This window comes from Narcine bancroftii, chromosome 2 (genome assembly GCF_036971445.1).
Source record: "Narcine bancroftii isolate sNarBan1 chromosome 2, sNarBan1.hap1, whole genome shotgun sequence".
Taxonomy (NCBI): domain Eukaryota; kingdom Metazoa; phylum Chordata; class Chondrichthyes; order Torpediniformes; family Narcinidae; genus Narcine; species Narcine bancroftii.
Genome location: NC_091470.1, coordinates 264,185,661 through 264,257,589, shown reverse-complemented (window position 1 = coordinate 264,257,589; position 71,929 = coordinate 264,185,661).

The following is a 71,929-nucleotide window of genomic DNA, read 5'->3' as shown; positions in this document are numbered from 1 at the left end:
CAGATTCCCTGCCTCTGATTCCCTGCCTCTGATTCCCTGCATCTGATTGCCCGCCTCCGATTACCTGCCTCTGATTCCCCGCGTCTGATTCCCCGCCTCTGATTCACCGCCTCTGATTCCGCGCCTCTGATTCCCCGCCTATGTTTACCCACCTCTGTTTTCCCACCTGTTTCCCCGCCTCTGATTCCGCACCTCAGATTCCCTGCCTCAGATTCCCCGCCTCTGATTCTCTGCCTCTGAATCCCCGCCTCTGATTCCCCACCTCTGATTCCCCACTTCTGATTCCCCGCCTCTGATTCCCCGCCTCTGATTCCCCGTCTCTGATTCCACGCCTCTGATTCCCCGCCTCTGATTCAGCACCTCTGATTCCCCGCCTCTGATACCCCGCCTCTGATTCCCCGCCTCTGATTCCCTGCATCTGATTCCCCGCCTCAGATTCCCCGCCTCTGATTCCCCGACTCTGATTCCCCGCCTCTGATTCCCCGCCTCTGATTCCCCGCCTCTGATTCCCCGCCTCTGATTCCCCGCCTATGTTTACCCGCCTCTGTTTACCCGCCTGTTTTCCCGCCTCTGATTGCCCACCTCAGAATCCCTGCCTCAGATTCCCTGCCTCAGATTCCCTGCCTCTGATTCCCTGCCTCTGATTCCCTGCATCTGATTGCCCGCCTCCGATTACCTGCCTCTGATTCCCCGCCTCTGATTCCCCACCTCTGATACCCACTTCTGATTCCCCGCCTCTGATTCCCCGCGTCTGATTCCCCGCCTCTGATTCACCGCCTCTGATACCCCGCCTCTGATTCCCCGCCTCTGATTCCCCACCTCTGATTGCCCCGCCTCTGATTCGCTGATTCTGATTCCCCGCCTCTGATTCCCCACCTCTGATTCCCCACTTCTGATTCCCCGCCTCTGATTCCCCGCCTCTGATTCCACGCCTCTGATTCCCCGCCTCTGATTCCCCGCCTCTGATTCCCCGCCTCTGATTCCCCTCCTCTGATACCTCGCCTCTGATTCCCCACCTCTGATTCCCCGCATCTGATTCCCCGCCTCTGATTCCCCGCCTCTGATTGCCTGCCTCTGATTCCGCGCCTCTGATTACGCGCCTCTGATTCCCCGCCTATGTTTACCCACCTCTGTTTTCCCACCTGTTTCCCCGCCTCTGATTCCGCACCTCAGATTCCCTGCCTCAGATTCCCCGCCTCTGATTCTCTGCCTCTGAATCCCCGCCTCTGATTCCCCACCTCTGATTCCCCACTTCTGATTCCCCGCCTCTGATTCCCCGCCTCTGATTCCCCGCCTCTGATTCCCCGCCTCTGATTCCCCACCTCTGATTCAGTGCCTCCCTTTCGGCTCAACTTTCCTGGCCTACTTTTCCCCACATATCTTTCCCCGCCTCTGATTTCCCGCCTCTGATTCCACGCCTCTGATTCCCCGCCTATGTTTACCCGCCTCTGTCTACCCGCCTGTTTTCCCTCCTCTGATTCCCCACCACAGATTCCCTGCCTCAGATTCCCTGCCTCAGATTCCCTGCATCAGATTCCCTTCATTTGATTCCCTGCGTCTGATTCCTTGCCTCTGATTCCCTGCATCTGATTGCCCGCCTCTGATTCCCCACGTCTGATTCCCCACTTCTGATTCCCCGCCTCTGATTCCCCGCCTCTGATTCCCCACCTCTGATTCACCGCCTCTGATTCCCCGCCTCTGATTCCCCGCCTCTGATTCCCCACTTCTGATTGCCCGCCTCTGATTCCACGCCTCTGATTCCCTGCCTCTGATTCCCCACCTCTGATTCCCCACTTCTGATTCCCCACCTCTGATTCCCCGCCTCTGATTCCACGCCTCTGATTCCCCACCTCTGATTCCCCACTTCTGAATCCCCACCTCTGATTCTCCTCCTCTGATACCCTGCCTCTGATAACTTTTTACTGATTCCCTGCCTCAGATTCCCTGCCTCCGATTCCCTGCCTCAGATTCCCTGCCTCAGATTCCCTGCATCAGATTCTCTTCATCTGATTCCCTGCCTCTGATTCCCCGCCTCTGAATCCCCGCCTCTGATTCCCCACCTCTGTCTCTACGCCTCTATTTTGACTGCACTCTTTCCCCTCCACTCTTTCTGTGCCTCTCTTTCCCTCCCTCAATTTCAACAACTCTGTTTGATCTGTTCTGTGTACCTAATTTTCAACACACAAGTTCCAACCACTATGTTTCGCCCATCTCTTTCGCTGCCTCTATTTATGCAGCTATGTTTACCCGCTTCTGTTTACCCGCCTGATTCCCCACATCTCTTTCCCCACCTCTGATTCCACGCCTCTGATTCCCCGCCTCTGATTCCCCGCCTCTGAATCCCCGCCTCTGATTCACCGCCTCCCTTTCCGCGCAACTTTCCTGGCCTACGTTTCCCCACATCTCTTTCCCCACCTCTGATTCCACGCCTCAGATTCACCGCCTCTGATTTCCCGCCTCTGATTCCATGCCTCTGATTCCCTGCCTCTGATTCCCCACCTCTGATTCCCCCCTCTGATTCCCCGCCTCTGATTCCCAGCCTCTGATTCCCCACCTCTGATTCCCCGCCTCTGATTCCCCGCCTCTGATTTCCCACCTCTGATTCCCCACTTCTGATTCCCCGCCTCTGATTCCCCGTCTCTGATTCCACGCCTCTGATTCCCCGCCTCTGATTCAGTGCCTCTGATTCCCCGCCTCTGATACCCCGCCTCTGATTCCCCGCCTCTGATTCCCTGCATCTGATTCCCCGCCTCAGATTCCCCGCCTCTGATTCCCCGACTCTGATTCCCCGCCTCTGATTCCCCGCCTCTGATTCCCCGCCTCTGATTCCCCACCTCTGATTGCCCCGCCTCTGATTCGCTGATTCTGATTCCCCGCCTCTGATTCCCCACCTCTGATTCCCCACTTCTGATTCCCCGCCTCTGATTCCCCGCCTCTGATTCCACGCCTCTGATTCCCCTCCTCTGATTCCCCGCCTCTGATTCCCCGCCTCTGATTCCCCTCCTCTGATACCTCGCCTCTGATTCCCCACCTCTGATTCCCCGCATCTGATTCCCCGCCTCTGATTCCCCGCCTCTGATTCCCTGCCTCTGATTCCGCACCTCTGATTCCGCGCCTCTGATTCCCCGCCTATGTTTACCCACCTCTGTTTTCCCACCTGTTTCCCCGCCTCTGATTCCGCACCTCAGATTCCCTGCCTCAGATTCCCCGCCTCTGATTCTCTGCCTCTGAATCCCCGCCTCTGATTCCCCACCTCTGATTCCCCACTTATGATTCCCCGCCTCTGATTCCCCGCCTCTGATTCCCCGCCTCTGATTCCCCGCCTCTGAATCCCCGCCTCTGATTCACCGCCTCCCTTTCCGCGCAACTTTCCTGGCCTACGTTTCCCCACATCTCTTTCCCCACCTCTGATTCCACGCCTCAGATTCACCGCCTCTGATTTCCCGCCTCTGATTCCATGCCTCTCATTCCCTGCCTCTGATTCCCCACCTCTGATTCCCCCCTCTGATTCCCCGCCTCTGATTCCCAGCCTCTGATTCCCCACCTCTGATTCCCCGCCTCTGATTCCCCGCCTCTGATTTCCCACCTCTGATTCCCCACTTCTGATTCCCCGCCTCTGATTCCCCGTCTCTGATTCCACGCCTCTGATTCCCCGCCTCTGATTCAGTGCCTCTGATTCCCCGCCTCTGATACCCCGCCTCTGATTCCCCGCCTCTGATTCCCTGCATCTGATTCCCTGCCTCAGATTCCCCGCCTCTGATTCCCCGACTCTGATTCCCTGCCTCTGATTCCCTGCATCTGATTGCCCGCCTCCGATTACCTGCCTCTGATTCCCCGCCTCTGATTCCCCACCTCTGATTCCCCACTTCTGATTCCCCGCCTCTGATTCCCCGCGTCTGATTCCCCGCCTCTGATTCACCGCCTCTGATTCCCCGCCTCTGATTCCCCGCCTCTGATTCCCCACCTCTGATTGCCCCGCCTCTGATTCGCTGATTCTGATTCTCCGCCTCTGATTCCCCACCTCTGATTCCCCACTTCTGATTCCCCGCCTCTGATTCCCCGCCCCTGATTCCACGCCTCTGATTCCCCGCCTCTGATTCCCCGCCTCTGATTCCCCGCCTCTGATTCCCCTCCTCTGATACCTCGCCTCTGATTCCCCACCTCTGATTCCCCGCATCTGATTCCCCGCCTCTGATTCCCCGCCTCTGATTCCATGCCTCTGATTCCGCGCCTCTGATTCCGCGCCTCTGATTCCCCGCCTATGTTTACCCACCTCTGTTTTCCCACCTGTTTCCCCGCCTCTGATTCCGCACCTCAGATTCCCTGCCTCAGATTCCCCGCCTCTGATTCTCTGCCTCTGAATCCCCGCCTCTGATTCCCCACCTCTGATTCCCCACTTCTGATTCCCCGCCTCTGATTCCCCGCCTCTGATTCCCCGCCTCTGATTCCCCGCCTCTGATTCCCCACCTCTGATTCAGTGCCTCCCTTTCCGCTCAACTTTCCTGGCCTACTTTTCCCCACATATCTTTCCCCGCCTCTGATTTCCCGCCTCTGATTCCCCGCGTCTGATTCCCCGCCTCTGATTCACCGCCTCTGATTCCCCGCCTCTGATTCCCCGCCTCTGATTCCCCACCTCTGATTGCCCCGCCTCTGATTCGCTGATTCTGATTCCCCGCCTCTGATTCCCCACCTCTGATTCCCCACTTCTGATTCCCCACCTCTGATTCCCCACTTCTGATTCCCCGCCTCTGATTCCCCGCCTCTGATTCCCCGCCTCTGATTCCCCGCCTCTGATTCCCCACCTCTGATTCAGTGCCTCCCTTTCCGCTCAACTTTCCTGGCCTACTTTTCCCCACATATCTTTCCCCGCCTCTGATTTCCCGCCTCTGATTCCACGCCTCTGATTCCCCGCCTATGTTTACCCGCCTCTGTTTACACGCCTGTTTTCCCTCCTCTGATTCCCCACCACAGATTCCCTGCCTCAGATTCCCTGCCTCAGATTCCCTGCATCAGATTCCCTTCATTTGATTCCCTGCGTCTGATTCCCTGCCTCTGATTCCCTGCATCTGATTGCCCGCCTCTGATTCCCCGCCTCTGATTCCCCGCCTCTGATTCCCCACGTCTGATTCCCCACTTCTGATTCCCCGCCTCTGATTCCCCGCCTCTGATTCCCCACCTCTGATTCACCGCCTCTGATTCCCCGCCTCTGATTCCCCGCCTCTGATTCCCCACTTCTGATTGCCCGCCTCTGATTCCACGCCTCTGATTCCCCGCCTCTGATTCCCCACCTCTGATTCCCCACTTCTGATTCCCCACCTCTGATTCCCCGCCTCTGATTCCACGCCTCTGATTCCCCACCTCCGATTCCCCACTTCTGAATCCACACCTCTGATTCTCCGCCTCTGATACCCTGCCTCTGATAACTTTTTACTGATTCCCTGCCTCAGATTCCCTGCCTCCGATTCCCTGCCTCAGATTCCCTGCCTCAGATTCCCTGCATCAGATTCCCTTCATCTGATTCCCTGCCTCTGATTCCCCGCCTCTGAATCCCCGCCTCTGATTCCCCACCTCTGTCTCTACGCCTCTATTTTGACTGCACTCTTTCCCCTCCACTCTTTCTGTGCCTCTCTTTCCCTCCCTCAATTTCAACAACTCTGTTTGATCTGTTCTGTGTACCTAATTTTCAACACACAAGTTCCAACCACTATGTTTCGCCCATCTCTTTCGCTGCCTCTATTTATGCAGCTATGTTTGCCCGCTTCTGTTTACCCGCCTGTTTCCCCACATCTCTTTCCCCACCTCTGATTCCACGCCTCTGATTCCCCGCCTTTGATTCCCCGCCTCTGAAACCCCGCCTCTGATTCACCGCCTCCCTTTCCGCGCACCTTTCCTGGCCTACGTTTCCCCACATCTCTTTCCCCACCTCTGATTCCACGCCTCAGATTCGCCGCATCTGATTTCCCGCCTCTGATTCCCTGCCTCTGATTCCCTGCCTCTGATTCCCCACCTCTGATTCCCCCCTCTGTTTCCCCGCCTCTGATTCCCAGCCTCTGATTCCCCACCTCTGATTCCCCGCCTCTGATTCCCTGCCTGTCTTTCCCTGCCTCTATTTCCGTGTCTCTTTCTCTGCATCTCGTTTCCCACATCTCATTTCCCCCTTCTGATAACCCGCATCAGATTCCCTGACACAGATACCCTGCCTCAGATTCCCTGCCTCAGATTCCCTGCATCAGATTCCCTTCATATGATTCCCTGCCTCTGATTCCACGGCTCTGATTCCCCACCTCTGATTCCCTGCCTCAGATTCCCTGCCTCTGATTCCCTGCCTCTGATTCCCTGCCTCTGATTTCCTGCATCAGATTCCCCGCCTCTGATTCTCCGCCTCTGATTCCCCGCCTCTGATTCCCCGCCTCTGATTCCCCGCCTCTTGATTCCCCGCCTCTGATTCCCCACCTCTGATTCCCTGCCTCTGATAACCTGCCTCTGATTCCCTGCCTCTGATTCCCGGCCTCTGAATCCCCACCTCTGATTCACCGTGTCCGATTCCGCACCCATGTTTCACCACCTCTGTTGCTCTGCTTCTGATTTCCCGGCTCAGATTCACCGGCTCTTATTCCGCACCTCTGATTCCACGCCTCTCTTTCTGTGTCTCTGATTCCCCGCCTCTGATTCCACGCCTCTGATTACCCGCCTCTGATACCCTGCCTCTCTTTCCCTGCCTCTATATCCGTGCCTCTTTCTCTGCATCTCGTTTCCCACATCTCATTTCCCCCTTCTGATAACCCGCATCAGATTCCCTGCCACAGATTCCCTGCCTCAGATACCCTGCCTCAGATTCCCTGCATGAGATTCCCTTCATCTGATTCCCTGCCTCTGATTCCCCGCGGCTGATTCCCTGCATCTGATTCCCCGCCTCTGTTTACCCGCCTGTTTCCCCGCCTCTGATTCACCACCTCATATTCGCCACCTCAGGTTCCCTGCCTCTGATTCCCTGCCTCTGATTCCCTGCCTCTGATTCCCTGCATCTGATTGCCCGCCTCTGATACCCTGCCTCTGATTCCCCGCCTCTGATTCCCCGCCTCTGATTCCCCGCCTCTGATTTCCCACCTCTGATTCCCCACTTCTGATTCCCCGCCTCTGATTCCCCGTCTCTGATTCCACGCCTCTGATTCCCCGCCTCTGATTCAGCGCCTCTGATTCCCCGCCTCTGATACCCCGCCTCTGATTCCCCGCCTCTGATTCCCTGCATCTGATTCCCCGCCTCAGATTCCCCGCCTCTGATTCCCCGACTCTGATTCCCCGCCTCTGATTCCCCGCCTCTGATTCCCCGCCTCTGATTCCCCGCCTCTGATTCCCCGCCTATGTTTACCCGCCTCTGTTTACCCGCCTGTTTTCCCGCCTCTGATTGCCCACCTCAGAATCCCTGCCTCAGATTCCCTGCCTCAGATTCCCTGCCTCTGATTCCCTGCCTCTGATTCCCTGCATCTGATTGCCCGCCTCCGATTACCTGCCTCTGATTCCCCGCCTCTGATTCCCCACCTCTGATTCCCCACTTCTGATTCCCCGCCTCTGATTCCCCGCGTCTGATTCCCCGCCTCTGATTCACCGCCTCTGATACCCCGCCTCTGATTCCCCGCCTCTGATTCCCCACCTCTGATTGCCCCGCCTCTGATTCGCTGATTCTGATTCCCCGCCTCTGATTCCCCACCTCTGATTCCCCACTTCTGATTCCCCGCCTCTGATTCCCCGCCTCTGATTCCACGCCTCTGATTCCCCGCCTCTGATTCCCCGCCTCTGATTCCCCGCCTCTGATTCCCCTCCTCTGATACCTCGCCTCTGATTCCCCACCTCTGATTCCCCGCATCTGATTCCCCGCCTCTGATTCCCCGCCTCTGATTCCCTGCCTCTGATTCCGCGCCTCTGATTACGCGCCTCTGATTCCCCGCCTATGTTTACCCACCTCTGTTTTCCCACCTGTTTCCCCGCCTCTGATTCCGCACCTCAGATTCCCTGCCTCAGATTCCCCGCCTCTGATTCTCTGCCTCTGAATCCCCGCCTCTGATTCCCCACCTCTGATTCCCCACTTCTGATTCCCCGCCTCTGATTCCCCGCCTCTGATTCCCCGCCTCTGATTCCCCGCCTCTGATTCCCCACCTCTGATTCAGTGCCTCCCTTTCGGCTCAACTTTCCTGGCCTACTTTTCCCCACATATCTTTCCCCGCCTCTGATTTCCCGCCTCTGATTCCACGCCTCTGATTCCCCGCCTATGTTTACCCGCCTCTGTCTACCCGCCTGTTTTCCCTCCTCTGATTCCCCACCACAGATTCCCTGCCTCAGATTCCCTGCCTCAGATTCCCTGCATCAGATTCCCTTCATTTGATTCCCTGCGTCTGATTCCCTGCCTCTGATTCCCTGCATCTGATTGCCCGCCTCTGATTCCCCACGTCTGATTCCCCACTTCTGATTCCCCGCCTCTGATTCCCCGCCTCTGATTCCCCACCTCTGATTCACCGCCTCTGATTCCCCGCCTCTGATTCCCCGCCTCTGATTCCCCACTTCTGATTGCCCGCCTCTGATTCCACGCCTCTGATTCCCTGCCTCTGATTACCCACCTCTGATTCCCCACTTCTGATTCCCCACCTCTGATTCCCCGCCTCTGATTCCACGCCTCTGATTCCCCACCTCTGATTCCCCACTTCTGAATCCCCACCTCTGATTCTCCTCCTCTGATACCCTGCCTCTGATAACTTTTTACTGATTCCCTGCCTCAGATTCCCTGCCTCCGATTCCCTGCCTCAGATTCCCTGCCTCAGATTCCCTGCATCAGATTCTCTTCATCTGATTCCCTGCCTCTGATTCCCCGCCTCTGAATCCCCGCCTCTGATTCCCCACCTCTGTCTCTACGCCTCTATTTTGACTGCACTCTTTCCCCTCCACTCTTTCTGTGCCTCTCTTTCCCTCCCTCAATTTCAACAACTCTGTTTGATCTGTTCTGTGTACCTAATTTTCAACACACAAGTTCCAACCACTATGTTTCGCCCATCTCTTTCGCTGCCTCTATTTATGCAGCTATGTTTACCCGCTTCTGTTTACCCGCCTGATTCCCCACATCTCTTTCCCCACCTCTGATTCCACGCCTCTGATTCCCCGCCTCTGATTCCCCGCCTCTGAATCCCCGCCTCTGATTCACCGCCTCCCTTTCCGCGCAACTTTCCTGGCCTACGTTTCCCCACATCTCTTTCCCCACCTCTGATTCCACGCCTCAGATTCACCGCCTCTGATTTCCCGCCTCTGATTCCATGCCTCTGATTCCCTGCCTCTGATTCCCCACCTCTGATTCCCCCCTCTGATTCCCCGCCTCTGATTCCCAGCCTCTGATTCCCCACCTCTGATTCCCCGCCTCTGATTCCCCGCCTCTGATTTCCCACCTCTGATTCCCCACTTCTGATTCCCCGCCTCTGATTCCCCGTCTCTGATTCCACGCCTCTGATTCCCCGCCTCTGATTCAGTGCCTCTGATTCCCCGCCTCTGATACCCCGCCTCTGATTCCCCGCCTCTGATTCCCTGCATCTGATTCCCCGCCTCAGATTCCCCGCCTCTGATTCCCCGACTCTGATTCCCCGCCTCTGATTCCCCGCCTCTGATTCCCCGCCTCTGATTCCCCGCCTCTGATTCCCCATATCTGATTCCCCGCCTCTATTTCCACATATCTGAATCCCCGCCTCTGATTCCACAACTCGGATTCCCCGCCTCTGATTCCCCAGCTCTGATTCCCCGACTCTGATTCCCGGCGTCCGATTCCCTGCCTCTGATTCCCCGCCTCTGATTCCCCATCTCTGATAACCCGCCTCCGATTCCCCGTGTCTGATTCCCTGCCCCTGATTCCCCGCCTCTGATTCCCCACCTCTGATTCCCCACTTCTGATTCCCCACCTCTGATTCCCCACTTCTGATTCCCCGCCTCTGATTCCCCGCCTCTGATTCCCCGCCTCTGATTCCCCGCCTCTGATTCCCCACCTCTGATTCAGTGCCTCCCTTTCCGCTCAACTTTCCTGGCCTACTTTTCCCCACATATCTTTCCCCGCCTCTGATTTCCCGCCTCTGATTCCACGCCTCTGATTCCCCGCCTATGTTTACCCGCCTCTGTTTACACGCCTGTTTTCCCTCCTCTGATTCCCCACCACAGATTCCCTGCCTCAGATTCCCTGCCTCAGATTCCCTGCATCAGATTCCCTTCATTTGATTCCCTGCGTCTGATTCCCTGCCTCTGATTCCCTGCATCTGATTGCCCGCCTCTGATTCCCCGCCTCTGATTCCCCGCCTCTGATTCCCCACGTCTGATTCCCCACTTCTGATTCCCCGCCTCTGATTCCCCGCCTCTGATTCCCCACCTCTGATTCACCGCCTCTGATTCCCCGCCTCTGATTCCCCGCCTCTGATTCCCCACTTCTGATTGCCCGCCTCTGATTCCACGCCTCTGATTCCCCGCCTCTGATTCCCCACCTCTGATTCCCCACTTCTGATTCCCCACCTCTGATTCCCCGCCTCTGATTCCACGCCTCTGATTCCCCACCTCCGATTCCCCACTTCTGAATCCACACCTCTGATTCTCCGCCTCTGATACCCTGCCTCTGATAACTTTTTACTGATTCCCTGCCTCAGATTCCCTGCCTCCGATTCCCTGCCTCAGATTCCCTGCCTCAGATTCCCTGCATCAGATTCCCTTCATCTGATTCCCTGCCTCTGATTCCCCGCCTCTGAATCCCCGCCTCTGATTCCCCACCTCTGTCTCTACGCCTCTATTTTGACTGCACTCTTTCCCCTCCACTCTTTCTGTGCCTCTCTTTCCCTCCCTCAATTTCAACAACTCTGTTTGATCTGTTCTGTGTACCTAATTTTCAACACACAAGTTCCAACCACTATGTTTCGCCCATCTCTTTCGCTGCCTCTATTTATGCAGCTATGTTTGCCCGCTTCTGTTTACCCGCCTGTTTCCCCACATCTCTTTCCCCACCTCTGATTCCACGCCTCTGATTCCCCGCCTTTGATTCCCCGCCTCTGAAACCCCGCCTCTGATTCACCGCCTCCCTTTCCGCGCACCTTTCCTGGCCTACGTTTCCCCACATCTCTTTCCCCACCTCTGATTCCACGCCTCAGATTCGCCGCATCTGATTTCCCGCCTCTGATTCCCTGCCTCTGATTCCCTGCCTCTGATTCCCCACCTCTGATTCCCCCCTCTGTTTCCCCGCCTCTGATTCCCAGCCTCTGATTCCCCACCTCTGATTCCCCGCCTCTGATTCCCTGCCTGTCTTTCCCTGCCTCTATTTCCGTGTCTCTTTCTCTGCATCTCGTTTCCCACATCTCATTTCCCCCTTCTGATAACCCGCATCAGATTCCCTGACACAGATACCCTGCCTCAGATTCCCTGCCTCAGATTCCCTGCATCAGATTCCCTTCATATGATTCCCTGCCTCTGATTCCACGGCTCTGATTCCCCACCTCTGATTCCCTGCCTCAGATTCCCTGCCTCTGATTCCCTGCCTCTGATTCCCTGCCTCTGATTTCCTGCATCAGATTCCCCGCCTCTGATTCTCCGCCTCTGATTCCCCGCCTCTGATTCCCCGCCTCTGATTCCCCGCCTCTTGATTCCCCGCCTCTGATTCCCCACCTCTGATTCCCTGCCTCTGATAACCTGCCTCTGATTCCCTGCCTCTGATTCCCGGCCTCTGAATCCCCACCTCTGATTCACCGTGTCCGATTCCGCACCCATGTTTCACCACCTCTGTTGCTCTGCTTCTGATTTCCCGGCTCAGATTCACCGGCTCTTATTCCGCACCTCTGATTCCACGCCTCTCTTTCTGTGTCTCTGATTCCCCGCCTCTGATTCCACGCCTCTGATTACCCGCCTCTGATACCCTGCCTCTCTTTCCCTGCCTCTATATCCGTGCCTCTTTCTCTGCATCTCGTTTCCCACATCTCATTTCCCCCTTCTGATAACCCGCATCAGATTCCCTGCCACAGATTCCCTGCCTCAGATACCCTGCCTCAGATTCCCTGCATGAGATTCCCTTCATCTGATTCCCTGCCTCTGATTCCCCGCGGCTGATTCCCTGCATCTGATTCCCCGCCTCTGTTTACCCGCCTGTTTCCCCGCCTCTGATTCACCACCTCATATTCGCCACCTCAGGTTCCCTGCCTCTGATTCCCTGCCTCTGATTCCCTGCCTCTGATTCCCTGCATCTGATTGCCCGCCTCTGATACCCTGCCTCTGATTCCCCGCCTCTGATTCCCCGCCTCTGATTCCCCGCCTCTGATTTCCCACCTCTGATTCCCCACTTCTGATTCCCCGCCTCTGATTCCCCGTCTCTGATTCCACGCCTCTGATTCCCCGCCTCTGATTCAGCGCCTCTGATTCCCCGCCTCTGATACCCCGCCTCTGATTCCCCGCCTCTGATTCCCTGCATCTGATTCCCCGCCTCAGATTCCCCGCCTCTGATTCCCCGACTCTGATTCCCCGCCTCTGATTCCCCGCCTCTGATTCCCCGCCTCTGATTCCCCGCCTCTGATTCCCCGCCTATGTTTACCCGCCTCTGTTTACCCGCCTGTTTTCCCGCCTCTGATTGCCCACCTCAGAATCCCTGCCTCAGATTCCCTGCCTCAGATTCCCTGCCTCTGATTCCCTGCCTCTGATTCCCTGCATCTGATTGCCCGCCTCCGATTACCTGCCTCTGATTCCCCGCCTCTGATTCCCCACGTCTGATTCCCCACTTCTGACTCCCCGCCTCTGATTCCCCGCCTCTGATTCCCCACCTCTGATTCACCGCCTCTGATTCCCCGCCTCTGATTCCCCGCCTCTGATTCCCCACTTCTGATTGCCCGCCTCTGATTCCACGCCTCTGATTCCCCGCCTCTGATTCCCCACCTCTGATTCCCCACTTCTGATTCCCCACCTCTGATTCCCCGCCTCTGATTCCACGCCTCTGATTCCCCACCTCTGATTCCCCACTTCTGAATCCCCACCTCTGATTCTCCGCCTCTGATACCCTGCCTCTGATAACTTTTTACTGATTCCCTGCCTCAGATTCCCTGCCTCCGATTCCCTGCCTCAGATTCCCTGCCTCAGATTCCCTGCATCAGATTCTCTTCATCTGATTCCCTGCCTCTGATTCCCCGCCTCTGAATCCCCGCCTCTGATTCCCCACCTCTGTCTCTACGCCTCTATTTTGACTGCACTCTTTCCCCTCCACTCTTTCTGTGCCTCTCTTTCCCTCCCTCAATTTCAACAACTCTGTTTGATCTGTTCTGTGTACCTAATTTTCAACACACAAGTTCCAACCACTATGTTTCGCCCATCTCTTTCGCTGCCTCTATTTATGCAGCTATGTTTACCCGCTTCTGTTTACCCGCCTGATTCCCCACATCTCTTTCCCCACCTCTGATTCCACGCCTCTGATTCCCCGCCTCTGATTCCCCGCCTCTGAATCCCCGCCTCTGATTCACCGCCTCCCTTTCCGCGCAACTTTCCTGGCCTACGTTTCCCCACATCTCTTTCCCCACCTCTGATTCCACGCCTCAGATTCACCGCCTCTGATTTCCCGCCTCTGATTCCATGCCTCTGATTCCCTGCCTCTGATTCCCCACCTCTGATTCCCCCCTCTGATTCCCCGCCTCTGATTCCCAGCCTCTGATTCCCCACCTCTGATTCCCCGCCTCTGATTCCCCGCCTCTGATTTCCCACCTCTGATTCCCCACTTCTGATTCCCCGCCTCTGATTCCCCGTCTCTGATTCCACGCCTCTGATTCCCCGCCTCTGATTCAGTGCCTCTGATTCCCCGCCTCTGATACCCCGCCTCTGATTCCCCGCCTCTGATTCCCTGCATCTGATTCCCCGCCTCAGATTCCCCGCCTCTGATTCCCCGACTCTGATTCCCCGCCTCTGATTCCCCGCCTCTGATTCCCCGCCTCTGATTCCCCGCCTCTGATTCCCCATATCTGATTCCCCGCCTCTATTTCCACATATCTGAATCCCCGCTTCTGATTCCACAACTCGGATTCCCCGCCTCTGATTCCCCAGCTCTGATTCCCCGACTCTGATTCCCGGCGTCCGATTCCCTGCCTCTGATTCCCCGCCTCTGATTCCCCATCTCTGATAACCCGCCTCCGATTCCCCGTGTCTGATTCCCTGCCCCTGATTCCCCGCCTCTGATTCCCCACCTCTGATTCCCCACTTCTGATTCCCCACCTCTGATTCCCCACTTCTGATTCCCCGCCTCTGATTCCCCGCCTCTGATTCCCCGCCTCTGATTCCCCGCCTCTGATTCCCCACCTCTGATTCAGTGCCTCCCTTTCCGCTCAACTTTCCTGGCCTACTTTTCCCCACATATCTTTCCCCGCCTCTGATTTCCCGCCTCTGATTCCACGCCTCTGATTCCCCGCCTATGTTTACCCGCCTCTGTTTACACGCCTGTTTTCCCTCCTCTGATTCCCCACCACAGATTCCCTGCCTCAGATTCCCTGCCTCAGATTCCCTGCATCAGATTCCCTTCATTTGATTCCCTGCGTCTGATTCCCTGCCTCTGATTCCCTGCATCTGATTGCCCGCCTCTGATTCCCCGCCTCTGATTCCCCGCCTCTGATTCCCCACGTCTGATTCCCCACTTCTGATTCCCCGCCTCTGATTCCCCGCCTCTGATTCCCCACCTCTGATTCACCGCCTCTGATTCCCCGCCTCTGATTCCCCGCCTCTGATTCCCCACTTCTGATTGCCCGCCTCTGATTCCACGCCTCTGATTCCCCGCCTCTGATTCCCCACCTCTGATTCCCCACTTCTGATTCCCCACCTCTGATTCCCCGCCTCTGATTCCACGCCTCTGATTCCCCACCTCCGATTCCCCACTTCTGAATCCACACCTCTGATTCTCCGCCTCTGATACCCTGCCTCTGATAACTTTTTACTGATTCCCTGCCTCAGATTCCCTGCCTCCGATTCCCTGCCTCAGATTCCCTGCCTCAGATTCCCTGCATCAGATTCCCTTCATCTGATTCCCTGCCTCTGATTCCCCGCCTCTGAATCCCCGCCTCTGATTCCCCACCTCTGTCTCTACGCCTCTATTTTGACTGCACTCTTTCCCCTCCACTCTTTCTGTGCCTCTCTTTCCCTCCCTCAATTTCAACAACTCTGTTTGATCTGTTCTGTGTACCTAATTTTCAACACACAAGTTCCAACCACTATGTTTCGCCCATCTCTTTCGCTGCCTCTATTTATGCAGCTATGTTTGCCCGCTTCTGTTTACCCGCCTGTTTCCCCACATCTCTTTCCCCACCTCTGATTCCACGCCTCTGATTCCCCGCCTTTGATTCCCCGCCTCTGAAACCCCGCCTCTGATTCACCGCCTCCCTTTCCGCGCACCTTTCCTGGCCTACGTTTCCCCACATCTCTTTCCCCACCTCTGATTCCACGCCTCAGATTCGCCGCATCTGATTTCCCGCCTCTGATTCCCTGCCTCTGATTCCCTGCCTCTGATTCCCCACCTCTGATTCCCCCCTCTGTTTCCCCGCCTCTGATTCCCAGCCTCTGATTCCCCACCTCTGATTCCCCGCCTCTGATTCCCTGCCTGTCTTTCCCTGCCTCTATTTCCGTGTCTCTTTCTCTGCATCTCGTTTCCCACATCTCATTTCCCCCTTCTGATAACCCGCATCAGATTCCCTGACACAGATACCCTGCCTCAGATTCCCTGCCTCAGATTCCCTGCATCAGATTCCCTTCATATGATTCCCTGCCTCTGATTCCACGGCTCTGATTCCCCACCTCTGATTCCCTGCCTCAGATTCCCTGCCTCTGATTCCCTGCCTCTGATTCCCTGCCTCTGATTTCCTGCATCAGATTCCCCGCCTCTGATTCTCCGCCTCTGATTCCCCGCCTCTGATTCCCCGCCTCTGATTCCCCGCCTCTTGATTCCCCGCCTCTGATTCCCCACCTCTGATTCCCTGCCTCTGATAACCTGCCTCTGATTCCCTGCCTCTGATTCCCGGCCTCTGAATCCCCACCTCTGATTCACCGTGTCCGATTCCGCACCCATGTTTCACCACCTCTGTTGCTCTGCTTCTGATTTCCCGGCTCAGATTCACCGGCTCTTATTCCGCACCTCTGATTCCACGCCTCTCTTTCTGTGTCTCTGATTCCCCGCCTCTGATTCCACGCCTCTGATTACCCGCCTCTGATACCCTGCCTCTCTTTCCCTGCCTCTATATCCGTGCCTCTTTCTCTGCATCTCGTTTCCCACATCTCATTTCCCCCTTCTGATAACCCGCATCAGATTCCCTGCCACAGATTCCCTGCCTCAGATACCCTGCCTCAGATTCCCTGCATGAGATTCCCTTCATCTGATTCCCTGCCTCTGATTCCCCGCGGCTGATTCCCTGCATCTGATTCCCCGCCTCTGTTTACCCGCCTGTTTCCCCGCCTCTGATTCACCACCTCATATTCGCCACCTCAGGTTCCCTGCCTCTGATTCCCTGCCTCTGATTCCCTGCCTCTGATTCCCTGCATCTGATTGCCCGCCTCTGATACCCTGCCTCTGATTCCCCGCCTCTGATTCCCCGCCTCTGATTCCCCGCCTCTGATTTCCCACCTCTGATTCCCCACTTCTGATTCCCCGCCTCTGATTCCCCGTCTCTGATTCCACGCCTCTGATTCCCCGCCTCTGATTCAGCGCCTCTGATTCCCCGCCTCTGATACCCCGCCTCTGATTCCCCGCCTCTGATTCCCTGCATCTGATTCCCCGCCTCAGATTCCCCGCCTCTGATTCCCCGACTCTGATTCCCCGCCTCTGATTCCCCGCCTCTGATTCCCCGCCTCTGATTCCCCGCCTCTGATTCCCCGCCTATGTTTACCCGCCTCTGTTTACCCGCCTGTTTTCCCGCCTCTGATTGCCCACCTCAGAATCCCTGCCTCAGATTCCCTGCCTCAGATTCCCTGCCTCTGATTCCCTGCCTCTGATTCCCTGCATCTGATTGCCCGCCTCCGATTACCTGCCTCTGATTCCCCGCCTCTGATTCCCCACGTCTGATTCCCCACTTCTGACTCCCCGCCTCTGATTCCCCGCCTCTGATTCCCCACCTCTGATTCACCGCCTCTGATTCCCCGCCTCTGATTCCCCGCCTCTGATTCCCCACTTCTGATTGCCCGCCTCTGATTCCACGCCTCTGATTCCCCGCCTCTGATTCCCCACCTCTGATTCCCCACTTCTGATTCCCCACCTCTGATTCCCCGCCTCTGATTCCACGCCTCTGATTCCCCACCTCTGATTCCCCACTTCTGAATCCCCACCTCTGATTCTCCGCCTCTGATACCCTGCCTCTGATAACTTTTTACTGATTCCCTGCCTCAGATTCCCTGCCTCCGATTCCCTGCCTCAGATTCCCTGCCTCAGATTCCCTGCATCAGATTCCCTTCATCTGATTCCCTGCCTCTTATTCCCCGCCTCTGAATCCCCGCCTCTGATTCCCAACCTCTGTCTCTACGCCTCTATTTTGACTGCACTCTTTCCCCTCCACTCTTTCTGTGCCTCTCTTTCCCTCCCTCAATTTCAACAACTCTGTTTGATCTGTTCTGTGTACCTAATTTTCAACACACAAGTTCCAACCACTATGTTTCGCCCATCTCTTTCGCTGCCTCTATTTATGCAGCAATGTTTACCCGCTTCTGTTTACCCGCCTGTTTCCCCACATCTCTTTCCCCACCTCTGATTCCACGCCTCTGATTCCCCGCCTCTGATTCCCCGCCTCTGAATCCCCGCCTCTGATTCACCGCCTCCCTTTCCGCGCAACTTTCCTGGCCTACGTTTCCCCACATCTCTTTCCCCACCTCTGATTCCACGCCTCAGATTCCCCGCCTCTGATTCCCCACATCAGATTCCCTGCCTCCGATTCCCTGCCTCAGATTCCCTGCCTCAGATTCCCTGCATCAGATTCCCTTCATCTGATTCCCTGCCTCTGATTCCCAGCCTCTGTTTACCCGCCTGTTTCCCCGCCTCTGATTCACTACCTCATATTTGCCACCTCAGATTCCCTGCCTCTGATTCCCTGCCTCTGATTCCCTGCCTCTGATTCCCTGCATCTGATTGCCCGCCTCTGATTCCCTGCCTCTTATTCCCCGCCTCTGATTCCCCGCCTCTGATTCGCCGCCTCTGATTCACCGCCTCCCTTTCCGCGCAACTTTCCTGGCCTACGTTTCCCCACATCTCTTTCCCCACCTCTGATTCCACGCCTCAGATTCGCCGTCTCTGATTTCCCGCCTCTGATTCCCTGCCTCTGATTCCCCGCCTCTGATTCCCTGCCTCTGATTCCCCCCTCTGATTCCCCGCCTCTGATTCCCCACCTCTGATTCCCCGCCTCTGATTCCCTGCCTCTCTTTCCCTGCCTCTATTTCCGTGCCTCTTTCTCTGCATCTCGTTTCCCAAATCTCATTTCCCCCTTCTGATAACCCTCATCAGATTCCCTGCCACAGATTCCCTGCCTCAGATTCCCTGCCTCAGATTCCCTGCATCAGATTCCCTTCATCTGATTCCCTGCCTCTGATTCCCCGCCTCTGATTCCCCACCTCTGACTCCCTGCCTCAGATTCCCTGCCTCTGATTCCCTGCCTCTGATTCCCTGCCTCTGATTTCCTGCATCTGATTGCCCGCCTATGATTCTCCGCCTCTGATTCCCCGCCTCTGATTCCCCGCCTCTGATTCCCCGCCTCTGATTCCCCGCATCTGATTCCCTGCCTCTGATAACCTGCCTCTGATTCCCTGCCTCTGATTCCCTGCCTCTGAGTCCCCACCTCTGATTCCCCGCGTCCGATTCCGCACCCATGTTTCACCGCCTCTGTTGCTATGCTTCTGATTTCCCGGCTCAGATTCACCGGCTCTGATTCCGCACCTCTGATTCCACGCCTCTCTTTCTGTGTCTCTGATTCCCCGCCTCTGATTCCATGCCTCTGATTACCCGCCTCTGATACCCTGCCTCTCTTTCCCTGCCTCTATTTCCGTGCCTCTTTCTCTGCATCTCGTTTCCCACATCTCATTTCCCCCTTCTGATAACCCGCATCAGATTTTCTGCCACAGATTCCCTGCCTCAGATTCCCTGCCTCAGATTCCCTGCATCAGATTCCCTGCCTCAGATTCCCTGCATCTGATTGCCCGCCTCTGATTCCCTGCCTCTGATTCCCTGCCTCTGATTCCCTGCATCTGATTGCCCGCCTCTGATTCCCTGCCTCTGATTCCCCGCCTCTGATTCCCCGCCTCTGATTCCCCGCCTCTGATTCCCCACCTCTGATTCCCCACTTCTGATGCCCCGCCTCTGATTCCCCGCCTCTGATTCCCCGCCTCTGATTCCCCGCCTCTGATTCCCCACCTCTGATTCACTGCCTCCATTTCCGCTCAACTTTCCTGGCCTACGTTTCCCCACATATCTTTCCCCGCCTCTGAATTCCCGCCTCTGATTCCACGCCTCTGATTCCCCGCCTCTGATTCCCCACCTCTGATTCCCCGCCTCTGATTCCCCTCCTCTGATACCCTGCTTCTGATTCCCCACCTCTGATTCCCCGCATCTGATTCCCCACATCTGATTCCCCGCCTCTGATTCCCCGCCTCTGATTCCCCGCCTCTGATTCCCCGCCTCTGATTCCCGGCCTCTGATTCCCAGCCTATGTTTACCCGCCTCTGTTTACCCGCCTGTTTCCCCGCCTCAGATTCCCTGCCTCAGATTCACTGCATCAGATTCCCTTCATCTGATTCCCTGCCTCTGATTCCCCGCCTCTGTTTACCCGACTGTTTCCCCGCCTCTGATTCACCACCTCATATTCGCCATCTCAGGTTCCCTGCCTCAGATTTCCTTCCTCAGATTCCCTGCATCAGATTCCCTTCATTTGATTCCCTGCGTCTGATTCCCTGCCTCTGATTCCCTGCATCTGATTGCCCGCCTCTGATTCCCCGCCTCTGATTCCCCGCCTCTGATTCCCCACCTCTGATTCCCCAGCTCTGATTCCCCGCCTCTGATTCCCCGCATCTGATTCCCTGCATCTGATTCCAAGCCTCTGATGCCCTGCCTCTGATTCCCAACCTCTGATTCCCAACCTCTGATTCCCCATATCTGATTCCCCGCCTCTGTTTCCCCGCCTCGGATTCCCCGCCTCAGTTTCCCCATATCTGATTCCCGGCCTCTGATTCCCCGCCTCTGATTCCCCACCTCTAATTCCCTGCCTCTGATTCCCCATCTCCGATTCCCTGCCTCTGATTCCCCGCCTCTGATTCCCCGCCTCTGATTCCCAACTCTGATTCCCCGCCTCTGATTCCCCAGCTCTGATTCCCCGTGTTTGATTCCCTGCCTCTGATTCCCTGCCCTGATTCCCCATCTCTGTTTCACCGCCTTTGATTCGCCACCTCTGATTCCACATATCTGATTCCCCGCCTCTGTTTCCCCGACTCTGATTCCCTTCCTCTGATTCCCAACCTCTGATTCCACAACTCTGATTCCCCATATCTGATTCCCCGCCTCTATTTCCACATATCTGAATCCCCGCCTCTGATTCCACAACTCGGATTCCCCGCCTCTGATTCCCCAGCTCTGATTCCCCGACTCTGATTCCCGGCGTCCGATTCCCTGCCTCTGATTCCCCGCCTCTGATTCCCCATCTCTGATTCCCCGCCTCTGATTCCCCGTGTCTGATTCCCTGCCCCTGATTCCCCGCCTCTGATTCCCCACCTCTGATTCCCCACTTCTGATTCCCCACCTCTGATTCCCCACTTCTGATTCCCCGCCTCTGATTCCCCGCCTCTGATTCCCCGCCTCTGATTCCCCGCCTCTGATTCCCCACCTCTGATTCAGTGCCTCCCTTTCCGCTCAACTTTCCTGGCCTACTTTTCCCCACATATCTTTCCCCGCCTCTGATTTCCCGCCTCTGATTCCACGCCTCTGATTCCCCGCCTATGTTTACCCGCCTCTGTTTACACGCCTGTTTTCCCTCCTCTGATTCCCCACCACAGATTCCCTGCCTCAGATTCCCTGCCTCAGATTCCCTGCATCAGATTCCCTTCATTTGATTCCCTGCGTCTGATTCCCTGCCTCTGATTCCCTGCATCTGATTGCCCGCCTCTGATTCCCCGCCTCTGATTCCCCGCCTCTGATTCCCCACGTCTGATTCCCCACTTCTGATTCCCCGCCTCTGATTCCCCGCCTCTGATTCCCCACCTCTGATTCACCGCCTCTGATTCCCCGCCTCTGATTCCCCGCCTCTGATTCCCCACTTCTGATTGCCCGCCTCTGATTCCACGCCTCTGATTCCCCGCCTCTGATTCCCCACCTCTGATTCCCCACTTCTGATTCCCCACCTCTGATTCCCCGCCTCTGATTCCACGCCTCTGATTCCCCACCTCCGATTCCCCACTTCTGAATCCACACCTCTGATTCTCCGCCTCTGATACCCTGCCTCTGATAACTTTTTACTGATTCCCTGCCTCAGATTCCCTGCCTCCGATTCCCTGCCTCAGATTCCCTGCCTCAGATTCCCTGCATCAGATTCCCTTCATCTGATTCCCTGCCTCTGATTCCCCGCCTCTGAATCCCCGCCTCTGATTCCCCACCTCTGTCTCTACGCCTCTATTTTGACTGCACTCTTTCCCCTCCACTCTTTCTGTGCCTCTCTTTCCCTCCCTCAATTTCAACAACTCTGTTTGATCTGTTCTGTGTACCTAATTTTCAACACACAAGTTCCAACCACTATGTTTCGCCCATCTCTTTCGCTGCCTCTATTTATGCAGCTATGTTTGCCCGCTTCTGTTTACCCGCCTGTTTCCCCACATCTCTTTCCCCACCTCTGATTCCACGCCTCTGATTCCCCGCCTTTGATTCCCCGCCTCTGAAACCCCGCCTCTGATTCACCGCCTCCCTTTCCGCGCACCTTTCCTGGCCTACGTTTCCCCACATCTCTTTCCCCACCTCTGATTCCACGCCTCAGATTCGCCGCATCTGATTTCCCGCCTCTGATTCCCTGCCTCTGATTCCCTGCCTCTGATTCCCCACCTCTGATTCCCCCCTCTGTTTCCCCGCCTCTGATTCCCAGCCTCTGATTCCCCACCTCTGATTCCCCGCCTCTGATTCCCTGCCTGTCTTTCCCTGCCTCTATTTCCGTGTCTCTTTCTCTGCATCTCGTTTCCCACATCTCATTTCCCCCTTCTGATAACCCGCATCAGATTCCCTGACACAGATACCCTGCCTCAGATTCCCTGCCTCAGATTCCCTGCATCAGATTCCCTTCATATGATTCCCTGCCTCTGATTCCACGGCTCTGATTCCCCACCTCTGATTCCCTGCCTCAGATTCCCTGCCTCTGATTCCCTGCCTCTGATTCCCTGCCTCTGATTTCCTGCATCAGATTCCCCGCCTCTGATTCTCCGCCTCTGATTCCCCGCCTCTGATTCCCCGCCTCTGATTCCCCGCCTCTTGATTCCCCGCCTCTGATTCCCCACCTCTGATTCCCTGCCTCTGATAACCTGCCTCTGATTCCCTGCCTCTGATTCCCGGCCTCTGAATCCCCACCTCTGATTCACCGTGTCCGATTCCGCACCCATGTTTCACCACCTCTGTTGCTCTGCTTCTGATTTCCCGGCTCAGATTCACCGGCTCTTATTCCGCACCTCTGATTCCACGCCTCTCTTTCTGTGTCTCTGATTCCCCGCCTCTGATTCCACGCCTCTGATTACCCGCCTCTGATACCCTGCCTCTCTTTCCCTGCCTCTATATCCGTGCCTCTTTCTCTGCATCTCGTTTCCCACATCTCATTTCCCCCTTCTGATAACCCGCATCAGATTCCCTGCCACAGATTCCCTGCCTCAGATACCCTGCCTCAGATTCCCTGCATGAGATTCCCTTCATCTGATTCCCTGCCTCTGATTCCCCGCGGCTGATTCCCTGCATCTGATTCCCCGCCTCTGTTTACCCGCCTGTTTCCCCGCCTCTGATTCACCACCTCATATTCGCCACCTCAGGTTCCCTGCCTCTGATTCCCTGCCTCTGATTCCCTGCCTCTGATTCCCTGCATCTGATTGCCCGCCTCTGATACCCTGCCTCTGATTCCCCGCCTCTGATTCCCCGCCTCTGATTCCCCGCCTCTGATTTCCCACCTCTGATTCCCCACTTCTGATTCCCCGCCTCTGATTCCCCGTCTCTGATTCCACGCCTCTGATTCCCCGCCTCTGATTCAGCGCCTCTGATTCCCCGCCTCTGATACCCCGCCTCTGATTCCCCGCCTCTGATTCCCTGCATCTGATTCCCCGCCTCAGATTCCCCGCCTCTGATTCCCCGACTCTGATTCCCCGCCTCTGATTCCCCGCCTCTGATTCCCCGCCTCTGATTCCCCGCCTCTGATTCCCCGCCTATGTTTACCCGCCTCTGTTTACCCGCCTGTTTTCCCGCCTCTGATTGCCCACCTCAGAATCCCTGCCTCAGATTCCCTGCCTCAGATTCCCTGCCTCTGATTCCCTGCCTCTGATTCCCTGCATCTGATTGCCCGCCTCCGATTACCTGCCTCTGATTCCCCGCCTCTGATTCCCCACCTCTGATTCCCCACTTCTGATTCCCCGCCTCTGATTCCCCGCGTCTGATTCCCCGCCTCTGATTCACCGCCTCTGATACCCCGCCTCTGATTCCCCGCCTCTGATTCCCCACCTCTGATTGCCCCGCCTCTGATTCGCTGATTCTGATTCCCCGCCTCTGATTCCCCACCTCTGATTCCCCACTTCTGATTCCCCGCCTCTGATTCCCCGCCTCTGATTCCACGCCTCTGATTCCCCGCCTCTGATTCCCCGCCTCTGATTCCCCGCCTCTGATTCCCCTCCTCTGATACCTCGCCTCTGATTCCCCACCTCTGATTCCCCGCATCTGATTCCCCGCCTCTGATTCCCCGCCTCTGATTCCCTGCCTCTGATTCCGCGCCTCTGATTACGCGCCTCTGATTCCCCGCCTATGTTTACCCACCTCTGTTTTCCCACCTGTTTCCCCGCCTCTGATTCCGCACCTCAGATTCCCTGCCTCAGATTCCCCGCCTCTGATTCTCTGCCTCTGAATCCCCGCCTCTGATTCCCCACCTCTGATTCCCCACTTCTGATTCCCCGCCTCTGATTCCCCGCCTCTGATTCCCCGCCTCTGATTCCCCGCCTCTGATTCCCCACCTCTGATTCAGTGCCTCCCTTTCGGCTCAACTTTCCTGGCCTACTTTTCCCCACATATCTTTCCCCGCCTCTGATTTCCCGCCTCTGATTCCACGCCTCTGATTCCCCGCCTATGTTTACCCGCCTCTGTCTACCCGCCTGTTTTCCCTCCTCTGATTCCCCACCACAGATTCCCTGCCTCAGATTCCCTGCCTCAGATTCCCTGCATCAGATTCCCTTCATTTGATTCCCTGCGTCTGATTCCCTGCCTCTGATTCCCTGCATCTGATTGCCCGCCTCTGATTCCCCACGTCTGATTCCCCACTTCTGATTCCCCGCCTCTGATTCCCCGCCTCTGATTCCCCACCTCTGATTCACCGCCTCTGATTCCCCGCCTCTGATTCCCCGCCTCTGATTCCCCACTTCTGATTGCCCGCCTCTGATTCCACGCCTCTGATTCCCTGCCTCTGATTACCCACCTCTGATTCCCCACTTCTGATTCCCCACCTCTGATTCCCCGCCTCTGATTCCACGCCTCTGATTCCCCACCTCTGATTCCCCACTTCTGAATCCCCACCTCTGATTCTCCTCCTCTGATACCCTGCCTCTGATAACTTTTTACTGATTCCCTGCCTCAGATTCCCTGCCTCCGATTCCCTGCCTCAGATTCCCTGCCTCAGATTCCCTGCATCAGATTCTCTTCATCTGATTCCCTGCCTCTGATTCCCCGCCTCTGAATCCCCGCCTCTGATTCCCCACCTCTGTCTCTACGCCTCTATTTTGACTGCACTCTTTCCCCTCCACTCTTTCTGTGCCTCTCTTTCCCTCCCTCAATTTCAACAACTCTGTTTGATCTGTTCTGTGTACCTAATTTTCAACACACAAGTTCCAACCACTATGTTTCGCCCATCTCTTTCGCTGCCTCTATTTATGCAGCTATGTTTACCCGCTTCTGTTTACCCGCCTGATTCCCCACATCTCTTTCCCCACCTCTGATTCCACGCCTCTGATTCCCCGCCTCTGATTCCCCGCCTCTGAATCCCCGCCTCTGATTCACCGCCTCCCTTTCCGCGCAACTTTCCTGGCCTACGTTTCCCCACATCTCTTTCCCCACCTCTGATTCCACGCCTCAGATTCACCGCCTCTGATTTCCCGCCTCTGATTCCATGCCTCTGATTCCCTGCCTCTGATTCCCCACCTCTGATTCCCCCCTCTGATTCCCCGCCTCTGATTCCCAGCCTCTGATTCCCCACCTCTGATTCCCCGCCTCTGATTCCCCGCCTCTGATTTCCCACCTCTGATTCCCCACTTCTGATTCCCCGCCTCTGATTCCCCGTCTCTGATTCCACGCCTCTGATTCCCCGCCTCTGATTCAGTGCCTCTGATTCCCCGCCTCTGATACCCCGCCTCTGATTCCCCGCCTCTGATTCCCTGCATCTGATTCCCCGCCTCAGATTCCCCGCCTCTGATTCCCCGACTCTGATTCCCCGCCTCTGATTCCCCGCCTCTGATTCCCCGCCTCTGATTCCCCGCCTCTGATTCCCCGCCTATGTTTACCCGCCTCTGTTTACCCGCCTGTTTTCCCGCCTCTGATTGCCCACCTCAGATTCCCTGCCTCAGATTCCCTGCCTCAGATTCCCTGCCTCTGATTCCCTGCCTCTGATTCCCTGCATCTGATTGCCCGCCTCCGATTACCTGCCTCTGATTCCCCGCGTCTGATTCCCCGCCTCTGATTCACCGCCTCTGATTCCGCGCCTCTGATTCCCCGCCTATGTTTACCCACCTCTGTTTTCCCACCTGTTTCCCCGCCTCTGATTCCGCACCTCAGATTCCCTGCCTCAGATTCCCCGCCTCTGATTCTCTGCCTCTGAATCCCCGCCTCTGATTCCCCACCTCTGATTCCCCACTTCTGATTCCCCGCCTCTGATTCCCCGCCTCTGATTCCCCGTCTCTGATTCCACGCCTCTGATTCCCCGCCTCTGATTCAGCACCTCTGATTCCCCGCCTCTGATACCCCGCCTCTGATTCCCCGCCTCTGATTCCCTGCATCTGATTCCCCGCCTCAGATTCCCCGCCTCTGATTCCCCGACTCTGATTCCCCGCCTCTGATTCCCCGCCTCTGATTCCCCGCCTCTGATTCCCCGCCTCTGATTCCCCGCCTATGTTTACCCGCCTCTGTTTACCCGCCTGTTTTCCCGCCTCTGATTGCCCACCTCAGAATCCCTGCCTCAGATTCCCTGCCTCAGATTCCCTGCCTCTGATTCCCTGCCTCTGATTCCCTGCATCTGATTGCCCGCCTCCGATTACCTGCCTCTGATTCCCCGCCTCTGATTCCCCACCTCTGATACCCACTTCTGATTCCCCGCCTCTGATTCCCCGCGTCTGATTCCCCGCCTCTGATTCACCGCCTCTGATACCCCGCCTCTGATTCCCCGCCTCTGATTCCCCACCTCTGATTGCCCCGCCTCTGATTCGCTGATTCTGATTCCCCGCCTCTGATTCCCCACCTCTGATTCCCCACTTCTGATTCCCCGCCTCTGATTCCCCGCCTCTGATTCCACGCCTCTGATTCCCCGCCTCTGATTCCCCGCCTCTGATTCCCCGCCTCTGATTCCCCTCCTCTGATACCTCGCCTCTGATTCCCCACCTCTGATTCCCCGCATCTGATTCCCCGCCTCTGATTCCCCGCCTCTGATTGCCTGCCTCTGATTCCGCGCCTCTGATTACGCGCCTCTGATTCCCCGCCTATGTTTACCCACCTCTGTTTTCCCACCTGTTTCCCCGCCTCTGATTCCGCACCTCAGATTCCCTGCCTCAGATTCCCCGCCTCTGATTCTCTGCCTCTGAATCCCCGCCTCTGATTCCCCACCTCTGATTCCCCACTTCTGATTCCCCGCCTCTGATTCCCCGCCTCTGATTCCCCGCCTCTGATTCCCCGCCTCTGATTCCCCACCTCTGATTCAGTGCCTCCCTTTCGGCTCAACTTTCCTGGCCTACTTTTCCCCACATATCTTTCCCCGCCTCTGATTTCCCGCCTCTGATTCCACGCCTCTGATTCCCCGCCTATGTTTACCCGCCTCTGTCTACCCGCCTGTTTTCCCTCCTCTGATTCCCCACCACAGATTCCCTGCCTCAGATTCCCTGCCTCAGATTCCCTGCATCAGATTCCCTTCATTTGATTCCCTGCGTCTGATTCCTTGCCTCTGATTCCCTGCATCTGATTGCCCGCCTCTGATTCCCCACGTCTGATTCCCCACTTCTGATTCCCCGCCTCTGATTCCCCGCCTCTGATTCCCCACCTCTGATTCACCGCCTCTGATTCCCCGCCTCTGATTCCCCGCCTCTGATTCCCCACTTCAGATTGCCCGCCTCTGATTCCACGCCTCTGATTCCCTGCCTCTGATTCCCCACCTCTGATTCCCCACTTCTGATTCCCCACCTCTGATTCCCCGCCTCTGATTCCACGCCTCTGATTCCCCACCTCTGATTCCCCACTTCTGAATCCCCACCTCTGATTCTCCTCCTCTGATACCCTGCCTCTGATAACTTTTTACTGATTCCCTGCCTCAGATTCCCTGCCTCCGATTCCCTGCCTCAGATTCCCTGCCTCAGATTCCCTGCATCAGATTCTCTTCATCTGATTCCCTGCCTCTGATTCCCCGCCTCTGAATCCCCGCCTCTGATTCCCCACCTCTGTCTCTACGCCTCTATTTTGACTGCACTCTTTCCCCTCCACTCTTTCTGTGCCTCTCTTTCCCTCCCTCAATTTCAACAACTCTGTTTGATCTGTTCTGTGTACCTAATTTTCAACACACAAGTTCCAACCACTATGTTTCGCCCATCTCTTTCGCTGCCTCTATTTATGCAGCTATGTTTACCCGCTTCTGTTTACCCGCCTGATTCCCCACATCTCTTTCCCCACCTCTGATTCCACGCCTCTGATTCCCCGCCTCTGATTCCCCGCCTCTGAATCCCCGCCTCTGATTCACCGCCTCCCTTTCCGCGCAACTTTCCTGGCCTACGTTTCCCCACATCTCTTTCCCCACCTCTGATTCCACGCCTCAGATTCACCGCCTCTGATTTCCCGCCTCTGATTCCATGCCTTTGATTCCCTGCCTCTGATTCCCCACCTCTGATTCCCCCCTCTGATTCCCCGCCTCTGATTCCCAGCCTCTGATTCCCCACCTCTGATTCCCCGCCTCTGATTCCCCGCCTCTGATTTCCCACCTCTGATTCCCCACTTCTGATTCCCCGCCTCTGATTCCCCGTCTCTGATTCCACGCCTCTGATTCCCCGCCTCTGATTCAGTGCCTCTGATTCCCCGCCTCTGATACCCCGCCTCTGATTCCCCGCCTCTGATTCCCTGCATCTGATTCCCCGCCTCAGATTCCCCGCCTCTGATTCCCCGACTCTGATTCCCCGCCTCTGATTCCCCGCCTCTGATTCCCCGCCTCTGATTCCCCACCTCTGATTGCCCCGCCTCTGATTCGCTGATTCTGATTCCCCGCCTCTGATTCCCCACCTCTGATTCCCCACTTCTGATTCCCCGCCTCTGATTCCCCGCCTCTGATTCCACGCCTCTGATTCCCCTCCTCTGATTCCCCGCCTCTGATTCCCCGCCTCTGATTCCCCTCCTCTGATACCTCGCCTCTGATTCCCCACCTCTGATTCCCCGCATCTGATTCCCCGCCTCTGATTCCCCGCCTCTGATTCCCTGCCTCTGATTCCGCACCTCTGATTCCGCGCCTCTGATTCCCCGCCTATGTTTACCCACCTCTGTTTTCCCACCTGTTTCCCCGCCTCTGATTCCGCACCTCAGATTCCCTGCCTCAGATTCCCCGCCTCTGATTCTCTGCCTCTGAATCCCCGCCTCTGATTCCCCACCTCTGATTCCCCACTTATGATTCCCCGCCTCTGATTCCCCGCCTCTGATTCCCCGCCTCTGATTCCCCGCCTCTGAATCCCCGCCTCTGATTCACCGCCTCCCTTTCCGCGCAACTTTCCTGGCCTACGTTTCCCCACATCTCTTTCCCCACCTCTGATTCCACGCCTCAGATTCACCGCCTCTGATTTCCCGCCTCTGATTCCATGCCTCTCATTCCCTGCCTCTGATTCCCCACCTCTGATTCCCCCCTCTGATTCCCCGCCTCTGATTCCCAGCCTCTGATTCCCCACCTCTGATTCCCCGCCTCTGATTCCCCGCCTCTGATTTCCCACCTCTGATTCCCCACTTCTGATTCCCCGCCTCTGATTCCCCGTCTCTGATTCCACGCCTCTGATTCCCCGCCTCTGATTCAGTGCCTCTGATTCCCCGCCTCTGATACCCCGCCTCTGATTCCCCGCCTCTGATTCCCTGCATCTGATTCCCTGCCTCAGATTCCCCGCCTCTGATTCCCCGACTCTGATTCCCTGCCTCTGATTCCCTGCATCTGATTGCCCGCCTCCGATTACCTGCCTCTGATTCCCCGCCTCTGATTCCCCACCTCTGATTCCCCACTTCTGATTCCCCGCCTCTGATTCCCCGCGTCTGATTCCCCGCCTCTGATTCACCGCCTCTGATTCCCCGCCTCTGATTCCCCGCCTCTGATTCCCCACCTCTGATTGCCCCGCCTCTGATTCGCTGATTCTGATTCCCCGCCTCTGATTCCCCGCCTCTGATTCCCCTCCTCTGATACCTCGCCTCTGATTCCCCACCTCTGATTCCCCGCATCTGATTCCCCGCCTCTGATTCCCCGCCTCTGATTCCATGCCTCTGATTCCGCGCCTCTGATTCCGCGCCTCTGATTCCCCGCCTATGTTTACCCACCTCTGTTTTCCCACCTGTTTCCCCGCCTCTGATTCCGCACCTCAGATTCCCTGCCTCAGATTCCCCGCCTCTGATTCTCTGCCTCTGAATCCCCGCCTCTGATTCCCCACCTCTGATTCCCCACTTCTGATTCCCCGCCTCTGATTCCCCGCCTCTGATTCCCCGCCTCTGATTCCCCGCCTCTGATTCCCCACCTCTGATTCAGTGCCTCCCTTTCCGCTCAACTTTCCTGGCCTACTTTTCCCCACATATCTTTCCCCGCCTCTGATTTCCCGCCTCTGATTCCCCGCGTCTGATTCCCCGCCTCTGATTCACCGCCTCTGATTCCCCGCCTCTGATTCCCCGCCTCTGATTCCCCACCTCTGATTGCCCCGCCTCTGATTCGCTGATTCTGATTCCCCGCCTCTGATTCCCCACCTCTGATTCCCCACTTTTGATTCCCCGCCTCTGATTCCCCGCCTCTGATTCCACGCCTCTGATTCCCCTCCTCTGATTCCCCGCCTCTGATTCCCCGCCTCTGATTCCCCTCCTCTGATACCTCGCCTCTGATTCCCCACCTCTGATTCCCCGCATCTGATTCCCCGCCTCTGATTCCCCTCCTCTGATTCCCTGCCTCTGATTCCGCGCCTCTGATTCCGCGCCTCTGATTCCCCGCCTATGTTTACCCACCTCTGTTTTCCCACCTGTTTCCCCGCCTCTGATTCCGCACCTCAGATTTCCTGCCTCAGATTCCCCGCCTCTGATTCTCTGCCTCTGAATCCCCGCCTCTGATTCCCCACCTCTGATTCCCCACTTATGATTCCCCGCCTCTGATTCCCCGCCTCTGATTCCCCGCATCTGATTCCTCGCCTCTGATTCCCCACCTCTGATTCAGTGCCTCCCTTTCCGCTCAACTTTCCTGGCCTACTTTTCCCCACATATCTTTCCCCGCCTCTGATTTCCCGCCTCTGATTCCACGCCTCTGATTCCCCGCCTATGTTTACCCGCCTCTGTCTACCCGCCTGTTTTCCCTCCTCTGATTCCCCACCACAGATTCCCTGCCTCAGATTCCCTGCCTCAGATTCCCTGCATCAGATTCCCTTCATTTGATTCCCTGCGTCTGATTCCCTGCCTCTGATTCCCTGCATCTGATTGCCCGCCTCTGATTCCCCGCCTCTGATTCCCCGCCTCTGATTCCCCACGTCTGATTCCCCACTTCTGACTCCCCGCCTCTGATTCCCCGCCTCTGATTCCCCACCTCTGATTCACCGCCTCTGATTCCCCGCCTCTGATTCCCCGCCTCTGATTCCCCACTTCTGATTGCCCGCCTCTGATTCCACGCCTCTGATTCCCCGCCTCTGATTCCCCACCTCTGATTCCCCACTTCTGATTCCCCACCTCTGATTCCCCGCCTCTGATTCCACGCCTCTGATTCCCCACCTCTGATTCCCCACTTCTGAATCCCCACCTCTGATTCTCCGCCTCTGATACCCTGCCTCTGATAACTTTTTACTGATTCCCTGCCTCAGATTCCCTGCCTCCGATTCCCTGCCTCAGATTCCCTGCCTCAGATTCCCTGCATCAGATTCCCTTCATCTGATTCCCTGCCTCTTATTCCCCGCCTCTGAATCCCCGCCTCTGATTCCCAACCTCTGTCTCTACGCCTCTATTTTGACTGCACTCTTTCCCCTCCACTCTTTCTGTGCCTCTCTTTCCCTCCCTCAATTTCAACAACTCTGTTTGATCTGTTCTGTGTACCTAATTTTCAACACACAAGTTCCAACCACTATGTTTCGCCCATCTCTTTCGCTGCCTCTATTTATGCAGCTATGTTTACCCGCTTCTGTTTACCCGCCTGTTTCCCCACATCTCTTTCCCCACCTCTGATTCCACGCCTCTGATTCCCCGCCTCTGATTCCCCGCCTCTGAATCCCCGCCTCTGATTCACCGCCTCCCTTTCCGCGCAACTTTCCTGGCCTACGTTTCCCCACATCTCTTTCCCCACCTCTGATTCCACGCCTCAGATTCCCCGCCTCTGATTCCCCACATCAGATTCCCTGCCTCCGATTCCCTGCCTCAGATTCCCTGCCTCAGATTCCCTGCATCAGATTCCCTTCATCTGATTCCCTGCCTCTGATTCCCAGCCTCTGTTTACCCGCCTGTTTCCCCGCCTCTGATTCACTACCTCATATTTGCCACCTCAGATTCCCTGCCTCTGATTCCCTGCCTCTGATTCCCTGCCTCTGATTCCCTGCATCTGATTGCCCGCCTCTGATTCCCTGCCTCTTATTCCCCGCCTCTGATTCCCCGCCTCTGATTCGCCGCCTCTGATTCACCGCCTCCCTTTCCGCGCAACTTTCCTGGCCTACGTTTCCCCACATCTCTTTCCCCACCTCTGATTCCACGCCTCAGATTCGCCGTCTCTGATTTCCCGCCTCTGATTCCCTGCCTCTGATTCCCCGCCTCTGATTCCCTGCCTCTGATTCCCCCCTCTGATTCCCCGCCTCTGATTCCCCACCTCTGATTCCCCGCCTCTGATTCCCTGCCTCTCTTTCCCTGCCTCTATTTCCGTGCCTCTTTCTCTGCATCTCGTTTCCCAAATCTCATTTCCCCCTTCTGATAACCCTCATCAGATTCCCTGCCACAGATTCCCTGCCTCAGATTCCCTGCCTCAGATTCCCTGCATCAGATTCCCTTCATCTGATTCCCTGCCTCTGATTCCCCGCCTCTGATTCCCCACCTCTGACTCCCTGCCTCAGATTCCCTGCCTCTGATTCCCTGCCTCTGATTCCCTGCCTCTGATTTCCTGCATCTGATTGCCCGCCTATGATTCTCCGCCTCTGATTCCCCGCCTCTGATTCCCCGCCTCTGATTCCCCGCCTCTGATTCCCCGCATCTGATTCCCTGCCTCTGATAACCTGCCTCTGATTCCCTGCCTCTGATTCCCTGCCTCTGAGTCCCCACCTCTGATTCCCCGCGTCCGATTCCGCACCCATGTTTCACCGCCTCTGTTGCTATGCTTCTGATTTCCCGGCTCAGATTCACCGGCTCTGATTCCGCACCTCTGATTCCACGCCTCTCTTTCTGTGTCTCTGATTCCCCGCCTCTGATTCCATGCCTCTGATTACCCGCCTCTGATACCCTGCCTCTCTTTCCCTGCCTCTATTTCCGTGCCTCTTTCTCTGCATCTCGTTTCCCACATCTCATTTCCCCCTTCTGATAACCCGCATCAGATTTTCTGCCACAGATTCCCTGCCTCAGATTCCCTGCCTCAGATTCCCTGCATCAGATTCCCTGCCTCAGATTCCCTGCATCTGATTGCCCGCCTCTGATTCCCTGCCTCTGATTCCCTGCCTCTGATTCCCTGCATCTGATTGCCCGCCTCTGATTCCCTGCCTCTGATTCCCCGCCTCTGATTCCCCGCCTCTGATTCCCCGCCTCTGATTCCCCACCTCTGATTCCCCACTTCTGATGCCCCGCCTCTGATTCCCCGCCTCTGATTCCCCGCCTCTGATTCCCCGCCTCTGATTCCCCACCTCTGATTCACTGCCTCCATTTCCGCTCAACTTTCCTGGCCTACGTTTCCCCACATATCTTTCCCCGCCTCTGAATTCCCGCCTCTGATTCCACGCCTCTGATTCCCCGCCTCTGATTCCCCACCTCTGATTCCCCGCCTCTGATTCCCCTCCTCTGATACCCTGCTTCTGATTCCCCACCTCTGATTCCCCGCATCTGATTCCCCACATCTGATTCCCCGCCTCTGATTCCCCGCCTCTGATTCCCCGCCTCTGATTCCCCGCCTCTGATTCCCCGCCTCTGATTCCCAGCCTATGTTTACCCGCCTCTGTTTACCCGCCTGTTTCCCCGCCTCAGATTCCCTGCCTCAGATTCACTGCATCAGATTCCCTTCATCTGATTCCCTGCCTCTGATTCCCCGCCTCTGTTTACCCGACTGTTTCCCCGCCTCTGATTCACCACCTCATATTCGCCATCTCAGGTTCCCTGCCTCAGATTTCCTTCCTCAGATTCCCTGCATCAGATTCCCTTCATTTGATTCCCTGCGTCTGATTCCCTGCCTCTGATTCCCTGCATCTGATTGCCCGCCTCTGATTCCCCGCCTCTGATTCCCCGCCTCTGATTCCCCACCTCTGATTCCCCAGCTCTGATTCCCCGCCTCTGATTCCCCGCATCTGATTCCCTGCATCTGATTCCAAGCCTCTGATGCCCTGCCTCTGATTCCCAACCTCTGATTCCCAACCTCTGATTCCCCATATCTGATTCCCCGCCTCTGTTTCCCCGCCTCGGATTCCCCGCCTCAGTTTCCCCATATCTGATTCCCGGCCTCTGATTCCCCGCCTCTGATTCCCCACCTCTAATTCCCTGCCTCTGATTCCCCATCTCCGATTCCCTGCCTCTGATTCCCCGCCTCTGATTCCCCGCCTCTGATTCCCAACTCTGATTCCCCGCCTCTGATTCCCCAGCTCTGATTCCCCGTGTTTGATTCCCTGCCTCTGATTCCCTGCCCTGATTCCCCATCTCTGTTTCACCGCCTTTGATTCGCCACCTCTGATTCCACATATCTGATTCCCCGCCTCTGTTTCCCCGACTCTGATTCCCTTCCTCTGATTCCCAACCTCTGATTCCACAACTCTGATTCCCCATATCTGATTCCCCGCCTCTATTTCCACATATCTGAATCCCCGCCTCTGATTCCACAACTCGGATTCCCCGCCTCTGATTCCCCAGCTCTGATTCCCCGACTCTGATTCCCGGCGTCCGATTCCCTGCCTCTGATTCCCCGCCTCTGATTCCCCATCTCTGATTCCCCGCCTCTGATTCCCCGTGTCTGATTCCCTGCCCCTGATTCCCCACCTCTGATTCCCCATATCTGATTCCCCGCCTCTGTTTCCCCGCCTCTGATTCCCCGCCTCTAATTCCCCATATCTGATTCCCTGCCTCTGATTCCCCAACTCTGATTCCCCGCCTCTGATTCCCCAGCTCTGAATCCCCGCCTCTGATTCCCCGTGTCTGATTCCCTGCCTCTGATTCCACGCCTTGATTCCCCATCTCTGATTCACAACCTCTGATTCCCCACCTCTGATTCCCTATATTTGATTCCACGCCTCTGTTTCCCCGCCTCTGATTCCCCGCCTCTGATTCCCCATATCTGATTCCCCGCCTCTGATTGCCCACCTCTGATTCCCCGCCTCTGATTCGCCAGCTCTGATTCCCCGCCTCTGATTCCCCGCATCTGATTCCCTGCCTCTGATTCCCCGCCTCTGATTCCCCATCTCTGATTCACCGCCTTTGATTCGCCACCTCTGATTCCCCATATCTGATTCCCCACCTCTGTTTCCCGGCCTCTGATTCCCCGCCTCTGATTCTCCATATCTCATTCCCCGCCTCTGAATCCCCATCTCTGATTCCCGGACTCTGATTCCCCACCTCTGATTCCCGGCCTCTTATTCCCAGCATCTGATTCCCGGCCTCTGATTCCCGGCCTCTGATTCCCCGCTTCTGATTCTGATTCCCTGCCTCTGATTCCCCATCTCTGATTCCGCACATCTGATTCCCTGCCTCTGATTCCCCACCTCTGATTCCCCATATCTGATTCCCCGCCTCTGTTTCCCCGCCTCTGATTCCCCGCCTCTGTTTCCCTATATCTAATTCCCCACCTCTGATGCCCCAACTCTGATTCCCCGCCTCTGATTCCCCAGCTCTGATTCCCCGCCTCTGATTCCCCGCATCCGATTCCCCATATCTGATTCCCCTCCTCTGTTTCCCCGCCTCTGATTCCCCGCCTCTGTTTCCCCATATCTGATTCCCCGCCTCTGATTCCCAACTATGATTCCCCGCCTCTGATTCCCCAGCTCTGATTCCCTGCGTCTGATTCCCTGTGTTCTATTCCCTGCCTCTGATTCCCCGCCTGTGATTCCCCATCACTGATTCACCACCTCTGATTCCCCACCTCTGATTCCCCATATCTAATTCCCCGCCTCTGTTTGCCCGCCTCTGATTCCCCGCCTCTGTTTCCCCATATCTGATTCCCCGTCTCTGAATCCCCAACTCTGATTCCCTGCCTCTGATTCCCCAGCTCTGATTCCCCGCCTTTGATTCCCCCCGTCTGATTCCCAGCCTCTGAATCCCCGTGTCTGATTTCCTGCCTCTGATTCCCCGCCTCTGATTCCCCATCTCTGATTCCTCTGATTCCCCACATCTGATTCCCCATCTCTGATTCCGCACATCCGATTCCCTGCCTCTGATTCCCCAACTCTGATTCCCCACCTCTGATTCCCCAGCTGTGATTCCCCGCCTCAGATTCCCCGCGTCTGATTCCCTGCCTCTGATTCCCCGCCTCTGATTCCCCATCTCTGATTCCCCACCTCTGATTCCCCGTGTCTGATTCCCTGCCTCTGATTCCCCGCCTCTGAATCCCAGCCTCTGATTCCCCATATCTGATTCCCCGCCTCTGATTCCCTGCCTCTGATTCCCCAGCTCTGATTCCCCGCCTTTGATCCCCCCCGTCTGATTCCCAGCCTCTGAATCCCCGTGTCTGATTTCCTGCCTCTTATTCCCCGCCTCTGATTCCCCATCTCTGATTCACCGCCTCTGATTCCCCATCTCTGATTCCCCACCTCTGATTCCCCATATCTGATTCCCTGCCTCTGTTTCCCCGCCTCTGATTCCCCACCTCTGTTTCCCCATATCTGATTCCCCGCCTCTGATTCCCCAACTCTAATACCCCGCCTCTGATTCCCCACCTCTGATTCCCCGCCTCTGATTCCCCGCATCTGATTCCCTGCCTCTGATTCCCCGCCTCTGATTCCAGGCCTCTGATTCCCAGAATCTGATTCCGGCCTCTGATTCCCGGCCTCTGATTCCCTGCTTCTGATTCTGATTCCCTGCCTCTGATTCCCCATCTCTGATTCCACACATCTGATTCCTTGCCTCTGATTCCCCACCTCTGATTCCCCATATCTGATTCCCCGCCTGGGTTTCCCCGCCTCTGATTCCCCGCCTCTGTTTCCCAATATCTAAGTCCCCGCCTCTGATTCCCCAAATCTGATTCCCCACCTCTGATTCCCCAGCTCTGATTCCCCGCCTCTGATTCCCCGCATCTGATTCCCTGCATCTGATTCCAAGCCTCTGATTCCCTGCCTCTGATTCCCAACCTCTGATTCCCCACCTCTGATTCCCCATATCTGATTCCCCGCCTCTGTTTCCCCGCCTCGGATTCCCCGCCTCTGTTTCACCATATCTGATTCCCGGCCTCTGATTCCCCGCCTCTGATTCCCCGCCTCTGATTCACTGCCTCTGATTCCCCATCTCCGATTCCCCTCGTCTAATACCCCGCCTCTGATTCTCCGCCACAGATTCACCGCATCTGATTCCACGCCTCTGATTCCCCGCCTCTGATTCCCCGCCTCTGATTCCCCGCCTCTGATTCCCCGCCTCTGATTCCCCGCCTATGTTTACCCGCCTCTGATTCCCCGCCTCTGATTCCACGCCTCTGATTCCCCGCCTCTGATTCCCCGCCTCTAATTCCCCGCCTTTGATACCGCACCTCTGATGTCCCGCATCTGATTCCCTGCATCTGATTCCCCGCCTCAGATTCCCCGCCTCTGTTTTCCCGCCTCTGGTTCCCCAACACAGATTCCCTGCCTCAGATTCCCTGCCTCTGATTCCCTGCCTCTGATTCCCTGCCTCTGATTCCCTGCATCTGATTGCCCGCCTCTGATTCCCCGCCTCTGATTCCCCGCCTCTGATTCCCCACCTCTGATTCCCCACTTCTGATTCCCCGCCTCTGATTCACCGCCTCTGTTTCCCCGCCTCTGATTCCCCGCCTCTGATTCCCCACTTCTGATTGCCCACCTCTGATTCCCTGCCTCTGATTCCCCGCCTCTGATTCCCCACATCTGATTCCCCACTTCTGATTCCCCGCCTCTGATTCCCCGCCTCTGATTCCACACCTCTGATTCCCCGCCTCTGATTCCCCGCCTCTGATTCCCCGCCTCTGATTCCCCTCATCTAATACCCCGCCTCTGATTCCCCGCCTCTGATTCCCCGCCTCTGATTCCCCGCCTCTGATTCCCTGCCTCTGATTCCCCGCCTATGTTTACCCGCCTCTGTTTACCCGCCTGTTTCCCCGCCTCTGATTCCCCACCTCAGATTCCCTACCTCAGATTCTGTGACTCTGATTCCCTGCCTCTGATTCCCTGCCTCTGATTCCCTGCATCTGAATGCCCATCTCTGATTCTCAACCTCTGATACCCCGCCTCTGATTCCCCACCTCTGATTCCCCGCTTCTGATTCCCCGCCTCTGATTCCCCGCCTCTGATTCCCCGCCTCTGATTCCCCGCCTCTGATTCCCCACCTCTGATTCACTGCCTCCCTTTCCGCTCAACTTTCCTGGCCTACGTTTCCCCACATATCTTTCCCCGCCTCTGATTCCCTGCCTCTGATTCCCCGCCTCTGATTCCCCGCCTCTGATTCCCCACCACTGTCTCTACGCCTCTCTTTTGCCTGCACTCTTTCCCCTCCACTCTTTCCGTGCCTCTCTTTCCCTCCCTCAATTTCAACAACCCTGTTTGATCTGTTCTGTGTACCTAATTTTCAACACACAAGTTCCAACCACTATGTTTCGCCCATCTCTTTCGCTGCCTCTATTTATGCAGCTATGTTTACCCGCTTCTGTTTACCCGCCTGTTTCCCCACATCTCTTTCCCCACCTCTGATTCCACGCCTCTGATTCCCCGCCTCTGATTCCCCGCCTCTGAATCCCCGCCTCTGATTCACCGCCTCCCTTTCCGCGCAACTTTCCTGGCCTACGTTTCCCCACATCTCTTTCCCCACCTCTGATTCCACGCCTCAGATTCCCCGCCTCTGATTCCCCACATCAGATTCCCTGCCTCCGATTCCCTGCCTCAGATTCCCTGCCTCAGATTCCCTGCATCAGATTCCCTTCATCTGATTCCCTGCCTCTGATTCCCAGCCTCTGTTTACCCGCCTGTTTCCCCGCCTCTGATTCACTACCTCATATTTGCCACCTCAGATTCCCTGCCTCTGATTCCCTGCCTCTGATTCCCTGCCTCTGATTCCCTGCATCTGATTGCCCGCCTCTGATTCCCTGCCTCTTATTCCCCGCCTCTGATTCCCCGCCTCTGATTCGCCGCCTCTGATTCACCGCCTCCCTTTCCGCGCAACTTTCCTGGCCTACGTTTCCCCACATCTCTTTCCCCACCTCTGATTCCACGCCTCAGATTCGCCGTCTCTGATTTCCCGCCTCTGATTCCCTGCCTCTGATTCCCCGCCTCTGATTCCCTGCCTCTGATTCCCCCCTCTGATTCCCCGCCTCTGATTCCCCACCTCTGATTCCCCGCCTCTGATTCCCTGCCTCTCTTTCCCTGCCTCTATTTCCGTGCCTCTTTCTCTGCATCTCGTTTCCCAAATCTCATTTCCCCCTTCTGATAACCCTCATCAGATTCCCTGCCACAGATTCCCTGCCTCAGATTCCCTGCCTCAGATTCCCTGCATCAGATTCCCTTCATCTGATTCCCTGCCTCTGATTCCCCGCCTCTGATTCCCCACCTCTGACTCCCTGCCTCAGATTCCCTGCCTCTGATTCCCTGCCTCTGATTCCCTGCCTCTGATTTCCTGCATCTGATTGCCCGCCTATGATTCTCCGCCTCTGATTCCCCGCCTCTGATTCCCCGCCTCTGATTCCCCGCCTCTGATTCCCCGCATCTGATTCCCTGCCTCTGATAACCTGCCTCTGATTCCCTGCCTCTGATTCCCTGCCTCTGAGTCCCCACCTCTGATTCCCCGCGTCCGATTCCGCACCCATGTTTCACCGCCTCTGTTGCTATGCTTCTGATTTCCCGGCTCAGATTCACCGGCTCTGATTCCGCACCTCTGATTCCACGCCTCTCTTTCTGTGTCTCTGATTCCCCGCCTCTGATTCCATGCCTCTGATTACCCGCCTCTGATACCCTGCCTCTCTTTCCCTGCCTCTATTTCCGTGCCTCTTTCTCTGCATCTCGTTTCCCACATCTCATTTCCCCCTTCTGATAACCCGCATCAGATTTTCTGCCACAGATTCCCTGCCTCAGATTCCCTGCCTCAGATTCCCTGCATCAGATTCCCTGCCTCAGATTCCCTGCATCTGATTGCCCGCCTCTGATTCCCTGCCTCTGATTCCCTGCCTCTGATTCCCTGCATCTGATTGCCCGCCTCTGATTCCCTGCCTCTGATTCCCCGCCTCTGATTCCCCGCCTCTGATTCCCCGCCTCTGATTCCCCACCTCTGATTCCCCACTTCTGATGCCCCGCCTCTGATTCCCCGCCTCTGATTCCCCGCCTCTGATTCCCCGCCTCTGATTCCCCACCTCTGATTCACTGCCTCCATTTCCGCTCAACTTTCCTGGCCTACGTTTCCCCACATATCTTTCCCCGCCTCTGAATTCCCGCCTCTGATTCCACGCCTCTGATTCCCCGCCTCTGATTCCCCACCTCTGATTCCCCGCCTCTGATTCCCCTCCTCTGATACCCTGCTTCTGATTCCCCACCTCTGATTCCCCGCATCTGATTCCCCACATCTGATTCCCCGCCTCTGATTCCCCGCCTCTGATTCCCCGCCTCTGATTCCCCGCCTCTGATTCCCCGCCTCTGATTCCCAGCCTATGTTTACCCGCCTCTGTTTACCCGCCTGTTTCCCCGCCTCAGATTCCCTGCCTCAGATTCACTGCATCAGATTCCCTTCATCTGATTCCCTGCCTCTGATTCCCCGCCTCTGTTTACCCGACTGTTTCCCCGCCTCTGATTCACCACCTCATATTCGCCATCTCAGGTTCCCTGCCTCAGATTTCCTTCCTCAGATTCCCTGCATCAGATTCCCTTCATTTGATTCCCTGCGTCTGATTCCCTGCCTCTGATTCCCTGCATCTGATTGCCCGCCTCTGATTCCCCGCCTCTGATTCCCCGCCTCTGATTCCCCACCTCTGATTCCCCAGCTCTGATTCCCCGCCTCTGATTCCCCGCATCTGATTCCCTGCATCTGATTCCAAGCCTCTGATGCCCTGCCTCTGATTCCCAACCTCTGATTCCCAACCTCTGATTCCCCATATCTGATTCCCCGCCTCTGTTTCCCCGCCTCGGATTCCCCGCCTCAGTTTCCCCATATCTGATTCCCGGCCTCTGATTCCCCGCCTCTGATTCCCCACCTCTAATTCCCTGCCTCTGATTCCCCATCTCCGATTCCCTGCCTCTGATTCCCCGCCTCTGATTCCCCGCCTCTGATTCCCAACTCTGATTCCCCGCCTCTGATTCCCCAGCTCTGATTCCCCGTGTTTGATTCCCTGCCTCTGATTCCCTGCCCTGATTCCCCATCTCTGTTTCACCGCCTTTGATTCGCCACCTCTGATTCCACATATCTGATTCCCCGCCTCTGTTTCCCCGACTCTGATTCCCTTCCTCTGATTCCCAACCTCTGATTCCACAACTCTGATTCCCCATATCTGATTCCCCGCCTCTATTTCCACATATCTGAATCCCCGCCTCTGATTCCACAACTCGGATTCCCCGCCTCTGATTCCCCAGCTCTGATTCCCCGACTCTGATTCCCGGCGTCCGATTCCCTGCCTCTGATTCCCCGCCTCTGATTCCCCATCTCTGATTCCCCGCCTCTGATTCCCCGTGTCTGATTCCCTGCCCCTGATTCCCCACCTCTGATTCCCCATATCTGATTCCCCGCCTCTGTTTCCCCGCCTCTGATTCCCCGCCTCTAATTCCCCATATCTGATTCCCTGCCTCTGATTCCCCAACTCTGATTCCCCGCCTCTGATTCCCCAGCTCTGAATCCCCGCCTCTGATTCCCCGTGTCTGATTCCCTGCCTCTGATTCCACGCCTTGATTCCCCATCTCTGATTCACAACCTCTGATTCCCCACCTCTGATTCCCTATATTTGATTCCACGCCTCTGTTTCCCCGCCTCTGATTCCCCGCCTCTGATTCCCCATATCTGATTCCCCGCCTCTGATTGCCCACCTCTGATTCCCCGCCTCTGATTCGCCAGCTCTGATTCCCCGCCTCTGATTCCCCGCATCTGATTCCCTGCCTCTGATTCCCCGCCTCTGATTCCCCATCTCTGATTCACCGCCTTTGATTCGCCACCTCTGATTCCCCATATCTGATTCCCCACCTCTGTTTCCCGGCCTCTGATTCCCCGCCTCTGATTCTCCATATCTCATTCCCCGCCTCTGAATCCCCATCTCTGATTCCCGGACTCTGATTCCCCACCTCTGATTCCCGGCCTCTTATTCCCAGCATCTGATTCCCGGCCTCTGATTCCCGGCCTCTGATTCCCCGCTTCTGATTCTGATTCCCTGCCTCTGATTCCCCATCTCTGATTCCGCACATCTGATTCCCTGCCTCTGATTCCCCACCTCTGATTCCCCATATCTGATTCCCCGCCTCTGTTTCCCCGCCTCTGATTCCCCGCCTCTGTTTCCCTATATCTAATTCCCCACCTCTGATGCCCCAACTCTGATTCCCCGCCTCTGATTCCCCAGCTCTGATTCCCCGCCTCTGATTCCCCGCATCCGATTCCCCATATCTGATTCCCCTCCTCTGTTTCCCCGCCTCTGATTCCCCGCCTCTGTTTCCCCATATCTGATTCCCCGCCTCTGATTCCCAACTATGATTCCCCGCCTCTGATTCCCCAGCTCTGATTCCCTGCGTCTGATTCCCTGTGTTCTATTCCCTGCCTCTGATTCCCCGCCTGTGATTCCCCATCACTGATTCACCACCTCTGATTCCCCACCTCTGATTCCCCATATCTAATTCCCCGCCTCTGTTTGCCCGCCTCTGATTCCCCGCCTCTGTTTCCCCATATCTGATTCCCCGTCTCTGAATCCCCAACTCTGATTCCCTGCCTCTGATTCCCCAGCTCTGATTCCCCGCCTTTGATTCCCCCCGTCTGATTCCCAGCCTCTGAATCCCCGTGTCTGATTTCCTGCCTCTGATTCCCCGCCTCTGATTCCCCATCTCTGATTCCTCTGATTCCCCACATCTGATTCCCCATCTCTGATTCCGCACATCCGATTCCCTGCCTCTGATTCCCCAACTCTGATTCCCCACCTCTGATTCCCCAGCTGTGATTCCCCGCCTCAGATTCCCCGCGTCTGATTCCCTGCCTCTGATTCCCCGCCTCTGATTCCCCATCTCTGATTCCCCACCTCTGATTCCCCGTGTCTGATTCCCTGCCTCTGATTCCCCGCCTCTGAATCCCAGCCTCTGATTCCCCATATCTGATTCCCCGCCTCTGATTCCCTGCCTCTGATTCCCCAGCTCTGATTCCCCGCCTTTGATCCCCCCCGTCTGATTCCCAGCCTCTGAATCCCCGTGTCTGATTTCCTGCCTCTTATTCCCCGCCTCTGATTCCCCATCTCTGATTCACCGCCTCTGATTCCCCATCTCTGATTCCCCACCTCTGATTCCCCATATCTGATTCCCTGCCTCTGTTTCCCCGCCTCTGATTCCCCACCTCTGTTTCCCCATATCTGATTCCCCGCCTCTGATTCCCCAACTCTAATACCCCGCCTCTGATTCCCCACCTCTGATTCCCCGCCTCTGATTCCCCGCATCTGATTCCCTGCCTCTGATTCCCCGCCTCTGATTCCAGGCCTCTGATTCCCAGAATCTGATTCCGGCCTCTGATTCCCGGCCTCTGATTCCCTGCTTCTGATTCTGATTCCCTGCCTCTGATTCCCCATCTCTGATTCCACACATCTGATTCCTTGCCTCTGATTCCCCACCTCTGATTCCCCATATCTGATTCCCCGCCTGGGTTTCCCCGCCTCTGATTCCCCGCCTCTGTTTCCCAATATCTAAGTCCCCGCCTCTGATTCCCCAAATCTGATTCCCCACCTCTGATTCCCCAGCTCTGATTCCCCGCCTCTGATTCCCCGCATCTGATTCCCTGCATCTGATTCCAAGCCTCTGATTCCCTGCCTCTGATTCCCAACCTCTGATTCCCCACCTCTGATTCCCCATATCTGATTCCCCGCCTCTGTTTCCCCGCCTCGGATTCCCCGCCTCTGTTTCACCATATCTGATTCCCGGCCTCTGATTCCCCGCCTCTGATTCCCCGCCTCTGATTCACTGCCTCTGATTCCCCATCTCCGATTCCCCTCGTCTAATACCCCGCCTCTGATTCTCCGCCACAGATTCACCGCATCTGATTCCACGCCTCTGATTCCCCGCCTCTGATTCCCCGCCTCTGATTCCCCGCCTCTGATTCCCCGCCTCTGATTCCCCGCCTATGTTTACCCGCCTCTGATTCCCCGCCTCTGATTCCACGCCTCTGATTCCCCGCCTCTGATTCCCCGCCTCTAATTCCCCGCCTTTGATACCGCACCTCTGATGTCCCGCATCTGATTCCCTGCATCTGATTCCCCGCCTCAGATTCCCCGCCTCTGTTTTCCCGCCTCTGGTTCCCCAACACAGATTCCCTGCCTCAGATTCCCTGCCTCTGATTCCCTGCCTCTGATTCCCTGCCTCTGATTCCCTGCATCTGATTGCCCGCCTCTGATTCCCCGCCTCTGATTCCCCGCCTCTGATTCCCCACCTCTGATTCCCCACTTCTGATTCCCCGCCTCTGATTCACCGCCTCTGTTTCCCCGCCTCTGATTCCCCGCCTCTGATTCCCCACTTCTGATTGCCCACCTCTGATTCCCTGCCTCTGATTCCCCGCCTCTGATTCCCCACATCTGATTCCCCACTTCTGATTCCCCGCCTCTGATTCCCCGCCTCTGATTCCACACCTCTGATTCCCCGCCTCTGATTCCCCGCCTCTGATTCCCCGCCTCTGATTCCCCTCATCTAATACCCCGCCTCTGATTCCCCGCCTCTGATTCCCCGCCTCTGATTCCCCGCCTCTGATTCCCTGCCTCTGATTCCCCGCCTATGTTTACCCGCCTCTGTTTACCCGCCTGTTTCCCCGCCTCTGATTCCCCACCTCAGATTCCCTACCTCAGATTCCGTGACTCTGATTCCCTGCCTCTGATTCCCTGCCTCTGATTCCCTGCATCTGAATGCCCATCTCTGATTCTCAACCTCTGATACCCCGCCTCTGATTCCCCACCTCTGATTCCCCGCTTCTGATTCCCCGCCTCTGATTCCCCGCCTCTGATTCCCCGCCTCTGATTCCCCGCCTCTGATTCCCCACCTCTGATTCACTGCCTCCCTTTCCGCTCAACTTTCCTGGCCTACGTTTCCCCACATATCTTTCCCCGCCTCTGATTCCCTGCCTCTGATTCCCCGCCTCTGATTCCCCGCCTCTGATTCCCCACCACTGTCTCTACGCCTCTCTTTTGCCTGCACTCTTTCCCCTCCACTCTTTCCGTGCCTCTCTTTCCCTCCCTCAATTTCAACAACCCTGTTTGATCTGTTCTGTGTAACTCATTTTCAACATACAAGTTCCAACCACTATGTTTCGCCATCTCTTTCGCCGCCTCTATTTATGCACCTATGTTTACCCGCTTCTGTTTACCCGCCTGTTTCCCCACATCTCTTTCCCCACCTCTGATTCCACGCCTCTGATTCGCCGCCTCTGATTGCCCCCCTCTGATTCCCTGCCTCTGATTCCCCGCCTCTGATTCCCCGCCTCTGATTCACCGCCTCCCTTTCCGTGCATCTTTCCTGGCCTACGTTTCCCCACATCTCTTTCCCCACCTCTGATTCCACGCCTCAGATTAGCCGTCTCTGATTTCCCGCCTCTGATTCCCTGCCTCTGATTCCCCGCCTCTGATTCCCCGCCTCTGATTCCCCCCTCTGATTCCCCGCCTCTGATTCCCCTCCTCTGATTCCCCACCTCTGATTCCCCGCCTCTGATTCCCTGCCTCTCTTTCCCTGCCTCTATTTCCGTGCCTCTTTCTCTGCATCTCGTTTCCCAAATCTCATTTCCCCCTTCTGATAACCCTCATCAGATTCCCTGCCACAGATTCCCTGCCTCAGATTCCCTGCCTCAGATTCCCTGCCTCAGATTCCCTGCATCAGAGTCCCTTCATCTGATTCCCTGCCTCTGATTCCCCGCCTCTGATTCCCCACCTCTGACTCCCTGCCTCAGATTCCCTGCCTTTGATTCCCTGCCTCTGATTCCCTGCCTCTGATTTCCTGCATCTGATTGCCCGCCTATGATTTTCCGCCTCTGATTCCCCGCCTCTGATTCCCCACCTCTCATTCTCCGCCTCTGATTCCACGCCTCTGATTCCCCGCATCTGATTCCCTGCCTCTGATAACCTGCCTCTGATTCCCTGCCTCTGATTCCCTGCCTCTGAGTCCCCACCTCTGATTCCCCGCGTCCGATTCCGCACCCATGTTTCACCGCCTCTGTTGCTATGCTTCTGATTTCCCGGCTCAGATTCACCGGCTCTGATTCCGCACCTCTGATTCCACGCCTCTCTTTCGGTGTCTCTGATTCCCCGCCTCTGATTCCACGCCTCTGATTACCCGCCTCTGATACCCTGACACTCTTTCCCTGCCTCTATTTCCGTGCCTCTTTCTCTGCATCTCGTTTCCCACATCTCATTTCCCCCTTCGGATAACCCGCATCAGATTTTCTGCCACAGATTCCCTGCCTCAGATTCCCTGCCTAAGATTCCCTGCATCAGATTCCCTTCATCTGATTCCCTGCCTCTTATTCCCCGCGGCTGATTCCCTGCCTCTGATTCCCAGCCTCTGTTTACCCGCCTGTTTCCCCGCCTCTGATTCACTACCTCATATTTGCCCCCTCAGATTCCCTGCCTCTGATTCCCTGCCTCTGATTCCCTGCCTCTGATTCCCTGCATCTGATTGCCCGCCTCTGATTCCCTGCCTCTGATTCCCCCCCTCTGATTCCCCGCCTCTGATTCCCCGCCTCTGATTCCCCACCTCTGATTCCCCACTTCTGATTCCCCGCCTCTGATTCCCCGCCTCTGATTCCCCGCCTCTGATTCCCCGCCTCTGATTCCCCACCTCTGATTCACTGCCTCCATTTCTGCTCAACTTTCCTGGCCTACGTTTCCCCACATATCTTTCCCCGCCTCTGAATTCCCGCCTCTGATTCCACGCCTCTGATTCCCCGCCTCTGATTCCCCGCCTCTGATTCCCCGCCTCTGATTCCCCTCCTCTGATACCCCGCTTCTGATTCCCCACCTCTGATTCCCCGCATCTGATTCCCCGCATCTGATTCCCCACCTCTGATTCCCCGCCTCTGATTCCCCGCCTCTGATTCCCCGCCTGTGATTCCCCATCACTGATTCACCACCTCTGATTCCCTACCTCTGATTCCCCATATCTAATTCCCCGCCTCTGTTTGCCCACCTCTGATTCCCCGCCTCTGTTTCCCCATATCTGATTCCCCGCCTCTGAATCCCCAACTCTGATTCCCTGCCTCAGATTCCCCAGCTCTGATTCCCCACCTTTGATTCCCCACGTCTGATTCCCAGCCTCTGAATCCCCGTGTCTGATTTCCTGCCTCTGATTCCCCGCCTCTGATTCCCCATCTCTGATTCACCGCCTCTGATTCCCCACCTCTGATTCCCCATCTCTGATTCCGCACATCCAATTCCCTGCCTCTGATTCCCCAACTCTGATTCCCCACCTCTGATTCCCCAGCTCTGATTCCCCGCCTCAGATTCCCCGCGTCTGATTCCCTGCCTCTGATTCCCCGCCTCTGATTCCCTGCCTCTGATTCCCCATATCTGATTCCCCGCCTCTGATTCCCCAACTCTGATTCCCCGCTTCTGATTCCCCAGCTCTGAATCCCCGCCTCTGATTCCCAGCGTCTGATTCCCTGCCTCTGATTCCCCGCCTCTGATTCCCCATCTGTGATTCACAACCTCTGATGCCCCACCTCTGATTCCCCATATCTGATTCCCCGCCTCTGTTTCCCCGCCTCTGATTCCCCGCCTCTGATTCCCCATATCTGATTCCCCGCCTCTGATTGCCCACCTCTGATTCCCCGCGTCTGATACCCTGCCTCTGATTCCCCGCCTCTGATTCCCCATCTCTGATTCACCACCTCTGATTCCCGGCCTCTGATTCCCCATCTCTGATTCCGCACATCCGATTCCCTGCCTATGATTCCCCACCTCTGATTCCCCGCCTCTGATTCCCCATATCTGATTCCCTGCCTCTGTTTCCCCGCCTCTGATTCCCTACCTCTGTTTCCCCATATCTGATTCCCCGCCTCTGATTCCCCAACTCTAATACCCCGCCTCTGATTCCCCAGCTCTGATTCCCAGCCTCTGATTCCCCGCATCTGATTCCCTGCCTCTGATTCCCCGCCTCTGATTCCAGGCCTCTGATTCCCATCATCTGATTCCGGCCTCTGATTCCCGGCCTCTGATTCCCTGCTTCTGATTCTGAATCCCTGCCTCTGATTCCCCATCTCTGATTCCGCACATCTGATTCCCTGCCTCTGATTCCCCACCTCTGATTCCCCATATCTGATTCCCCGCCTCTGTTTCCCCGCCTCTGATTCCCCGCCTCTGTTTCCCAATATCTAAGTCCCCACCTCTGATTCCCCAAATCTGATTCCCCACCTCTGATTCCCCAGCTCTGATTCCCCACCTCTGATTCCCCGCATCTGATTCCCTGCATCTGATTCCAAGCCTCTGATGCCCTGCCTCTGATTCCCAACCTCTGATTCCCCACCTCTGATTCCCCATATCTGATTCCCCGCCTCTGTTTCCCCGCCTCGGATTCCCCGCATCAGTTTCCCCATATCTGATTCCCGGCCTCTGATTCCCCGCCTCTGATTCCCCGCCTCTGATTCCCTGCCTCTGATTCCCCATCTCCGATTCCCTGCCTCTGATTCCCAACCTCTGATTCCCCACCTCTGATTCCCCATATCTGATTCCCCGCCTCTGTTTCCCCGCCTCTGATTCCACGCCTCTGATTCCCAACTCTGATTCCCCGCCTCTGATTCCCCAGCTCTGATTCCCCGTGTTTGATTCCCTGCCTCTGATTCCCTGCCCTGATTCCCCATCTCTGTTTCACCGCCTTTGATTCGCCACCTCTGATTCCACATATCTGATTCCCCGCCTCTGTTTCCCCGACTCTGATTCCCTTCCTCTGATTCCCAACCTCTGATTCCACACCTCTGATTCCCCATATCTGATTCCCCGCCTCTATTTCCCCATATCTGAATCCCCGCCTCTGATTCCCCAACTCTGATTCCCCGCCTCTGATTCCCCAGCTCTGATTCCCCGACTCTGATTCCCGGCGTCCGATTCCCTGCCTCTGATTCCCCGCCTCTGATTCCCCATCTCTGATTCCCCGCCTCTGATTCCCCGTGTCTGATTCCCTGCCTCTGATTCCCCGCCTCTGATTCCCCGCCTCTGATTCCCTGACACTGAATCCCTGCCCCTGATTCCCCACCTCTGATTCCCCATATCTGATTCCCCGCCTCTGTTTCCCCACCTCTGATTCCCCGCCTCTGATTCCCCATATCTGATTCCCTGCCTCTGATTCCCCAACTCTGTTTCCCCGCCTCTGATTCCCCAGCTCTGAATCCCCGCCTCTGATTCCCCGTGTCTGATTCCCTGCCTCTGATTCCCCGCCTTGATTCCCCATCTCTGATTCACAACCTCTGATTCCCCACCTCTGATTCCCTATATTTGATTCCCCGCCTCTGTTTCCCCGCCTCTGATTCCCCGCCTCTGATTCCCCATATCTGATTCCCCGCCTCTGATTGCCCACCTCTGATTCCCCGCCTCTGATTCGCCAGCTCTGATTCCCCGCCTCTGATTCCCAGCATCTGATTCCCTGCCTCTGATTCCCCGCCTCTGATTCCCCATCTCTGATTCACCGCCTTTGATTCGCCACCTCTGATTCCCCATATCTGATTCCCCACCTCTGTTTCCCGGCCTCTGATTCCCCGCCTCTGATTCTCCATATCTCATTCCCCGCCTCTGAATCCCCATCTCTGATTCCCGGACTCTGATTCCCCACCTCTGATTCCCGGCCTCTTATTCCCAGCATCTGATTCCCGGCCTCTGATTCCCGGCCTCTGATTCCCCGCTTCTGATTCTGATTCCCTGCCTCTGATTCCCCATCTCTGATTCCGCACATCTGATTCCCTGCCTCTGATTCCCCACCTCTGATTCCCCATATCTGATTCCCCGCCTCTGTTTCCCCGCCTCTGATTCCCCGCCTCTGTTTCCCTATATCTAATTCCCCACCTCTGATGCCCCAACTCTGATTCCCCGCCTCTGATTCCCCAGCTCTGATTCCCCGCCTCTGATTCCCCGCATCCGATTCCCCATATCTGAATCCCCTCCTCTGTTTCCCCGCCTCTGATTCCCCGCCTCTGTTTCCCCATATCTGATTCCCCGCCTCTGATTCCCAACTATGATTCCCCGCCTCTGATTCCCCAGCTCTGATTCCCTGCGTCTGATTCCCTGCGTTCTATTCCCTGCCTCTGATTCCCCGCCTGTGATTCCCCATCACTGATTCACCACCTCTGATTCCCCACCTCTGATTCCCCATATCTAATTCCCCGCCTCTGTTTGCCCGCCTCTGATTCCCCGCCTCTGTTTCCCCATATCTGATTCCCCGTCTCTGAATCCCCAACTCTGATTCCCTGCCTCTGATTCCCCAGCTCTGATTCCCCGCCTTTGATTCCCCCCGTCTGATTCCCAGCCTCTGAATCCCCGTGTCTGATTTCCTGCCTCTGATTCCCCGCCTCTGATTCCCCATCTCTGATTCCTCTGATTCCCCACATCTGATTCCCCATCTCTGATTCCGCACATCCGATTCCCTGCCTCTGATTCCCCAACTCTGATTCCCCACCTCTGATTCCCCAGCTGTGATTCCCCGCCTCAGATTCCCCGCGTCTGATTCCCTGCCTCTGATTCCCCGCCTCTGATTCCCCATCTCTGATTCCCCACCTCTGATTCCCCGTGTCTGATTCCCTGCCTCTGATTCCCCGCCTCTGAATCCCAGCCTCTGATTCCCCATATCTGATTCCACGCCTCTGATTCCCTGCCTCTGATTCCCCAGCTCTGATTCCCCGCCTTTGATTCCCCCCGTCTGATTCCCAGCCTCTGAATCCCCGTGTCTGATTTCCTGCCTCTGATTCCCCGCCTCTGATTCCCCATCTCTGATTCACCGCCTCTGATTCCCCATCTCTGATTCCCCACCTCTGATTCCCCATATCTGATTCCCTGCCTCTGTATCCCCGCCTCTGATTCCCCACCTCTGTTTCCCCATATCTGATTCCCCGCCTCTGATTCCCCAACCCTGATTCCCCGCCTCTGATTCCCCGCATCTGATTCCCTGCCTCTGATTCCCCGCCTCTGATTCCAGGCCTCTGATTCCCAGCATCTGATTCCGGCCTCTGATTCCCGGCCACTGATTCCCTGCTTCTGATTCTGATTCCCTGCCTCTGATTCCCCATCTCTGATTCCGCACATCTGATTCCTTGCCTCTGATTCCCCACCTCTGATTCCCCATATCTGATTCCTCGCCTGGGTTTCCCCGCCTCTGATTCCCCGCCTCTGTTTCCCAATATCTAAGTCCCCGCCTCTGATTCCCCAAATCTGATTCCCCACCTCTGATTCCCCAGCTCTGATTCCCCGCCTCTGATTCCCCGCATCTGATTCCCTGCATCTGATTCCAAGCCTCTGATTCCCTGCCTCTGATTCCCAACCTCTGATTCCCCACCTCTGATTCCCCATATCTGATTCCCCGCCTCTGTTTCCCCGCCTCGGATTCCCCGCCTCTGTTTCCCCATATCTGATTCCCGGCCTCTGATTCCCCGCCTCTGATTCCCCGCCTCTGATTCACTGCCTCTGATTCCCCATCTCCGATTCCCCTCGTCTAATACCCCGCCTCTGATTCTCCGCCACTGATTCACCGCATCTGATTCCACGCCTCTGATTCCCCGCCTCTGATTCCCCGCCTCTGATTCCCCGCCTCTGATTCCCCGCCTCTGATTCCCCGCCTATGTTTACCCGCCTATGATTCCCCGCCTCTGATTCCACGCCTCTGATTCCCCGCCTCTGATTCCCCGCCTCTAATTCCCCGCCTCTGATACCGCACCTCTGATGTCCCGCATCTGATTCCCTGCATCTGATTCCCCGCCTCAGATTCCCCGCCTCTGATTTCCCGGCTCTGATTCCCCGCCTCTGATTCCCCACCTATGTTTACCTGCCTCTGTTTACTCGCCTGTTTTCCCGCCTCTGGTTCCCCAACACAGAATCCCTGCCTCAGATTCCCTGCCTCTGATTCCCTGCCTCTGATTCCCTGCCTCTGATTCCCTGCATCTGATTGCCCGCCTCTGATTCCCCGCCTCTGATTCCCCGCCTCTGATTCCCCACCTCTGATTCCCCACTTCTGATTCCCCGCCTCTGATTCACCGCCTCTGTTTCCCCGCCTCTGATTCCCCGCCTCTGATTCCCCACTTCTGATTGCCCGCCTCTGATTCCCTGCCTCTGATTCCCCGCCTCTGATTCCCCACATCTGATTCCCCACTTCTGATTCCCCGCCTCTGATTCCCCGCCTCTGATTCCACGCCTCTGATTCCCCGACTCTGATTCCCCGCCTCTGATTCCCCGCCTCTGATTCCCCTCATCTAATACCCCACCTCTGATTCCCCGCCTCTGATTCCCCGCATCTGATTCCCCGCCTCTGATTCCCCGCCTCTGATTCACCGCCTCTGATTCCCCGCCTCTGATTCCCTGCCTCTGATTCCCCGCCTATGTTTACCCGCCTCTGTTTACCCGCCTGTTTCCCCGCCTCTGATTCCCCACCTCAGATTCCCTACCTCAGATTCCGTGACTCTGATTCCCTGCCTCTGATTCCCTGCCTCTGATTCCCTGCATCTGAATGCCCATCTCTGATTCTCAACCTCTGATACCCTGCCTCTGATTCCCCACCTCTGATTCCCCGCTTCTGATTCCCCGCCTCTGATTCCCCGCCTCTGATTCCCCGCCTCTGATTCCCCGCCTCTGATTCCCCACCTCTGATTCACTGCCTCCCTTTCCGCTCAACTTTCCTGGCCTACGTTTCCCCACATATCTTTCCCCGCCTCTGATTCCCTGCCTCTGATTCCCCGCCTCTGATTCCCCGCCTCTGATTCCCCACCACTGTCTCTACGCCTCTCTTTTGCCTGCACTCTTTCCCCTCCACTCTTTCCGTGCCTCTCTTTCCCTCCCTCAATTTCAACAACTCTGTTTGATCTGTTCTGTGTAACTCATTTTCAACATACAAGTTCCAACCACTATGTTTCGCCCATCTCTTTCGCCGCCTCTATTTATGCACCTATGTTTACCCGCTTCTGTTTACCCGCCTGTTTCCCCACATCTCTTTCCCCACCTCTGATTCCACGCCTCTGATTCGCCGCCTCTGATTGCCCCCCTCTGATTCCCTGCCTCTAATTCCCCGCCTCTGATTCCCCGCCTCTGATTCACCGCCTCCCTTTCCGTGCATCTTTCCTGACCTACGTTTCCCCACATCTCTTTCCCCACCTCTGATTCCACGCCTCAGATTCGCCGTCTCTGATTTCCCGCCTCTGATTCCCTGCCTCTGATTCCCCGCCTCTGATTCCCCGCCTCTGATTCCCCCCTCTGATTCCCCGCCTCTGATTCCCCGCCTCTGATTCCCCACCTCTGATTCCCCGCCTCTGATTCCCTGCCTCTCTTTCCCTGCCTCTATTTCCGTGCCTCTTTCTCTGCATCTCGTTTCCCAAATCTCATTTCTCCCTTCTGATAACCCTCATCAGATTCCCTGCCACAGATTCCCTGCCTCAGATTCCCTGCCTCAGATTCCCTGCATCAGAGTCCCTTCATCTGATTCCCTGCCTCTGATTCCCCGCCTCTGATTCCCCACCTCTGACTCCCTGCCTCAGATTCCCTGCCTCTGATTCCCTGCCTCTGATTCCCTGCCTCTGATTCCCTGCATCTGATTGCCCGCCTATGATTCTCCTCCTCTGATTCCCCGCCTCTGATTCCCCACCTCTCATTCTCCGCCTCTGATTCCACGCCTCTGATTCCCCGCATCTGATTCCCTGCCTCTGATAACCTGCCTCTGATTCCCTGCCTCTGATTCCCTGCCTCTGAGTCCCCACCTCTGATTCCCCGCGTCCGATTCCGCACCCATGTTTCACCGCCTCTGTTGCTATACTTCTGATTTCCCGGCTCAGATTCACCGGCTCTGATTCCGCACCTCTTATTCCACGCCTCTCTTTCTGTGTCTCTGATTCCCCGCCTCTGATTCCACGCCTCTGATTACCCGCCTCTGATACCCTGCCTCTCCTTCCCTGCCTCTATTTCCGTGCCTCTTTCTCTGCATCTCGTTTCCCACATCTCATTTCCCCCTTCTGATAACGCGCATCAGATTTTCTGCCACAGATTCCCTGCCTCAGATTCCCTGCCTAAGATTCCCTGCATCAGATTCCCTTCATCTGATTCCCTGCCTCTGATTCCCCGCGGCTGATTCCCTGCCTCTGATTCCCAGCCTCTGTTTACCCGCCTGTTTCCCCGCCTCTGATTCACTACCTCATATTTGCCCCCTCAGATTCCCTGCCTCTGATTCCCTGCCTCTGATTCCCTGCCTCTGATTCCCTGCATCTGATTGCCTGCCTCTGATTCCCTGCCTCTGATTCCACGCCTCTGATTCCCCGCCTCTGATTCCCCGCCTCTGATTCCCCACCTCTGATTCCCCACTTCTGATTCCCTGCCTCTGATTCCCCGCCTCTGATTCCCCGCCTCTGATTCCCCGCCTCTGATTCCCCACCTCTGATTCACTGCCTCCATTTCCGCTCAACTTTCCTGGCCTACGTTTCCCCACATATCTTTCCCCGCCTCTGAATTCCCGCCTCTGATTCCACGCCTCTGATTCCCCGCCTCTGATTCCCCGCCTCTGATTCCCCGCCTCTGATTCCCCTCCTCTGATACCCCGCTTCTGATTCCCCACCTCTGATTCCCCGCATCTGATTCCCCGCATCTGATTCCCCGCCTCTGATTCCCCGCCTCTGATTCCCCGCCTCTGATTCCCCGCCTCTGATTCCCCGCCTCTGATTCCCCGCCTATGTTTACCCGCCTCTGTTTACCCGCCTGTTTCCCCGCCTCAGATTCCCTGCCTCGATTCCCTGCATCAGATTCCCTTCATCTGATTCCCTGCCTCTGATTCCCTGCCTCTGATTCCCCGCCTCTGATTCCCCGCCTCTGATTCCCCACCTCAGATTCCCCCCTCTGATTCCCCGCCTCTGATTCCCCGCCTCTGATTCCCCGCCTCTGAATCCCCCCTCTGATTCCCCGCCTCTGATTCCCCGCCTCTGATTCCCCACATCAGATTCCCTGCCTCCGATTCCCTGCCTCAGATTCCCTGCCTCAGATTCCCTGCATCAGATTCCCTTCATCTGATTCCCTGCCTCTGATTCCCCGCCTCTGATTCCCCACCACTGATTCGCCACCTCTGTCTCTACGCCTCTATTTTGCCTGCACTCTTTCCCCTCCACTCTTTCCGTGCCTCTCTTTCCCTCCCTCAATTTCAACAACTCTGTTTGATCTGTTCTGTGTAACTCATTTTCAACATACAAGTTCCAACCACTATGTTTCGCCCATCTCTATCGCCGCCTCTATTTGTGCACCTATGTTTACCCGCTTCTGTTTACCCGCCTGTTTCCCCACAACTCTTTCCACACCTCTGATTCCACGCCTCTGATTCCCCGCCTCTGATTCCCCACATCAGATTCCCTGCCTCCGATTCCCTGCCTCAGATTCCCTGCCTCAGATTCCCTGCATCAGATTCCCTTCATCTGATTCCCTGCCTCTGATTCCCAGCCTCTGTTTACCCGCCTGTTTCCCCGCCTCTGATTCACTACCTCATATTTGCCCCCTCAGATTCCCTGCCTCTGATTCCCTGCCTCTGATTCCCTGCCTCTGATTCCCTGCATCTGATTGCCCGCCTCTGATTCCCTGCCTCTGATTCCCCGCCTCTGATTCCCCGCCTCTGATTCGCCGCCTCTGATTCACCGCCTCCCATTCCGCGCAACTTTCCTGGCCTACGTTTCCCCACATCTCTTTCCCCACCTCTGATTCCACGCCTCAGATTCGCCGTCTCTGATTTCCCGCCTCTGATTCCCTGCCTCTGATTCCCCGCCTCTGATTCCCTGCCTCTGATTCCCCCCTCTGATTCCCCGCCTCTGATTCCCCACCTCTGATTCCCCGCCTCTGATTCCCTGCCTCTCTTTCCCTGCCTCTATTTCCGTGCCTCTTTCTCTGCATCTCGTTTCCCAAATCTCATTTCCCCCTTCTGATAACCCTCATCAGATTCCCTGCCACAGATTCCCTGCCTCAGATTCCCTGCCTCAGATTCCCTGCATCAGATTCCCTTCATCTGATTCCCTGCCTCTGATTCCCCGCCTGTGATTCCCCACCTCTGACTCCCTGCCTCAGATTCCCTGCCTCTGATTCCCTGCCTCTGATTCCCTGCCTCTGATTTCCTGCATCTGATTGCCCGCCTATGATTCTCCGCCTCTGATTCCCCGCCTCTGATTCCCCGCCTCTGATTCCCCGCCTCTGATTCCCCGCCTCTGATTCCCCGCATCTGATTCCCTGCCTCTGATAACCTGCCTCTGATTCCCTGCCTCTGATTCCCTGCCTCTGAGTCCCCACCTCTGATTCCCCGCGTCCGATTCCGCACCCATGTTTCACCGCCTCTGTTGCTATGCTTCTGATTTCCCGGCTCAGATTCACTGGCTCTGATTCCGCACCTCTGATTCCACGCCTCTCTTTCTGTGTCTCTGATTCCCCGCCTCTGATTCCATGCCTCTGATTACCCGCCTCTGATACCCTGCCTCTCTTTCCCTGCCTCTATTTCCGTGCCTCTTTCTCTGCATCTCGTTTCCCACATCTCATTTCCCCCTTCTGATAACCCGCATCAGATTTTCTGCCACAGATTCCCTGCCTCAGATTCCCTGCCTCAGATTCCCTGCATCAGATTCCCTGCCTCAGATTCCCTGCATCTGATTGCCCGCCTCTGATTCCCTGCCTCTGATTCCCTGCCTCTGATTCCCTGCATCTGATTGCCCGCCTCTGATTCCCTGCCTCTGATTCCCCGCCTCTGATTCCCCGCCTCTGAATCCCCGGCTCTGATTCCCCACCTCTGATTCCCCACTTCTGATTCCCCGCCTCTGATTCCCCGCCTCTGATTCCCCGCCTCTGATTCCCCGCCTCTGATTCCCCACCTCTGATTCACTGCCTCCATTTCCGCTCAACTTTCCTGGCCTAATTTCCCCACATATCTTTCCCCGCCTCTGAATTCCCGCCTCTGATTCCACGCCTCTGATTCCCCGCCTCTGATTCCCCACCTCTGATTCCCCGCCTCTGATTCCCCTCCTCTGATACCCTGCTTCTGATTCCCCACCTCTGATTCCCCGCATCTGATTCCCCACATCTGATTCCCCGCCTCTGATTCCCCGCCTCTGATTCCCCGCCTCTGATTCCCCGCCTCTGATTCCCCGCCTATGTTTACCCATCTCTGTTTACCCGCCTGTTTCCCCGCCTCAGATTCCCTGCCTCAGATTCACTGCATCAGATTCCCTTCATCTGATTCCCTGCCTCTGATTCCCCGCCTCTGTTTACCCGACTGTTTCCCCGCCTCTGATTCACCACCTCATATTCGCCATCTCAGGTTCCCTGCCTCAGATATCCTGCCTCAGATTCCCTGCATCAGATTCCCTTCATTTGATTCCCTGCGTCTGATTCCCTGCCTCTGATTCCCTGCATCTGATTGCCCGCCTCTGATTCCCCGCCTCTGATTCCCCGCCTCTGATTCCCCACCTCTGATTCCCCAGCTCTGATTCCCCGCCTCTGATTCCCCGCATCTGGTTCCCTGCATCTGATTCCAAGCCTCTGATGCCCTGCCTCTGATTCCCAACCTCTGATTCCCAACCTCTGATTCCCCATATCTGATTCCCCGCCTCTGTTTCCCCGCCTCGGATTCCCCGCCTCAGTTTCCCCATATCTGATTCCCGGCCTCTGATTCCCCGCCTCTGATTCCCCACCTCTGATTCCCTGCCTCTGATTCCCCATCTCCGATTCCCTGCCTCTGATTCCCAACCTCTGATTCCCCAACTCTGATTCCCCATATCTGATTCCCCGCCTCTGTTTCCCCGCCTCTGATTCCCCGCCTCTGATTCCAAACTCTGATTCCCCACCTCTGATTCCCCAGCTCTGATTCCCCGTGTTTGATTCCCTGCCTCTGATTCCCTGCCCTGATTCCCCATCTCTGTTTCACCGCCTTTTATTCGCCACCTCTGATTCCACATATCTGATTCCCCGCCTCTGTTTCCCCGACTCTGATTCCCTTCCTCTGATTCCCAACCTCTGATTCCACACCTCTGATTCCCCATATCTGATTCCCCGCCTCTATTTCCACATATCTGAATCCCCGCCTCTGATTCCCCAACTCTGATTCCCCGCCTCTGATTCCCCAGCTCTGATTCCCCGACTCTGATTCCCGGCGTCCGATTCCCTTCCTCTGATTCCCCGCCTCTGATTCCCCATCTCTGATTCCCCGCCTCTGATTCCCCGTGTCTGATTCCCTGCCTCTGATTCCCCGCCTCTGATTCCCCGCCTCTGATTCCCTGACACTGAATCCCTGCCCCTGATTCCCCACCTCTGATTCCCCATATCTGATTCCCCGCCTCTGTTTCCCCGCCTCTGATTCCCCGCCTCTGATTCCCCATATCTGATTCCCTGCCTCTGATTCCCCAACTCTGATTCCCCGCCTCTGATTCCCCAGCTCTGAATCCCCGCCTCTGATTCCCCGTGTCTGATTCCCTGCCTCTGATTCCCCGCCTTGATTCCCCATCTCTGATTCACAACCTCTGATTCCCCACCTCTGATTCCCTATATTTGATTCCCCGCCTCTGATTCCCCGCCTCTGATTCCCCGCCTCTGATTCCCCGCATCTGATTCCCTGCCTCTGATAACCTGCCTCTGATTCCCTGCCTCTGATTCCCTGCCTCTGAGTCCCCACCTCTGATTCCCCGCGTCCGATTCCGCACCCATGTTTCACCGCCTCTGTTGCTATGCTTCTGATTTCCCGGCTCAGATTCACCGGCTCTGATTCCGCACCTCTGATTCCACGCCTCTCTTTCTGTGTCTCTGATTCCCCGCCTCTGATTCCATGCCTCTGATTACCCGCCTCTGATACCCTGCCTCTCTTTCCCTGCCTCTATTTCCGTGCCTCTTTCTCTGCATCTCGTTTCCCACATCTCATTTCCCCCTTCTGATAACCCGCATCAGATTTTCTGCCACAGATTCCCTGCCTCAGATTCCCTGCCTCAGATTCCCTGCATCAGATTCCCTGCCTCAGATTCCCTGCATCTGATTGCCCGCCTCTGATTCCCTGCCTCTGATTCCCTGCCTCTGATTCCCTGCATCTGATTGCCCGCCTCTGATTCCCTGCCTCTGATTCCCCGCCTCTGATTCCCCGCCTCTGATTCCCCGGCTCTGATTCCCCACCTCTGATTCCCCACTTCTGATTCCCCGCCTCTGATTCCCCGCCTCTGATTCCCCGCCTCTGATTCCCCGCCTCTGATTCCCCACCTCTGATTCACTGCCTCCATTTCCGCTCAACTTTCCTGGCCTAATTTCCCCACATATCTTTCCCCGCCTCTGAATTCCCGCCTCTGATTCCACGCCTCTGATTCCCCGCCTCTGATTCCCCACCTCTGATTCCCCGCCTCTGATTCCCCTCCTCTGATACCCTGCTTCTGATTCCCCACCTCTGATTCCCCGCATCTGATTCCCCACATCTGATTCCCCGCCTCTGATTCCCCGCCTCTGATTCCCCGCCTCTGATTCCCCGCCTCTGATTCCCCGCCTATGTTTACCCATCTCTGTTTACCCGCCTGTTTCCCCGCCTCAGATTCCCTGCCTCAGATTCACTGCATCAGATTCCCTTCATCTGATTCCCTGCCTCTGATTCCCCGCCTCTGTTTACCCGACTGTTTCCCCGCCTCTGATTCACCACCTCATATTCGCCATCTCAGGTTCCCTGCCTCAGATATCCTGCCTCAGATTCCCTGCATCAGATTCCCTTCATTTGATTCCCTACGTCTGATTCCCTGCCTCTGATTCCCTGCATCTGATTGCCCGCCTCTGATTCCCCGCCTCTGATTCCCCGCCTCTGATTCCCCACCTCTGATTCCCCAGCTCTGATTCCCCGCCTCTGATTCCCCGCATCTGATTCCCTGCATCTGATTCCAAGCCTCTGATGCCCTGCCTCTGATTCCCAACCTCTGATTCCCAACCTCTGATTCCCCATATCTGATTCCCCGCCTCTGTTTCCCCGCCTCGGATTCCCCGCCTCAGTTTCCCCATATCTGATTCCCGGCCTCTGATTCCCCGCCTCTGATTCCCCACCTCTGATTCCCTGCCTCTGATTCCCCATCTCCGATTCCCTGCCTCTGATTCCCAACCTCTGATTCCCCAACTCTGATTCCCCATATCTGATTCCCCGCCTCTGTTTCCCCGCCTCTGATTCCCCGCCTCTGATTCCCAACTCTGATTCCCCGCCTCTGATTCCCCAGCTCTGATTCCCCGTGTTTGATTCCCTGCCTCTGATTCCCTGCCCTGATTCCCCATCTCTGTTTCACCGCCTTTTATTCGCCACCTCTGATTCCACATATCTGATTCCCCGCCTCTGTTTCCCCGACTCTGATTCCCTTCCTCTGATTCCCAACCTCTGATTCCACACCTCTGATTCCCCATATCTGATTCCCCGCCTCTATTTCCACATATCTGAATCCCCGCCTCTGATTCCCCAACTCTGATTCCCCGCCTCTGATTCCCCAGCTCTGATTCCCCGACTCTGATACCCGGCGTCCGATTCCCTGCCTCTGATTCCCCGCCTCTGATTCCCCATCTCTGATTCCCCGCCTCTGATTCCCCGTGTCTGATTCCCTGCCTCTGATTCCCCGCCTCTGATTCCCCGCCTCTGATTCCCTGACACTGAATCCCTGCCCCTGATTCCCCACCTCTGATTCCCCATATCTGATTCCCCGCCTCTGTTTCCCCGCCTCTGATTCCCCACCTCTGATTCCCCATATCTGATTCCCTGCCTCTGATTCCCCAACTCTGATTCCCCGCCTCTGATTCCCCAGCTCTGAATTCCCGCCTCTGATTCCCCGTGTCTGATTCCCTGCCTCTGATTCCCCGCCTTGATTCCCCATCTCTGATTCACAACCTCTGATTCCCCACCTCTGATTCCCTATATTTGATTCCCCGCCTCTGTTTCCCCGCCTCTGATTCCCCGCCTCTGATTCCGCATATCTGATTCCCCGCCTCTGATTGCCCACCTCTGATTCCCCGCCTCTGATTCCCCGCATCTGATTCCCTGCCTCTGATTCCCCGCCTCTGATTCCCCATCTCTGATTCACCGCCTTTGATTCGCCACCTCTGATTCCCCATATCTGATTCCCCACCTCTGTTTCCCGGCCTCTGATTCCCCGCCTCTGATTCTCCATATCTCATTCCCCGCCTCTGAATCCCCATCTCTGATTCCCGGACTCTGATTCCCCACCTCTGATTCCAGGCCTCTTATTCCCAGCATCTGATTCCCGGCCTCTGATTCCCGGCCTCTGATTCCCCGCTTCTGATTCTGATTCCCTGCCTCTGATTCCCCATCTCTGATTCCGCACATCTGATTCCCTGCCTCTGATTCCCCACCTCTGATTCCCCATATCTGATTCCCCGCCTCTGTTTCCCCGCCTCTGATTCCCCGCCTCTGTTTCCCTATATCTAATTCCCCACCTCTGATGCCCCAACTCTGATTCCCTGCCTCTGATTCCCCAGCTCTGATTCCCCGCCTCTGATTCCCCGCATCCGATTCCCCATATCTGATTCCCCTCCTCTGTTTCCCCGCCTCTGATTCCCCGCCTCTGTTTCCCCATATCTGATTCCCCGCCTCTGATTCCCAACTATGATTCCCCGCCTCTGATTCCCCAGCTCTGATTCCCTGCGTCTGATTCCCTGCGTTCTATTCCCTGCCTCTGATTCCCCGCATGTGATTCCCCATCACTGATTCACCACCTCTGATTCCCCACCTCTGATTCCCCATATCTAATTCCCCGCCTCTGTTTGCCCGCCTCTGATTCCCCGCCTCTCTTTCCCCATATCTGATTCCCCGTCTCTGAATCCCCAACTCTGATTCCCTGCCTCTGATTCCCCAGCTCTGATTCCCCGCCTTTGATTCCCCCCGTCTGATTCCCAGCCTCTGAATCCCCGTGTCTGATTTCCTGCCTCTGATTCCTCGCCTCTGATTCCCCATCTCTGATTCCTCTGATTCCCCACATCTGATTCCCCATCTCTGATTCCGCACATCCGATTCCCTGCCTCTGATTCCCCAACTCTGATTCCCCACCTCTGATTCCCCAGCTCTGATTCCCCGCCTCAGATTCCCCGCGTCTGATTCCCTGCCTCTGATTCCCCGCCTCTGATTCCCCATCTCTGATTCCCCACCTCTGATTCCCCGTGTCTGATTCCCTGCCTCTGATTCCCCGCCTCTGAATCCCAGCCTCTGATTCCCCATATCTGATTCCCCGCCTCTGATTCCCTGCCTCTGATTCCCCAGCTCTGATTCCCCGCCTTTGATTCCCCCCGTCTGATTCCCAGCCTCTGAATCCCCGTGTCTGATTTCCTGCCTCTGATTCCCCGCCTCTGATTCCCCATCTCTGATTCACCGCCTCTGATTCCCCATCTCTGATTCCCCACCTCTGATTCCCCATATCTGATTCCCTGCCTCTGTTTCCCCGCCTCTGATTCCCCACCTCTGTTTCCCCATATCTGATTCCCCGCCTCTGATTCCCCAACTCTAATACCCCGCCTCTGATTCCCCAGCTCTGATTCCCCGCCTCTGATTCCCCGCATCTGATTCCCTGCCTCTGATTCCCCGCCTCTGATTCCAGGCCTCTGATTCCCAGAATCTGATTCCGGCCTCTGATTCCCGGCCTCTGATTCCCTGCTTCTGATTCTGATTCCCTGCCTCTGATTCCCCATCTCTGATTCCACACATCTGATTCCTTGCCTCTGATTCCCCACCTCTGTTTCCCAATATCTAAGTCCCCGCCTCTGATTCCCCAAATCTGATTCCCCACCTCTGATTCCCCAGCTCTGATTCCCCGCCTCTGATTCCCCGCATCTGATTCCCTGCATCTGATTCCAAGCCTCTGATTCCCTGCTTCTGATTCCCAACCTCTGATTCCCCACCTCTGATTCCCCATATCTGATTCCCCGCCTCTGTTTCTCCGCCTCGGATTCCCCGCCTCTGTTTCACCATATCTGATTCCCCATCTCCGATTCCCCTCGTCTAATACCCCGCCTCTGATTCTCCACCACAGATTCACCGCATCTGATTCCACGCCTCTGATTCCCCGCCTCTGATTACCCGCCTCTGATTCCCCGCCTCTGATTCCCCGCCTCTGATTCCCCGCCTATGTTTACCCGCCTCTGATTCCCCGCCTCTGATTCCACGCCTCTGATTCCCCGCCTCTGATTCCCCGCCTCTAATTCCCCGCCTTTGATACCGCACCTCTGATGTCCCGCATCTGATTCCCTGCATCTGATTCCCCGCCTCAGATTCCGCGCCTCTGTTTTTCCGCCTCTGGTTCCCCAACACAGATTCCCTGCCTCAGATTCCCTGCCTCTGATTCCCTGCCTCTGATTCCCTGCCTCTGATTCCCTGCATCTGATTGCCTGCCTCTGATTCCCCGCCTCTGATTCCCCGCCTCTGATTCCCCACCTCTGATTCCCCACTTCTGATTCCCCGCATCTGATTCACCGCCTCTGTTTCCCCGCCTCTGATTCCCCGCCTCTGATTCCCCACTTCTGATTGCCCGCCTCTGATTCCCTGCCTCTGATTCCCCGCCTCTGATTCCCCACATCTGATTCCCCACTTCTGATTCCCCGCCTCTGATTCCCCGCCTCTGATTCCACACCTCTGATTCCCCGCCTCTGATTCCCCGCCTCTGATTCCCCGCCTCTGATTCCCCTCATCTAATACCCCGCCTCTGATTCCCCGCCTCTGATTCCCCGCCTCTGATTCCCCGCCTCTGATTCCCTGCCTCTGATTCCCCGCCTATGTTTACCCGCCTCTGTTTACCCGCCTGTTTCCCCGCCTCTGATTCCCCACCTCAGATTCCCTACCTCAGATTCCGTGACTCTGATTCCCTGCCTCTGAATCCCTGCCTCTGATTCCCTGCATCTGAATGCCCATCTCTGATTCTCAACCTCTGATACCCCGCCTCTGATTCCCCACCTCTGATTCCCCGCTTCTGATTCCCCGCCTCTGATTCCCCGCCTCTGATTCCCCGCCTCTGATTCCCCGCCTCTGATTCCCCACCTCTGATTCACTGCCTCCCTTTCCGCTCAACTTTCCTGGCCTACGTTTCCCCACATATCTTTCCCCGCCTCTGATTCCCTGCCTCTGATTCCCCGCCTCTGATTCCCCGCCTCTTATTCCCCACCACTGTCTCTACGCCTCTCTTTTGCCTGCACTCTTTCCCCTCCACTCTTTCCTTGCCTCTCTTTCCCTCCCTCAATTTCAACATCTCTGTTTGATCTGTTCTGTGTAACTCATTTTCAACATACAAGTTCCAACCACTATGTTTCGCCCATCTCTTTCGCCGCCTCTATTTATGCACCTATGTTTACCCGCTTCTGTTTACCCGCCTGTTTCCCCACATCTCTTTCCCCACCTCTGATTCCATGCCTCTGATTCGCCGCCTCTGATTGCCCCCCTCTGATTCCCTGCCTCTGATTCCCCGCCTCTGATTCCCCGCCTCTGATTCACCGCCTCCCTTTCCGTGCATCTTTCCTGGCCTACGTTTCCCCACATCTCTTTCCCCACCTCTGATTCCACGCCTCAGATTCGCCGTCTCTGATCTCCCGCCTCTGATTCCCTGCCTCTGATTCCCCGCCTCTGACTCCCCGCCTCTGATTCCCCCCTCTGATTCCCCGCCTCTGATTCCCCGCCTCTGATTCCCCACCTCTGATTCCCCGCCTCTGATTCCCTGCCTCTCTTTCCCTGCCTCTATTTCCGTGCCTCTTTCTCTGCATCTCGTTTCCCAAATCTCATTTCCCCCTTCTGATAACCCTCATCAGATTCCCTGCCACAGATTCCCTGCCTCAGATTCCCTGCCTCAGATTCCCTGCATCAGAGTCCCTTCATCTGATTCCCTGCCTCTGATTCCCCGCCTCTGATTCCCCACCTCTGACTCCCTGCCTCAGATTCCCTGCCTCTGATTCCCTGCCTCTGATTCCCTGCCTCTGATTTCCTGCATCTGATTGCCCGCCTATGATTTTCCGCCTCTGATTCCCCGCCTCTGATTCCCCACCTCTCATTCTCCGCCTCTGATTCCACGCCTCTGATTCCCCGCATCTGATTCCCCATCTCTGATTCCGCACATCCAATTCCCTGCCTCTGATTCCCCAACTCTGATTCCCCACCTCTGATTCCCCAGCTCTGATTCCCCGCCTCAGATTCCCCGCGTCTGATTCCCTGCCTCTGATTCCCCGCCTCTGATTCCCTGCCTCTGATTCCCCATATCTGATTCCCCGCCTCTGATTCCCCAACTCTGATTCCCCGCTTCTGATTCCCCAGCTCTGAATCCCCGCCTCTGATTCCCAGCGTCTGATTCCCTGCCTCTGATTCCCCGCCTCTGATTCCCCATCTGTGATTCACAACCTCTGATGCCCCACCTCTGATTCCCCATATCTGATTCCCCGCCTCTGTTTCCCCGCCTCTGATTCCCCGCCTCTGATTCCCCGCGTCTGATACCCTGCCTCTGATTCCCCGCCTCTGATTCCCCATCTCTGATTCACCACCTCTGATTCCCGGCCTCTGATTCCCCATCTCTGATTCCGCACATCCGATTCCCTGCCTATGATTCCCCACCTCTGATTCCCCGCCTCTGATTCCCCATATCTGATTCCCTGCCTCTGTTTCCCCGCCTCTGATTCCCTACCTCTGTTTCCCCATATCTGATTCCCCGCCTCTGATTCCCCAACTCTAATACCCCGCCTCTGATTCCCCAGCTCTGATTCCCCGCCTCTGATTCCCCGCATCTGATTCCCTGCCTCTGATTCCCCGCCTCTGATTCCAGGCCTCTGATTCCCATCATCTGATTCCGGCCTCTGATTCCCGGCCTCTGATTCCCTGCTTCTGATTCTGAATCCCTGCCTCTGATTCCCCATCTCTGATTCCGCACATCTGATTCCCTGCCTCTGATTCCCCACCTCTGATTCCCCATATCTGATTCCCCGCCTCTGTTTCCCCGCCTCTGATTCCCCGCCTCTGTTTCCCAATATCTAAGTCCCCACCTCTGATTCCCCAAATCTGATTCCCCACCTCTGATTCCCCAGCTCTGATTCCCCGCCTCTGATTCCCCGCATCTGATTCCCTGCATCTGATTCCAAGCATCTGATGCCCTGCCTCTGATTCCCAACCTCTGATTCCCCACCTCTGATTCCCCATATCTGATTCCCCGCCTCTGTTTCCCCACCTCGGATTCCCCGCATCAGTTTCCCCATATCTGATTCCCGGCCTCTGATTCCCCGCCTCTGATTCCCCGCCTCTGATTCCCTGCCTCTGATTCCCCATCTCCGATTCCCTGCCTCTGATTCCCAACCTCTGATTCCCCACCTCTGATTCCCCATATCTGATTCCCCGCCTCTGTTTCCCCGCCTCTGATTCCACGCCTCTGATTCCCAACTCTGATTCCCCGCCTCTGATTCCCCAGCTCTGATTCCCCGTGTTTGATTCCCTGCCTCTGATTCCCTGCCCTGATTCCCCATCTCTGTTTCACCGCCTTTGATTCGCCACCTCTGATTCCACATATCTGATTCCCCGCCTCTGTTTCCCCGACTCTGATTCCCTTCCTCTGATTCCCAACCTCTGATTCCACACCTCTGATTCCCCATATCTGATTCCCCGCCTCTATTTCCCCATATCTGAATCCCCGCCTCTGATTCCCCAACTCTGATTCCCCGCCTCTGATTCCCCAGCTCTGATTCCCCGACTCTGATTCCCGGCGTCCGATTCCCTGCCTCTGATTCCCCGCCTCTGATTCCCCATCTCTGATTCCCCGCCTCTGATTCCCCGTGTCTGATTCCCTGCCTCTGATTCCCCGCCTCTGATTCCCCGCCTCTGATTCCCTGACACTGAATCCCTGCCCCTGATTCCCCACCTCTGATTCCCCATATCTGATTCCCCGCCTCTGTTTCCCCGCCTCTGATTCCCCGCCTCTGATTCCCCATATCTGATTCCCTGCCTCTGATTCCCCAACTCTGATTCCCCGCCTCTGATTCCCCAGCTCTGAATCCCCGCCTCTGATTCCCCGTGTCTGATTCCCTGCCTCTGATTCCCCGCCTTGATTCCCCATCTCTGATTCACAACCTCTGATTCCCCACCTCTGATTCCCTATATTTGATTCCCCGCCTCTGTTTCCCCGCCTCTGATTCCCCGCCTCTGATTCCCCATATCTGATTCCCCGCCTCTGATTGCCCACCTCTGATTCCCCGCCTCTGATTCGCCAGCTCTGATTCCCCGCCTCTGATTCCCCGCATCTGATTCCCTGCCTCTGATTCCCCGCCTCTGATTCCCCATCTCTGATTCACCGCTTTTGATTCGCCACCTCTGATTCCCCATATCTGATTCCCCACCTCTGTTTCCCGGCCTCTGATTCCCCGCCTCTGATTCTCCATATCTCATTCCCCGCCTCTGAATCCCCATCTCTGATTCCCGGACTCTGATTCCCCACCTCTGATTCCCGGCCTCTTATTCCCAGCATCTGATTCCCGGCCTCTGATTCCCGGCCTCTGATTCCCCGCTTCTGATTCTGATTCCCTGCCTCTGATTCCCCATCTCTGATTCCGCACATCTGATTCCCTGCCTCTGATTCCCCACCTCTGATTCCCCATATCTGATTCCCCGCCTCTGTTTCCCCGCCTCTGATTCCCCGCCTCTGTTTCCCTATATCTAATTCCCCACCTCTGATGCCCCAACTCTGATTCCCCGCCTCTGATTCCCCAGCTCTGATTCCCCGCCTCTGATTCCCCGCATCCGATTCCCCATATCTGAATCCCCTCCTCTGTTTCCCCGCCTCTGATTCCCCGCCTCTGTTTCCCCATATCTGATTCCCCGCCTCTGATTCCCAACTATGATTCCCCGCCTCTGATTCCACAGCTCTGATTCCCTGCGTCTGATTCCCTGCGTTCTATTCCCTGCCTCTGATTCCCCGCCTGTGATTCCCCATCACTGATTCACCACCTCTGATTCCCCACCTCTGATTCCCCATATCTAATTCCCCGCCTCTGTTTCCCCGCCTCTGATTCCCCGCCTCTGTTTCCCCATATCTGATTCCCCGTCTCTGAATCCCCAACTCTGATTCCCCGCCTCTGATTCCCCATCTCTGATTCCCCGCCTCTGATTCCCCGTGTCTGATTCCCTGCCTCTGATTCCCCGCCTCTGATTCCCCGCCTCTGATTCCCTGACACTGAATCCCTGCCCCTGATTCCCCACCTCTGATTCCCCATATCTGATTCCCCGCCTCTGTTTCCCCGCCTCTGATTCCCCGCCTCTGATTCCCCATATCTGATTCCCTGCCTCTGATTCCCCAACTCTGATTCCCCGCCTCTGATTCCCCAGCTCTGAATCCCCGCCTCTGATTCCCCGTGTCTGATTCCCTGCCTCTGATTCCCCGCCTTGATTCCCCATCTCTGATTCACAACCTCTGATTCCCCACCTCTGATTCCCTATATTTGATTCCCCGCCTCTGTTTCCCCGCCTCTGATTCCCCGCCTCTGATTCCGCATATCTGATTCCCCGCCTCTGATTGCCCACCTCTGATTCCCCGCCTCTGATTCCCCGCATCTGATTCCCTGCCTCTGATTCCCCGCCTCTGATTCCCCATCTCTGATTCACCGCCTTTGATTCGCCACCTCTGATTCCCCATATCTGATTCCCCACCTCTGTTTCCCGGCCTCTGATTCCCCGCCTCTGATTCTCCATATCTCATTCCCCGCCTCTGAATCCCCATCTCTGATTCCCGGACTCTGATTCCCCACCTCTGATTCCAGGCCTCTTATTCCCAGCATCTGATTCCCGGCCTCTGATTCCCGGCCTCTGATTCCCCGCTTCTGATTCTGATTCCCTGCCTCTGATTCCCCATCTCTGATTCCGCACATCTGATTCCCTGCCTCTGATTCCCCACCTCTGATTCCCCATATCTGATTCCCCGCCTCTGTTTCCCCGCCTCTGATTCCCCGCCTCTGTTTCCCTATATCTAATTCCCCACCTCTGATGCCCCAACTCTGATTCCCTGCCTCTGATTCCCCAGCTCTGATTCCCCGCCTCTGATTCCCCGCATCCGATTCCCCATATCTGATTCCCCTCCTCTGTTTCCCCGCCTCTGATTCCCCGCCTCTGTTTCCCCATATCTGATTCCCCGCCTCTGATTCCCAACTATGATTCCCCGCCTCTGATTCCCCAGCTCTGATTCCCTGCGTCTGATTCCCTGCGTTCTATTCCCTGCCTCTGATTCCCCGCATGTGATTCCCCATCACTGATTCACCACCTCTGATTCCCCACCTCTGATTCCCCATATCTAATTCCCCGCCTCTGTTTGCCCGCCTCTGATTCCCCGCCTCTCTTTCCCCATATCTGATTCCCCGTCTCTGAATCCCCAACTCTGATTCCCTGCCTCTGATTCCCCAGCTCTGATTCCCCGCCTTTGATTCCCCCCGTCTGATTCCCAGCCTCTGAATCCCCGTGTCTGATTTCCTGCCTCTGATTCCTCGCCTCTGATTCCCCATCTCTGATTCCTCTGATTCCCCACATCTGATTCCCCATCTCTGATTCCGCACATCCGATTCCCTGCCTCTGATTCCCCAACTCTGATTCCCCACCTCTGATTCCCCAGCTCTGATTCCCCGCCTCAGATTCCCCGCGTCTGATTCCCTGCCTCTGATTCCCCGCCTCTGATTCCCCATCTCTGATTCCCGACCTCTGATTCCCCGTGTCTGATTCCCTGCCTCTGATTCCCCGCCTCTGAATCCCAGCCTCTGATTCCCCATATCTGATTCCCCGCCTCTGATTCCCTGCCTCTGATTCCCCAGCTCTGATTCCCCGCCTTTGATTCCCCCCGTCTGATTCCCAGCCTCTGAATCCCCGTGTCTGATTTCCTGCCTCTGATTCCCCGCCTCTGATTCCCCATCTCTGATTCACCGCCTCTGATTCCCCATCTCTGATTCCCCACCTCTGATTCCCCATATCTGATTCCCTGCCTCTGTTTCCCCGCCTCTGATTCCCCACCTCTGTTTCCCCATATCTGATTCCCCGCCTCTGATTCCCCAACTCTAATACCCCGCCTCTGATTCCCCAGCTCTGATTCCCCGCCTCTGATTCCCCGCATCTGATTCCCTGCCTCTGATTCCCCGCCTCTGATTCCAGGCCTCTGATTCCCAGAATCTGATTCCGGCCTCTGATTCCCGGCCTCTGATTCCCTGCTTCTGATTCTGATTCCCTGCCTCTGATTCCCCATCTCTGATTCCACACATCTGATTCCTTGCCTCTGATTCCCCACCTCTGATTCCCCATATCTGATTCCCCGCCTGGGTTTCCCCGCCTCTGATTCCCCGCCTCTGTTTCCCAATATCTAAGTCCCCGCCTCTGATTCCCCAAATCTGATTCCCCACCTCTGATTCCCCAGCTCTGATTCCCCGCCTCTGATTCCCCGCATCTGATTCCCTGCATCTGATTCCAAGCCTCTGATTCCCTGCTTCTGATTCCCAACCTCTGATTCCCCACCTCTGATTCCCCATATCTGATTCCCCGCCTCTGTTTCTCCGCCTCGGATTCCCCGCCTCTGTTTCACCATATCTGATTCCCCATCTCCGATTCCCCTCGTCTAATACCCCGCCTCTGATTCTCCACCACAGATTCACCGCATCTGATTCCACGCCTCTGATTCCCCGCCTCTGATTACCCGCCTCTGATTCCCCGCCTCTGATTCCCCGCCTCTGATTCCCCGCCTATGTTTACCCGCCTCTGATTCCCCGCCTCTGATTCCACGCCTCTGATTCCCCGCCTCTGATTCCCCGCCTCTAATTCCCCGCCTTTGATACCGCACCTCTGATGTCCCGCATCTGATTCCCTGCATCTGATTCCCCGCCTCAGATTCCGCGCCTCTGTTTTCCCGCCTCTGGTTCCCCAACACAGATTCCCTGCCTCAGATTCCCTGCCTCTGATTCCCTGCCTCTGATTCCCTGCCTCTGATTCCCTGCATCTGATTGCCTGCCTCTGATTCCCCGCCTCTGATTCCCCGCCTCTGATTCCCCACCTCTGATTCCCCACTTCTGATTCCCCGCATCTGATTCACCGCCTCTGTTTCCCCGCCTCTGATTCCCCGCCTCTGATTCCCCACTTCTGATTGCCCGCCTCTGATTCCCTGCCTCTGATTCCCCGCCTCTGATTCCCCACATCTGATTCCCCACTTCTGATTCCCCGCCTCTGATTCCCCGCCTCTGATTCCACACCTCTGATTCCCCGCCTCTGATTCCCCGCCTCTGATTCCCCGCCTCTGATTCCCCTCATCTAATACCCCGCCTCTGATTCCCCGCCTCTGATTCCCCGCCTCCGATTCCCCGCCTCTGATTCCCTGCCTCTGATTCCCCGCCTATGTTTACCCGCCTCTGTTTACCCGCCTGTTTCCCCGCCTCTGATTCCCCACCTCAGATTCCCTACCTCAGATTCCGTGACTCTGATTCCCTGCCTCTGAATCCCTGCCTCTGATTCCCTGCATCTGAATGCCCATCTCTGATTCTCAACCTCTGATACCCCGCCTCTGATTCCCCACCTCTGATTCCCCGCTTCTGATTCCCCGCCTCTGATTCCCCGCCTCTGA